This window comes from Coturnix japonica, chromosome 4, assembly GCF_054131305.1.
Source record: "Coturnix japonica strain WE chromosome 4, WE-NBRP24, whole genome shotgun sequence".
Classification (NCBI taxonomy): Eukaryota; Metazoa; Chordata; class Aves; order Galliformes; family Phasianidae; genus Coturnix; species Coturnix japonica.
In genome coordinates, this window is record NC_140666.1 from 33,639,554 (window position 1) to 33,711,642 (window position 72,089).

General features: G+C 36.0%; 1 long non-coding RNA gene across 1 annotated transcript; it reads right to left on the minus strand.

Moving 5' to 3' along the window:
- Window positions 1-28,433: 28,433 nt before the first annotated feature.
- Window positions 28,434-32,091, minus strand: LOC107313090 (uncharacterized). The gene is made up of 3 exons (XR_001554797.3): window positions 31,867-32,091; window positions 30,606-30,688; window positions 28,434-28,757 (listed from the first exon to the last, which is right to left on the minus strand). It is a non-coding gene; the product is annotated as an uncharacterized LOC107313090 (long non-coding RNA).
- Between the last annotated feature and the right edge of the window lie 39,998 nt (window positions 32,092-72,089).

Consider the following 72,089-nt stretch of genomic DNA (forward strand, 5'->3'; position numbering starts at 1 on the left):
TACAATTTAAACTCTTATCTCTGCATCCATTCACCTCAAAACACTGGAAGTCTGGCTCTAGCTATGCTTTGTCTTTCAAATACAGTGAAGCTGGGACATATACTTTGAATAGAAGTAGTGTTCCTAGAAAGATTTTGATACTCCAGTGTGTCAGGCATGGTCTGCTACTAACCTCTGAGCCCCACAAGGCAGATGCAGACTTCATTATTATCCTCAGTAGATTTTGAACTTGCAAAGTTCAAAATAATTGCAGAGTGGCCAGCATGGACCAACATGACATTATGTAGAAATGTTACATGTGGCTCAACACTGCATACATAAGCAACTAAGAGCACAGGAAGTATTTGTATGATCAATAACATCCTCACAATTGAACATTAAACAACTATATAAAAATGCTCTGACAAAATTCAGCTACAGTATAGAATCATGATGCTTGTCAAAACCAAAGCACTCAAGAATAAAATTTGTTAGAAGAAATATGATAAATGATGGAAAACATGAGATAATCCATCCATTTTGAAAAACTGGATCTTCTAACTCCTTATCCCTAAAACTGAGACCCATCTAAGAAAAGCTTATTCTTTATTTTTCCTGATTACTTTCACATCTCAAGGGCTTCATGTAAGTAATAACTAGAATAATCACTTTGATCACCTCAGCGTAACTTCTAAATGACTGTTAATTTGTAAGGATGAGACAGAAAGCTTACAACACTAGTTTGATCAGACCCAAGATTCACCTCTGGCAGATAGTAATCAAAGTATTGCTGAATCTGAATTGCAAAGGAATTGTTCAAGTTACTCTAATGCTCTACTATGAACAATTCTACTTATAATCATTTTGAATTAAGTATGCCTTGCCAAATAGAAGGAAAAAAATAAATTGAAGTAGAAACTCCAGGAGTAGAGATTTTGCCTTCTGAACAAGAATATTTCTTCTAGTATTTCATATCTACTAGTTCAAACCCACAAAGATGTAGCTATGCATATGCATTTGATTGTTTGCTTGTAGTAACTCATAAGAAAATGGTTTTCTTACTCTATGACCATATTTAATGTATGTAACAGTAACCATTACAGTTGAGTCAGCTCTAGATAGAATGATACATAGCAATGAAAAAGCAATTGGATTTGAGTTCTCTTGTTTCAAGCATTTCTTCTGCCAAGAGTTTTCTTTTGGTTTTGTTATTATAGTCCTTAATAGTTAAGTTCAACAGAGAATTATCATACTAACTCCATAAAAATTAATCCCAAAAGTCTTCATATTTAGGAAAAGATCAAGACCTTTCCATGGTTTCTATGGTGGAACCTGTATCCTGAAAGCAGCTCTGTATGGTTTTACATACCAGTGTTTTCCTTGAACGTAAAAAGCAACTATGTCTGTAAAGACAAAGAATAAAACATGATTCTCCCACGATAAGTGATTACTCTCAGTGACTAGTATGAGTGACTGAGACCTTCCCATAGTTCATCTGAACAACTTCTAGTGTTTGTTTAGTTTGTTTTTGACTCTAAATTAAAAAATAAAAATAAAAAAAAAATCAAGATAACAATGTTATTTCTCAGGCTATCAGGTAGGCAGCCTATATTCAATTGTTTTTCTAGTTGTTGGGAGCTGAGGGGAGGGGGAAATGGGGGCACACCCATGCATGCTTTAGAGCTGTGTAGCGAAATGCAATGCACCTGCTTTTCTAACAGTAAAAAAAAAAAAAAAAAAAGAAAACACATTCTGCATTTGATATGTCTGATATCCTTTTAAGATCCAGTACAACAATCAATAAAATCAAACCTAGCAAGTCCAAGACCAATTGCTATAATCTTTGAAATTACATGACAACACACTATAATCATATTAAGAAATACAAGCTTTGGGCAAATAGTTTCTTTAATAATTCAACATTTTTTCAAATTACTATATCCATATGGTGCCTCTGAGTATACAAATTTTAAATGAAATGTAATGAAAACACACTTAACTTATAATGGTATTTCTTTCACTGAAATTTCTCTTTTGAACCAACCTACTCAGAAAGAAAGAAAAAAAAAATTAATCAAGGGCGTTACTTTTTTTTGACAAATTATAATTTTCCCTCAAGACTTATCTAATTTTAATTGTGTAATAATGTGCTTAATAACAAGAAGTGGTTTTTAATGAATATCTTGTAGAGAAAAAAAAAAGCTTTAAGGGGTTGATCAAATTCTTTTTAATACCAAATATAGATATAGCATGTAATGCAGTTTTACTTTAAAGCCCTTAGCAAAAGAAACTGTTACTACAGTGCTTCTCATTTTCTTTGAATAAAATATTTTTACATTCCAAACATTCACACTGCTTATAATAATTCAGTTACGCAGAAAAAGGAAAAGTCATTGTCATACTGCATATAAAAGACAAGTTCCAAATGAATTTTAGTTCTTAGTTCCTATAGTGTTTGATACCTCCCATGCATCAACATATGCTCATGTATATCCGAGTTAACTGCCATGGAGCACAAAAACTTCTGTTGCTACATAATCACTAGCAAAAAGACTCCACTTGGAAGATAGATAGATAAATAAATAAATAAATAGCTTAAGTGTTAGGATTCCATGGTAATAGGAAAGACTGAGAACCTGAATACAATAAGGGAGAGTACAAAATGTCATCTTGCATGGATGGGGAAGTGGTCTGCAGTTCATACCAGCTGAAACTGTAAAAACTACACAGGAAGAATTCTTCCACATTGCAACAGTGGTGGAAAAATAAAGTTCACTTAGAGTCTGATAGAACATAACAGGACACAGAACCCATGCCACTTTCTGTCATGCTCTGAAGTTGTACACAAGGATGAGAGACAAGCTGGGGCCACAACATAAACAAAAATGTAAGTTAAGCTTCTCAGCTTTTGCAGACAGCCTCTTAACTGGCTAGCCAAGACTGTCTGCATGATGGCACCTTACAAGTTTTGTGTACTCAGCCTGGGTTTACAAGGACTGCCACAAAGAGAAAGCACTCATAGCTGAGCAGAGAGGCAATTGAGGAGTATTGAAAAACTATAGCAGTGATGTTGAGAACAAGTCAATTTTCACGTCTTTGGGTAGCTTGATCAGTGTTGACAGAGTTCTATAAGAGATGAGATAAAAAGAAAAGAAGCCTCAGGCACAAACATGTCCAGAAAGAGATGATGCAATGAACTGATAAGACACGTTTAATACTGCAGCACAGCATTAACAAACTAACTCACCAGCAAGATTTTTCCTTTGTTGAAACCTTTAGATTTTTAGTAAAAGCCAAAAATCTACGAGATTTTATCTTCTGCCCCTTCCTGCTTTCTACATTCTGAATTCTGTAATGCCAAGTACATTCAAATGAAGTAGAAAAATCTCAGAACCACGGAAAAAAAGATTGTGTACATCGTTTCAGTGGTTTTTGTTGTTGTTTAATTTCTGTTTTCTATTCTGTCTTTTAGTCTGTTAGAAACACATATTAAAGTGAAAGCCCTCAACCAACACGTATCTAAGTGGTTCCTACAGCAAAGGCCGGGTAATTCACACTTGTTAATTTTCACTAAGATATATACCTGCAAGTACATCCAGATCAAAGATAACTTCTTAGCAAGAATTCTGTATACTGAAGGCTTTCCATAAATGCATTTCCCCTGACAAAGAATTATCTAACAGAGAGAGGATACTCAGTGTATTTATGCCTTTTTTATACATCTCCTAGAGCTTGAGGATTAAGTACTAATTTTAGAGAAAAGAATCAGCACCTGCAATGTACTTATAAGGTAATTGTATCTTCAGAATGAAACTACAAGCTCTGCCTTTTGTCCTGTCTTCCTGATCTTTCCATCTGCCTTAGCACTATCCTGATTCTGTCTTGATTCTCACCCTCAGAACATGTAATAACTTCTGCATAGACCCTTCTCTCTCCCCAGCCCGGACTCAACAATACTTTTAATAATAAAACGGCTATTCTTCTAACTCATTTTAAATGAAGTAGACAAGAGAAATCACTTGCCTGAAAGGAGTATGCAGTATTTTAGATTTATAATTCTAAAGTACAGACAGAATTCATTTTACTCATTGTAATACAAATGCGTGTTAGTCAAAAGTCTTATATTTTGATATCACTATAGAGAGTAAACAAAGAACAGCATCAACAATTTCCCTATCAAAAATAACCCTGTTATAAGCTACGAGCCTCTCAGCTGTGACAATGTGACGGACATTTTCAAAATGCCCAGTGCCTCTGAAATTTACTGTTAAGTATGATTTAACAGCAAGCTATGACCACTGCAGCAGCTAATTGCTGTATGAAAACTAACCCCCAGGATTCTTCTCTGTAAATGTGTACTCAACACTGTCATAATACTACTTTGACAGGGAGCATGGTATACGCAATCTGTAATATTTTAATATTGTTCTAAGATATTTACATAGTTTCCAGCCAATTAAATATTATGGTATTTTAATACTGGCACTTTTACCTACATACAAGTTACCCTGAGATTATTGCATTCCTATTTTATTAATGTTGTCCAACAACATTAGAAGCAGCTGTTGGCAGTAAGGCAGTACATACTGAGCTTTCCTGCCAATATTCCATTACATTTGGTATTACATTTTGTTGCCGTGCAACATATGGTAGCAGAGGGGTAGACAGAATGGCACCTGACATGGAAGAACATAGGAAGTGAAGATAATCATGAAATTCTTTTTTTGTGAAGAAAAATTGCACCCACTGACTTTCATTGACACTTATTGAACACCTCTGAAGATCAAACAGTGGTTGTGAGTACAGTGGGGGGGACCCCCACACTTCAACAGGGACAACAGTAGGTCACCTCCACTGATGTAGGTTTTTCCAAGTGTGGAATGCAGGATCTTGATCATCACTAGCAAAAATGCATAGCTAATGGTGATGGCTATACTGAAAAGTAATGTTTTGTAGCTGAGAATGTGAACTATCAAACATATCAGCAGATGTACTCTTTACACCTGTTGTAGTTTTGGGGGAAATACATAGGAGACATTTTCAGAGTAACCTACACACAATGATACCTTAGGTAGATATAGGCAATATCAGAAGTATTGCTGCTAACAATTAAACTGAAATCAGAATAAATTCTTGTTACCATGTTGTCACGGGTTACTTAGATTTACCTACGCCTGTGACAGGGGAAGCCACCCAGTAGCCCCCCCCCCCAGGGCCCAGAAAGGAGAGGGAAAAGGGGAATGGTATAAAAATAGCAGCAATCTAAGGAGGAAAAACTTATTTTACTAAATATGATATCGAAATACAAGATAACACAATATAATATAATTGAGGCTAATAAATCGAATGAAACAGAGAGTCCCTGAAAACCGAGAGGCCTACTGTGAACTCTAGGTGACACGGTCTTTTGTCAAGTACTATCATTGTATCAGTGCAAGACTTCTACAGATTTTTTTTTTTTTTTGTTCATCTCTGTTTCTAAATGGAAAAATCTGTCAGTAGTTATTATATGCCACCCAGCATCTGATCTGAAATGTTATCAGTAAGTACAGTGTAGTTGACGCAGAATTGCTGCAACTCTACTATCAAGATACCAGATGATACTACCATTTACCATGCATTCAAATTATTCAGGTTGGCTAAGTGTCATATTTCGCATTTGCAATATGTTTGGTTTTTTTTGTTGTTTTTTTTTTGTGATTGCATTGCCTTCTCAGTACTTATTTTCTCTTCTTTTGCATGTGCTGGTACAATACACTTAAATCACAGTTTTGCATCAAGCCCCTATGTCCATCTTGGATATCCTGAAACAAACCAGACTTCTCAACTAAATTAATTCTTCATTTATGCATTCTGTAGATTTGGTATCAAACCAGGCAGATCAAGGAAATCAGATTTCTCTTGTGTCCCAGTGCTTTAATATGCACTATTGTAGCAACTGAACAGATGAGATCAACGGAAAAGGTGTTATAACAAATGCGTTATGACAGAAGGACCAGCACAATACAAAGATACAAAGGAAAGGAAGATTCTAGGCTCAAAGGGGAAAGCTTCACCAAGGAGGGTTCTCCAGAAAGAAAACCTTAAGTGGCAGTCAGCCCTTAAATGGAGTCTAGGAAGGGTGCAGCCAGGTTCCACCCCTCCCAGCCACATAGATGAAGTGCCTTCAGCTGTGCTCCCAGGGCTGACCAGGTCCTTTCTTCAGGTGAGAAATTAGTGGTCCAGACCATGACTCAACAGTTACCACACAACTATAATACAGTCTGTCTCTTATAGGAGAAAACCTCAAAAACACTAAATACATAATTTAGAATGTAAACTTCATACGTTTAGAGAAGCACCAGAATGCAATTCTCCCTTTTCTATTTCTGTAACAATTCTTGCAATCATTTATACTACATACAGTGTTATAAACCTAATTAATGCTACACTTAGAAAAGCTTTTATCTAGTAATTTTTTATGGTTTACATAATGACAATAGAAATTTTATTGTTGAATCCTTAAGAAAATATCTGTATATGTTTAGAAAGATTTGGTAACAATAACAGGCAGAACAATGAGGTTTTACATAAGGATTTCCAGCAGGACAAAAATCAGAAATACTCGAATATCTTTAGAAAAAGGAATTACTGGGTGGAAATTCATCAAGCTAAAAAACTAATAATCAAGCCATACATCAAACTAGTCTCCCCACACATGCCACCGTGCACGTGCCTTGGCTTATCTGTTCCTTTTACTGTCTGGATTATTCTACATCCCATTTCCCTCCAGTCCACCAGAAAATTTTCCATTCTACTTTATACGTCTTGATCTTCACTTTTCATAGAAATAGCTTCCCATGAATTTAAGTCAATGCTATTCTCAAAATAGCACTCAGTGTAGCTATGGAGTTGGGCATTAAGAATAGAACTACTAAGAGAAGGCCACTCAAAGAATTTTATACACACACACACAATCACACAATAAAGGAAACAATAAAAAAAAAAACAACAGAGATTAATAATAGGTGTTAAAAAAAAATGCTGCATGTGAGTCTATGTATTTTTTACACATACAACAGGTGAAATGAATAACGTATACACCTTAAAATATTAAGAGAGTACATGAATATATTTGAGCAAGAGTAGTGTAAGATTTCATAAATATTGCTGATAAAACAGGATTTAAGGTAAGTTTCTGTTTCACAGCCTGCAGTGTCTCACAGTTCCAATGAATTTAGAACTACCAGTTCATCACATACTAAAAGAAGCAGAAATTAGAAGTAACCCCAATTAACAAATTTTATGCCAAACTCAAGCATAGTAACAGACTCAATCATATAACATGCCAACATTTTTTTCATAAGCAATATCATTCACTAACATCATTCTACATGTAACTAGTATCTCTGAAATCAAATTGCAGGTAAATTAAACCCAGAAGTATTGGTGAAAACAATACATTTAAAAAAAAATACATAAAAAGCTCTCTTTCTGAACAAATTATTCATTTTTATTTAATTATGTTGGCTCTACTCTCAGGAAATATGTTTAAATATCATGAAAATATGTTCTCATAAGCAGCAAATACAAATGAACTTCTGTTCTGTTAACTTCCAAACTCTTTTTAAAAGAAAATTAATTTTAAAGTGCAGCTGTACATAAATCTAGCCATAGTTTATTGCTATTTTTAAAAAGTATTCATTTTCTGAGTACTTGTCAACATGTAGAGCACAATAAAAGAGGTTTTACTCAGGCATTATTTGAGTCTTGTTTAATCATTTGCTAGATATGTCACTATTGAATTGTCAGCTTTCAGTTTAAACAAACACCTCAGTTAAGAAATTATGTAAAATAGCATCAGCCAAGTACTTCAGAATAGCTTCTTGATCCGTTAAGTATGCAATGTTAGCAAAGAAACATATCTATTTTATTTAAAAGGCCCAAAGTGAAAGTCTTAAAAAATAAATCACTTCCAAGAAATAAAAACCAAGTCAGAACCAATAAAAACAAACAAACAAAAAAAAAAAAAAAAACTCCTGGCCACAGTAATGGGGTTGGAATAAAATTGTCACGGTTCCTCCCATGCTGAAACATTGTATAAGAAAATAAACTGTTACCATTGTTGTCTCTACTATTCCATAGCTACAAGAAGGGTTAGTAACCTACAGTGAGTGTCAACACTTCAAGCATTTCTAGGCTAGGTACATAAGACACAAATTCCTATAAAATGTATTCAGTGATACATAACAAGATGTCTATTTGTTACTACAAGCATTCCTATAACTCTATGCTTGCTCAATAAATGTTACGTACATTGCTTACAAATGCTGTACAATCAAGAAATATACAGAGCGGTGTGGTTAGACTGCTATCTCCAGATCGTATGCCTAAAAATATTACCATGGTGGAAGAGGATAATAAAGAGATAAATGAAAATGCTCACCCACATCCTAGGCCAGCAGGAAGAAGAGGGAAAAAACAACCCCCCTTCCCCAGGTAGCAGTCAGCCCCTAAATGGGGTCTAGGAGAGATGGAGCCAGGCTTCAACCCCTCCCCATCACAAAGCTGAATTCCCTTCACCTGTGTTCCCACAGCTGACTCAGTGCTTAACTCAGGTGATCAATCAGAGGTTTAGGCCTTGTCTCAACAGTTCCCATAGAATACTGCTTTTAAATTACTTTAAGACAAAGACACTCGGGTTTTCTTAATGGTGCTGATATGAACATGAATGAACGTTAATGGTGTATTACTTTCTATATTTTCAGTGATGTCATTATTGATAAAAATTATAAATCCAATAAGACAATTTTAACATCAGCTTCCTATGACCTGAAATAGTGTCCTCTTAAAATAGGTAGACATTTTGTAACAACTCAATAGGTTCCACTACATAATATCCCAAAATATACAGGGGCCTAGACCTCAATCTCTGGAACTAAGCTGCTGGCTACTTGCTGTTATGAAAGATTACCCTGTTTTCTAGAAAAGCTCTAAGATTTCCACTGTTGGTAGCAACCAGCAGTAGCTGAGAATGCCCTCAAGCTACAGAAACACCTCCTTAAAGCAACATTTTCTGAGATTAAAATTTGCTGAACTCTTCTTGTTCACGATCTTCAGCAAAAATGCACTCTCATGTCAGAGCCATCAGTAAGGGGATCCATAAGTCTGGTTACTGCTAGAGCAGCTGGAGCTCAGATCTTCAGCAAGAAAAATGGCATCCCCATGGTGCAGTGGCTGCATCAAAAGCATACTCATGGCCTGCTCTAGTAAAAAAAATAAAGCACTTGACAAGTGACAGAAAATTTTAAATTAATTCTGGCACTTTCTGACTTTCCAAGTACTCATTATACAACCCAATTAATCTTTTAACTTCTGGTGGTGATGTTGGCAGGCATTAAGTACCGGGAGGAAGCAAACTGTCTATACAAAAAAAAGATGCACATAGGTTTTTCCTCTTGCAGTTGAAACTGGTGCCTAATTTTCATTCTGCCTGTGAAATCTAGGCCTGTCTTTTATGGAGCAGTGGATCATATTTGATATGAGAACAATGGACAAACTGAGAAGAGAGAAATCAAAATGTTATCTTTAGAGCTGATGTTGTAGAGTATGGCATAATGCTTCAGATAACAGGGATACACTAAATCAAAGAAATACATGATTTTAACTTTTTAGCAACATCTTCTAAAGGTTTTGTCTTTTAAACAATGCTAGCAATTTGTATTTCACCATCAACTGTAACGATGTATCTGAAATGCCCATGCAAACCTGCCAGGTCAGTTTTAGCAGTGCTGTTCTCCACAGTAACTTCCCAAAGCTTTGGTCAGTCAGCTGAACTTTGTTTTCTCTTTCTATATTTTATTCAGAACCATATCAGCCAGAACAAGAAATGAATAAGCATTTAATCTGGAGGCTGATGTACTGAGTGAACAAGAGCCAGCAATATGTCTTTGCAGCATACAAAAAGGTAATGGTTGTTCTGCTCTGCTTTAGAAAGAGTGTTGCCAGCAGTTTAAGGGAGGTAATGCTTTCTCTCTTCTAAGTAGTGGTGAAGTCACACCTGTAGTAATGTGTCCAGTCCTGAGCTCCCAGTTACAGAGAGCCCACTGAATAGCCACCAAAATGATTGAGAGACTGGAGTACTTCCCATAGGAGGAAAGAATGAGAGATTTGGGACTGCTAGCCTGAGGAGGCTCATGGGGAAGTCTCATCTAGATGTCTGAATAACTGAAGGGAGGGAGGAGAGAAGATGGAGACAGGCTATTTTCAGTGGTTTCCAATGGCAGGACACCTCTGAGCATGAGGAAGAATCTCTTTACTGTACAGGTTCCAGGACACTGGCACAGGTTACCCAGAGGCTGTGTAATTTCCTCCTTAGAGGTCATCAAAAGCCTCTTGGGTGCAGACCTAGACAGCCTGTCCTGTGTGTCCTCCTTGACAAAGAGCTGGACCTGCAGAGCTCCCTGCTAACCTCAACAATCTGTTGACTCCTTAGTATGCACTTTAAATGAAGTAAGATCTTTTTCTCAATTCATCTCAAGAGATTTGAGCTACTATTAGTTATTTTCAGGAGCCAGTTTTCAGAAATGTTAAGGTTATTCTCTTGCAGAGAACTTTCCTATTCATAGATTGGAGTCTGCTGTTGAGGCTGGAGTCCAATTCTTTCCTTTTTTAAAGGTTGTGAACATCATTTAAAACACTCTAGAAAGTGAACACATTACAGTTACAAATACCTGCCAGGTATGCTTAGCTAGAACACTCTTTATTCCTTTCACTCATGCCTAATGTTGACATGTTCATTCAAGTAATAATCCTGGTGCAGATAGCCAGGCAAGATCTCTTAGAATGAAAAAAACCCTCCTCAGGCTGCAAAGACTTTCTCACACCCCAGCTGTGTTTTGGCAACTCTGATTATTTAATACTATCAGAAAAACTGCCCAAGCATTGGCCCTACTAGCCAATGGTTTTTCTTCCACAAAAAGGAACTGGAATAGCCATTCTTGCAGGCCTCAGAACAAGAACGTGTGCATTGAATATAAGCCTTCTGAAATTAAATCCAAAATAGTTTTCTGCATAATAGGATGAGCACTCATAATATGTCGGCTCATATCAGAACAGAATCCTGGATATAAGATGGAATCTTAACTTATATTATTTTGCATAGGAATTATAGTCAGCAACCAGATGTGGAGGTAATAAGGGGAAAAATTTCCTGTTCTTACAACAGTTCAATTTTCCTGAATCATTCTTTCTGCGCAGTAGGTGCATAAGGTGAAGAGATATAATGGAAGTAATAATGATGCTTTTCAGAGTGGAACATCTCCATTAGAGTAAAACTACAGAGCTGGCATCAGCATGTTGCTATCAGTCCTGCAGCTGAGCAAACTTAAGATAGTTGTCTCTGGACTCTTTAATGACAGAAGTATTCCTCGTTTTCCGAACAATGCAGGTAGCAGTTCTTTGCAATGCACTTTATGTGTTCTGAAGCAAATATGATAAGCTTCTATAGCAGCAGCAACCTCGATATTCAGAAAGGGAGAACACATTCTTTGTAATTGCTTCTTAGAAGAAGTAAAAGTGAATTTAGAAATGCAGCATTAGCAGTAAATTTTCTCCTAATAAACAGTGCACCATAATGTACCACATAAATCTTTTCAAAACACACCAACTTTACCTTAAAACTAGAAAGTGGAATATTTCCATTAATAATTCCACTGAAGAACTGCATTATACCTCGTTATACTGATGGCTATGAACAATGATATAGTATCTTATAGCTTTCAGACTAAATGTGGTTGGAAAATATGCACACACACTCCAGAGAATATTGTGTTTCATTGTTGTCAGCTCTACTGTATATTTATTTACAGTGAGAATCCCTCTTTTTAGCTATCATTTTGCTGAACCGTGCAACTGCATACTGTATGGGTAGGAGTCTTGAATATGTTTTCAGAAATAGATTCAGTGTTAAGAATAACTATTTTTCTTCTTCCATGTTTTTCAAAATAAATTTCTCTAAGAGAAGAATTGCAACAATGTTTCTTGATTAAGACAAAAATAATAATAAAACCCTCTTCCAAGTGAAGGAATTTCTAAGAATGTTTGTCAATGGTATTTAAAAATAGAATAAATCAAATGATAAGCACTATTGTTTTTGTTTGTTTGTTTGTTTGTTTGTTTTAACTTTCCTTCATTCCAATTTTCTCTGTGCTCATTATATGAAGAAATTCCTGAGTTTGGAATTTATCTATCTATAAAACAAGCAGCTTGTTCTTCATACTGGAACCTAAATTCTAAAATGTGTAGCCCTCAATCTGCTCCAACTAAAAGGAACCTAATCCCAAATCTGAATGAATTACACCTGAGCAAACAAAAATAAATAAATCTGTAAAATATATTCTAACAAGCCTCCATTTCTCAGCTGTAGAAATTGTGATTACTACAGTATTAGTTATTAAGGAAAATTAAATGCCTGTATTTGTCAATGACTATCCCAAGTTTTATGACTCCTGCAGTACAACACTGTGGTGGTTGCATCATGGAATATTTTGTTCATTCTTTTAATTAAGGTACCTTACAATTGGCTAAAGTTTTAAGTTTTAAATAGCCATTAGATATAGTTCAGTCCTTCAACAGAACTCAGGAATTCTTTACTAAAATCAAACTGTCAATGGCAGTGAAACATACTATCCATCCCACATATATATCAGAAAACACCAAGATTTGACTTCAACTGAGCTTTTTTTTTTTTGTTTGTTTTAACTTTTGCCTTGTGATTCACAATTCTAAATATTACATAAAAGGAAAATAAAGACTAACCAGAGACACGAGGCCAAACTGATAGGAATATTCCATGTTAAGATTTTAGAAACTTTCAGTAATTTGGAAGCAATGATTTTTCATTGTCCTAGATTCCCACAGTGACTACAAATGATTAAATTATCTCCTGATTTTTAAATGACCTTCACTGAAGTCCTGCTTTCTACATATGAGACTAATTTGACCACTGGATAAACTGAACCCGTGAGAGAAATATTTATGAGAGGTACAGACTTGTAATTTCCAAGGCAATAACTACTTTAAAAAAATACTGAGAAATTACTCTCCTGCAGAGCTCGATCAATCCAAAGCTGCTGTTTGGTAAGCCATCAGCTGGCTATGAAGGCAAGGAAGGCTCAGACAGGCCTTCTTAACTAATCCTGTAAAGGACTGTATCTCATGTGAATTTGTAATAAAAATTTCCAACACAATATTTGTTAGCCTGGACCATGGATACCTTTGTGAGTACTATGAAGTGAACACATTCAGGGCTGCAGTTTCAAAGTATTGCAGAATATTCTGCAAACCCCATGGATTGCCAAACAAGTCCATAGAGGTGAGGTAGCTAGGAGAAGTAGCCATGGCAGTCATGCCAGGAAGGTAAGATCACAAAGGAGCAAGGCTGGGGACAGCAAAAGGTGCAACATATCTCAGGAAAGGAGAGTTTATTATGTAAGTGAAGGGTATGATGTACAAACAGATGCTAGTGCAATAATATTGACAGGAAAATGAAAGACAACAACTTTGCTGTCTCCTCAAAAATAAAAATCCTTACACAACCAAGCATAGTCATGGCAGGATCTATTATCTCCTACATTCCATCAATGTTTTCATTCCTTGCATCGTTCTTGGACCCCCTGAAAATATTCCCATCAGCACTGACAAAAATAATGACTTTACAGTCTCTACACTTGTGTGAAAGGAATTTCTGGGGTAGGTTTGGATTTTAAAGGCATGTGAGCATCAGCTGCCTGCTCAGTCTCATTATATTTGACAGCGTTAACTCCTGTAGTTTTTAGCTCAGCAGCCAGAGCCAGAAGCTCAACTTCACTCTCTCATCATGAGCAGTGATTTTAACAATCTGATTTGTACAAATGCTCCATTCAAATATAAAGACATAGTGGTAGAGCAAATGAAAATTTATGAAGATCTATTAAAAATTACAAAATTGTCATGATCACCTGAACAATGTTATTCATATTTTAAGTTGAATTCTTAGGTCAGGATTAAACATTTTGCATTGCACTTTCTTCCCCATTAGAGAAAAACAAGACCTGAAACTAAACATTTAATACAAGTTTATCCAGAGTTGGTAACATCTAAAACAGTCACCCCTTACATAAGGTTTTATATTTATATAAATACAGTCACCACAGTATTTAAATGATTTTCAAATAAAACCAAATGCAAGAAAGTTCTTAATAAGCTTTGAAGAATCCATAACTTCCTCTCCTTTTTGCTTTAGACAAGTCTTTTGATTTTATAGGCTGTAATTCTTTATTTTTCTACTGCTATTAAATTACTGACAGCTTTAAGAAACATTAAAGTGATGGGAGAAATTAAGTTAAAGGAAGCATTAAGGCTTACTTAAAGTAATCCACTTACCTTTGTGTACCATAACTACTTTCCTTGGAGCCTATTTAATCTCAGTATTTCCCCATAAATTTATACACCCATATTTTACCATATGTGAATTAGAGCAAAGAAAAGTTTTCAAATGATGAGCCAGTGAGGAAAAAAAAAAAAAAATTAAAAAAAAAAAATCCAAGTGAAGTTTTGCTCTATGTTTCTGTGTGTAAACTTTGACTCTAAAAGTAGAAAATGGATGGAATTGATGTTATATGTCTATGAGCACACAATTTTTCACTGCTTGTTGTTCCCAGGTACCAAAGAATTTTGAAATATGGAGTTCTGATAGACAAATGCAGTGCTTGTTTCACCACTCTATGACCCACTGTTACCTGCCAGGTCACTGAGCTGGACCCTTGAAAGATAATCTTCCTGTTCTTTGTCCTCTCTTCTGTAATTCCTCCATCTACACCATAAAATTCTGGCCAGATTCACAACTTTAACAAGTATTCCACTTCGGTCCCAAACAAATGTATTCACTTAGAGAGCAAAGACTCAGAAAATACTCCATCTAAATAGCTTTTGAAACAAAATACAGATTGTGGTGCAAGGACAATCTTTATATTATCATGATAGTAAAACTCTATAGTTTTAATGTACAGAAATTGTTCAGCTCTGGCATTGTCACAGCACCACGGGACAAGACCACTAAAAACCACTGACAAAGGTGTCGAGATTTTAAAATTAGGACTTCAAATTTTGTATGCAAATTGCTTTTGGGAGCCCACTGTGCATACACAAACTCATAACTGAGCAGTGTAACAGAAATGGCATCTATAGCAAATAGTAGGTACTGAAACTGCTTTTTACTAAGATTATAGGTGGAATTGGTGCATAGATCATGATGAGAACTCCTCACTCGCTAGCAGTAAGAATAACTCATGAGACATATACATCTTTGATCAGATGTGGTTTGGGCTAACAACTGGCAACCCACCACTAGGCAGGAGCGTGGGGCTAAGCAGTCAACCAGCCCACTCACCCCATGACTGGGCTCTGAACCCAGCCCAGAGTTGAGGCTGAGGCAGACACTCTGCTCAGGGGTAGAGATGAGATGATAGAATTTCTGTGTTGTCTCCATTAAAACACAATGCTTAAACATTTGAAATAATGGTAGGGATGCCAAATGTAACTGCAGACAACCTCAACAGACATGTTTTCCAGTGATGTATAAAGGAACGTGCCATACTTAAAGATATTTACTTTAAACAAACAAACAAACAAAAAACAGGAGAAAAAAAAAGGGAGGGAGAGAGAGACAGAGAGAGAGAAGGGAAAGATTGTTGGGGTTTTTGTTTTATTTTGTTTTGCTTCAGTAGATTCGGTTTTGGAGGGTTGCAAAGATCTAGGCTAGGGACCAAACACAGATGTTGTTATATGTAGGATACTATAAGTGAAGCAGTGTTACAGGCTGAGAAGTTTTATCTACAGGACAGCTCCAACTGAGGTGGTAGCATATGAGCAGGAAAGATGTTGCTAATTTTGATATAGCTGGAAGGAAAAAGAAATCTCTCTTTAGGAGGAAGCAATCCAACATTTATATGTTTTTGTGACAGATCAAACCATTTTGAGTACCCTGCCTGTAGGAGGATAAACATAACTTTTGTCCAAAAACATTTAGGGTAAAAAAGCTTTCACTGAGAGATATTCTGTTTTATAAGCCTTTGTTGTTGTTGTTTTGTTTTGTTTTTTGCGGGGGTGGGGGAAGGAGAGGGAGAAACCATGAAGTTTTCATAAGTGATTAATGAAAACTCCTTGACTTTCTACAAAGAACCTACAGTATCAAGAAAAACCAGCTGCAGTCCTTGAAATAAAACCTTGTCCTCAAGAAAGAGGAAAAACTACCAATTAAGGCTTTATTAGACATTGTCCTGCTAAATCAGCAGTTATGTCAGTCATGAAACTTACTGCACAAAGCAGTCCAACAATTGTTTTATCTGGAACAGCACAGCTTTTACAATGAGAGCCCCAAATAAATCAGTACAGTCAGACATAGAACTTGTCCTAAACTGGCCACATTGGTCATATGCCATTTATTTCTGTCCAAGAGAATAAAGATGTCTTCTAAATAACTGAGTCACATTATAAAGTTGGTGAACATTAATCTTCCCTCTTGGCTTTGTTTCATATCACTCTTTGAAATTAGATAACAAAACTGAGACATGGGAGATTGAAATTACTTTAAAGTTGCCAGTAATCATGGTATGAAAGATTTCAGACTTTGTCAAATCCAAAGAGAACGCCTTATCTAAAACAGATACACTGCAAAATTCTTGACTTTAGAAATACTCAGAGGCAGTGGCACTGTGGGTTCCTATGTGATATCTAACATTTATCACAGTAAGTTCTCATACTTATTCAAGCTCTTGTATGATGTAGAGTTCCATTTTAAATACAATCTCCCTTGTAATTCCAGGAATAAACACAAGTTATATTCATGTGCCCATTAGACAGTTTAAAATACTGGGCAAAAGGGTAAGCTGAAAGGAAACCTAATCTGTACCTTCAAGGGTTAGAAATATTGGACTTATCTCAGTTTCACACATTGGTTTGAGGGTGGTTTTTCTTGAAAATGTTGCATTATTTTGTATGCTTTTATTTTATGGTCATAGTCAAAGTACTTTTCTCACCACGAAAATATTGCTTTTGAAATTTGGTAGCTTCCATCTTTATATAATTGCAGATTAATACTATAATAGACTGTAGTGTCTCCTCTGTAAGGCTGGCATATTCTTTATATATATATATATATACATATATACATATATATATATATATATGCATTTTGTTACTACAAAGATTTGTAGTTACTTATCTATATAGGCATTAGGTAGAAAGATGTCCTGTATCTGTAGCATGTGCATTGTTTAGCGTAATTATGATTTCACTTTGTGACTTTTCCATGCTACACTAAAAGCTTGATCAGGTCACTGTCTAGCTAGTACGAATTAACACAAATTTGTTACAGCTCAGAAAAAAATACGTATGGTAGCTTAGGCAATATCACATGAATGATTACCACCAGAAATGCAATCTAGACACTGTAAGAGGAAAGTTTTTATTTATCATTCTACCTTTTTCAGCATGCTGGCAATACTTGTCTGCTTCTGTAGGTCCCTTACCAGTAACACACAGAAAGACAGCTCAGGGCCACGAGGACATCAGCAGGCCATAGGATGCCCAGCTGCATCAGGACCTTCAGCCATGGCTAGAGCTTCTCCATCTCAGGTCCAACTCCTCACTGTGTCAGGAGCTTCTGTGGATCCTGGTGCCAGCCTCCATCTCTGCCCACCTTTCATCAGTGCTGTGGGAAGGCTCAGAGCCCTTCTGGTGTGGGGGAGGCCTCAGCTCCCAGCTCATTCCCCACATGGCAGCCTTGCATCCTGAGAGATGCAGTAAAATGCTATTAAGACATTTTAAGTAAAATACGCTAGATTTACTGAGTCTGCTCTATTTTTCCAGTAACTAAAGGGTAAGATTTAATGTGAAGGATTTATGGAATTAATAAAGTGGAGCCTCTCATAACAGTTTTAAATGATTTGCTATGGATGGCCTGGCTTATGCTATTGTGTTCAGCACCATTGAGAGATAAATCTATACTAAATTTTAACAAAGTATTATTAGATGCAATATTTCTTATTGTTTTTCTTAAAGGGACCTTTGTTACAGATAGGTTTGTCTAATCTCTTCATCATCATGCTGGACAATAGCAGAGGATGAAGAGGAATAATTCTCACCATGTTAGCTCTCTATGCTGAGAGGATTAGGTAATGCATAGCTTGGTCAAAGCTGAGAGAAAACACAAGAAAGAAGAGAAAAAAAGGCACAATAGTACAAAGAAAGATATACTTATCCTCAGAGATTTTCAAAAGCTGAATGGGGGAGGATCTGAGAAACCTCATTAAATCTGAGCAGGAATTGATCTAAGACACCTCCAGAATCCCTGTCTCAGTCTCACTTTAAGACAATAAGTTTCAATGACCATGGCTGAGGTGTCTTTTTCATTATAAGCCAAAGCCCTTCACACTCAGGTGATCTGTCCTATGGAGAATATCACATGTAAAATTATTCTCCTATGAAGAATATAAGAACTGGTATTTAGTTAGAGAATAGTTCACGTCTCCAGGCAACCTGTACTTTTAAAATTATCTGATATTTTCATTTATTAAAGTCAAACTTATAGAAAGGTGGGATCTTTACAAACCCTACTGAATTTTGGTCTTTACTGGTATCTTGTGACAATATGTTATTCAGAGTTTGACTTAAAAGAAATTATTCAGTTTTTATTTGTAGGTGGAAAGGATTGTACGTTGCCAGATAATTGCACAGATGGCAGCTGAGAACAACAAGGTTGTCAGTTAGTAAAAAAGCCAAGGCTGAAGAAGAAATTTGGTTGTCTTTTGGGGCCAGATGCTATATATTGCTCCCAGAGTCACTGGAAATAGAACTGCTGATGTGTTTATATTATTTCCCAATCCTCTTAAATATACAAACTCATGAACACACTAATGTGCTCACATAGCTGTGATCAAAGTAAACACCATTTTGTATACATTTTTGAAATAAAAACAGGTTAGCAGTAAACTTTCTCAAGCCTGTGTAAATGGGCAACATTCTAGCAGGACAAGCCATGTCAAGCAGAACCAAAGGAAAAGGGAGGGAGGGAGGGAGGGAGGGAGGGAGGGAGGGAGGGAGAGAGGGAGAAAGAAAGAGTATTCTGAAAACAATTATCCTGCGCCACTTTGAACACTCTGAAAAGTCATGACAAACAGCCATGCTAAGATCTTGTGGGCAAGATTTGTTTAATTAATGCTGTTGTGCCCCTTAGCAACCAGCAACTGAATAAACGCCACAGGGAATGAATTAAGAACTGGGAAGTCAAAACTGACTTCTGGAGGAAGAGAGACATACTGTTACTTTCTGGTAAAGATCTTGTTAAGTGACAGGATTGTTTAGGATTTAGTAGGATACCACTTTGTAAGCAGTGAGGATGAAGTTATTTAATTATACCTGTTGAATTTTAAAACAGACAAACAAACAAAACAAACAAACAAACAAAAAAACAAAAAAAACTTTTTTAAAAAATATTATTAATATTTTTAGCATATTCTTAATTTCACACAGAAGTTATAAAATGTGTCATTTCAGAGGTAATGTGTACTTCAGACTTATTACAGCAGCATGTTGGCACCCTTATTCAGGGTAGAAAACTATGGTGATGTCTTTGGTTCTGTTATACTCTAAACATGATTATCTTCTGGTAACTGATTTTGTTATTTTTAAAAACAAAATCAGTCAGGAACATAAATTACATTTATATTTCTGTTCTGAGATCTGAGCAGGGTTGCATAAAGGAACTGCAGACTAATTTAGGATTTTAGATTCTGAACCAACTGGTCTCAATAATAAAGTAATATAACACTTGGCTGTAGTATATCATAGGTAAAATAACTTATTTTCCTATTGGCATAAAGATATACGGTTACTTAAAGTTCAATAGACTTTTTTGCTTAGAATAAAACTAGTTACAATTTTCACTTTATCATTTCTATAAACTGAAACTTCCTACGCAAATGAGTACAAATGCAGAGATGTATAGTTAGCTGCTCCATGAGAATTTCGTTTCAGAACAAAGAGAATGCCTATTGTTATGTACCAAAGGAAATAAATAAATAATAATTTTTTAAAAAGCATCAAGAAGAGAGAATGTTTCTATAGTAACAAAACTTTCCCATTTCCTGTTCCTATTCATACTAATTGTTTTATTTTCTACATTTGTATAGTTAACTCTTCAAATGTGCAAACCAGGCTAGAACTCCCTGCAATTATGTGATCATAATTGGATGTCAGGGTAGAAATAGCATTATAATAAGTTCTGCACTATTAAATCAGAAACCTTCTGTATCGTTGGAAAACTGAATGCAGTGTAAACTCAAGCTTGTACGCAGAGGAAATTCCAGTGCAAAATGCATTTGGCAGTCAGAAGTATTAAAAAAAAAATAGAAAAAAAAAAAAAAAAAAAAAAAGCATTTTTATACTTATGTATCACCTATCTTTTTATTCAGCTAGCCAGTCTTTCAAATCTGCTTCATTATTGGGTTTTTTGTTGGTTTTTGTTGTTGTTGTTGTTGTTGGATTTTTGTTGTTGTTGTTGTTTAAAAAACACCAGGAAAAACAAAACAAACAAACAAAAACCAACAACTAAAATCTAGGATTTGTTACCTGAATTTCATAAATTGCTTTTTTACAAAGATTATTTGAAATTAATTGAAATGCATAAATCAACTTTCCTATTTAATTATCCTAAATAATTCGGAATAGCTGATATTTGCATATGGGAAGACAACAAAAAATGGAAGATTGTTTGAATTGTATGAAAAGTCAATAGGAAGTGGTGCATATCTGATAGCCTTTTAAAGTCTTTCCGAATATCTGTAATCAGCAGAACCTTAGCTGTTATTATGCACACATTGCATATTTTAGATACTCCTACCTTTAAAACGTTGAAGAAAATTTAATAAGACAAGCTTTACCTAGAAACTGTTTTATACATCCCCTAGAGTAATTTTGCCAAAATTATCACATCTCCTAATATTAAAGGACAAAACTTTTATTAATAAATTCTGTGTTCCTTTAACACATCATAAAGAAATTTCCTCTCTTCTTCCTTGTTCCACACTTACCCATTTCAGATAATTTATAACCAAATTCCTTTAGTTCAAGGCTGAGAGAAGGGAAAATGTTCAGCTGCAGTGCTGAACATTTGAATTCTTCAAAAATAAGATGGTTTAAATCTAAGAACAAGTAAAGCTGGAGGACTTGACACAGCTTTTTATTGTAGTGAGAAGTTGAGAAGTTTGTACTATATTCTTATTGTTTCATAGTAAGGGAATAGTAACCCTTATTTTAAAGTTTAAAAAAAAAAATGAAAGAGTTTTTTTCTGGTGAATATATATAATTTGTGAGGACAGAGTTGGTCTGTGAAGAAAAATTACTTCTAATGGTCCTGCCACCACTTGGTGAACTGAGATGTATTTTCATGTCATTCTCACCTTTACTTGGACCTCCAGCAATCATTCCTCCCCTGGGCTTTATTAATATATACTTTTTGAATAAAACATTGGCACTTACTAGCACGTCAAGGAACAAGTGAGTGAGCATTAATTAATTAACCACTACATAAGTTCTTGGCTAGCTAAAAGGATAAGTTGTCCATCACTTAACTTAGATTTTCTTAGCACTATTTATAGGTGAAAATGTATTTAAGCATAAAAGGCCCATTACCAGTGATAATTTACAACACACATTAAAGCAAACATTTACTAACTGAAACGCTTTATCACTGAAAGATACATAGTACGCTGAATTAGATCCTTATCGTGTAAAGTTAGTGTTTTTGTTAAATCAGGAATGTAGTGAATAAACGAAACTTAAATTTTTCAGGAAATTAGTTTCATAGATGAAAATTCATTTACTTCATTTTTTTAATTATTATTTTTATTTTATTTATTTATTTTCTGGTGAATGTATTCAAAAAGATAAACAGAACACATCTCTCAGTCTATTCCAACACTTTTACACCAGTATAATTTACATAGTACTCAGTTCCACTCTTGTGGTTTTTTTCTACACATTTTTTAATGAGTGTGCATGGGGTTGATAGTAAGGGGAATAAATAATCATCTTACCCCTAGATAGGTGAACATACAGTGATCTAGCTGGATCTACTTTCCTTACACATCCTGTGTAGAAAAGGCATGTTTGACCAATACATCCTTTAACCATGCACTGGTTAAAGGCTGTGCAAACACCCACCCAGTGAACAAGGACTTCATACTATCAACAGAGGTTAATGAATTTTCTTCAAGATATATTTTCAACTGCAGAGCTATGCAAACACCAAATTTAGCAATCTGTAGCACAGTGTTTATCATGAAGTGTTACTATTGATACTGCTGGGAAATAAGGATTCTGATTTTTCTTTATTTTAATATATCCAGACTGCTGTTTAACAGCCCTTGATTAGCATGTTTTCCCATGAGTTTTTCCCTAGGCACTATTTGAATTCATTTTTACTTTTGGTGACTACAATGTTCTTTGCCAATGACAACTTAATTACTTCCTTTTTCAGTTAAATACTATGTTTCCCCAGTAATTTACCTGCTGCATACCCTAGAACAGTCTGCATTATGTCTGAATTAACAGCTTTGAATCATCCTTTTAATTTCCTATTTATAAGCATCCTCATTTTCATGTAGCTTCCATTTGTAGTTGGAATGTACTTAGATAGATGAAGTCACCTCTTACATAGTAAGAATATAGTTATATTTTTTCCCTAATTTTCAGTAATATCTTCATCTTACAGAGTTAGACAGAAAGACCATAATAGCATAACCAACTCAACTCCACCCTGGGCATGAAATTCCAATCTGAAGTGATTTTGCAGCACTTTAATGATGCAGTAAATATAGCCCTCTGCTTTGATTCTCTCCTTCAATTTAAAATACAAATATCATCATTATTCTTTCGCAAATAGCTACACTTAAATTTTTCATGCTTGATGACTAGAATCTTCTCGTTTTTATTTCACCAATCAGGGATCCATCAATTTTAGCATTGTTAAGAAGTGTTTTCATTTAAACAACTGTTTTTCTACATCTAACTGTTAAATGCAAAACTTTAAGATTGTAAGATTTCATCTTTTTATCCTTATGTATGTTTTGACCCTACTCAAGTATTTTGCCATCATAGGATTTGACTTATACTCTAGAAATATTTGGAAGAGAGAGTATGCACTGTGCAATCTATAACCAATAAAATAGTTAACTCTGCATAAGGATGAAACATCTCCAAAACAGCTCAGTGGTTCTCTTAGAAGGCACTAATAGGTTTTAACATCAATTTTCAATTTCAATTACTCATTCTGTGTTGAATATCTGTATTACTTGGGGACTCATACTGAAAACATTTTTTCTCTCATTTTGCACTTTAGCAAATGCCGAACAGTTCATTAGCCTCATCATATTTTGTTTATGGTTTCAGACTGAAGTTTGCTTTTGTCTTGCTATATTAGTCTATTCTATGGGATTTAGCTGCCTATGTTTCACACAAATAAAGCATGAAAACTGCTACTGAATTACTGCAAAAGATTTTTAAGTCTAAGGAAAAAACAATATCGAACTCTTTTCATCTTCTGAGTATAATTAAAGGTTTGATTTTGTATCTACTATTTAATTTTAATGAATTTTAACAATCCAGGCAGATAACTCAGATCTTTAGAATTAACTTTCCTCACCTGCTATGGCTGCAGAAACTTGACTGATTTCTGCCCTCATAAGTGTTAACTGCAATTAGAATATCTTTGATAGATGAATGAAGTTACATTCATGAATAATAAGGTGACCTAGACTGCAAGATGTTTAGGTCTACTAGGAAGGAGCCATCTTCAGTTTTCAGTCACCTGGTGGAAAAATTCAAACAATTACACAACTAAGGAATTTCCACTTCTGGATAGTGACTGGAGTGCAGCCCAGTGAATAGAAGTTTGTGAGCTGGGCATACATGTGGGAGATACCTAGGTCCTTACGATGTCTTAGTACATAAAAAGGTTGTAAAATCAGCACATGAGCTGAATGTCAGCCAGCTAATCCACCGGGCAGAAAAGACCTCTCCTTTCCTCCAGACTACAGAATACTGAATTGCATTGTCACTAACTTTAAGACCAAGCAGGTATGAGCTATACTGGAGGTGCCGAAGGAGAGAAAGAATTGGCAAGTACTCCAGTTCAACTCTTTTGGTTAGTAATTGCACACTGGGAAGGATTTTATGCACTTCATTACATCTTCCTTTTTTTTTTTTTTTTTTCCTTTCCTGGCAGCACTGCACCTCTGCATACTCAGTTACTGTTGTAGTATTCAGTTCATTATGCAGACGGCATTTTACTGAGAGGTTAGAATTGCCAGTTTAACTTAAGCTTCAATTCGATATTGCTCAAGCTCCAGAGACCAATTTGGAATTGCTATTAGGGTATGGTACACTGTTTCTAAAAAATCACCTCAGCTAAATATACTAATGTGCCAATCAGTGTAACTGACATACCATAAAGGTCAATACACCTTAGAAGATAAAAATGCAGTAAGGTCAATGAAAATTCATTTTCAAAGACCCTTAATTTTCTTTGTTTCTCAGTCATAGGTCAGACTTTTTAAAAGGCTTTTTAGATCTTTAAAAAAGATGTTATCAAATACTTTATTAACTTAATTCAGAGCAATTTCACTGTAGTGATGTATCATATAACTAGCATTTAATGTTAATTAATCTTCTTTGTGTAACCAATCACCGTTCTAACTGATACTTTCTTCTGTTGGTGAAAAGATTAATACATCTCTCTGTCCTCAGACACCATCTCTAATGTATTCCTCCACTCTAAGGTGGAGTAGAAAACAATGTGCTTTGTGACTTGGGATTGAACAAATATGAAGAGGAAAGGTAACTGTATGTCAGCCAGAGCCTACTGGTCGATGAGGAATTGTTCTTTGAACTTACAACAGCAGTAGCCAAGAAAAATTGCGTTGCTTTCATTTATGTTGAAATGACACTGTGATGTAATATCTCTCAGTCAAATCCAAAGTATACATACTCCAAAGGAACATAAAGTACCCATCCTCAAATTAGGCACAATAGGTGCATTCAGTTACCCACATAACTGTTGGAACAAGAACACAGGCTTTTACAACAAACAGCAAAAGAGTCAGGGGGAGTAGTGTTGGGAAGGCACTCAATACACTGTACAAGTCTAAAGTACTGTAACTGTTTCATTAAGATTCTAAAGTAACTGTCCTCCAAACATCCAATATATATATTGATATCAGTAAAACCTCATTAAACCTAATTAAGATTACATCCTAAATCAGAAAAAGATCATTATTGAGTGAACTGGATCAACCCTATCATGGACTAATAGTTCTAATACACAAGTGACTTCTCCATAGAAAAGTTTCAAATTCTTAAAAGAATGATAAGATAGATATTGAATATACCTAATATCGCATAGCTCTGTACATTATACATATAAACATTAAAGTACTATAGTTCATAAATAGGTGTTTCATCAAATAATGTATAACAGATTGGAGGAAATGGAAACATCTGAAATTGGAGAATGAAGGATAAAGGAAGTCATGATCATCTGAGTAAACGTGGGGAGAGCAGTGGACATCACATACCTGGATCTCAGCAATGCTTCTGATTCTGATTTCCCATAAAATCGCTGGGGATAAGCTTAAGAAGAGTGGAATAGATTACTTGACAGTGATGTAGATTAAGAGCTGGCTAACTGGCAGAGATCTGAGGATTGTGATCAGTGACGCAGAGTCCAGCTGGAGACCTGCTTTATAGTGGCACACTCCAGGGGTCAGTACTGGGTCCAGTCTTTTTCAATATCTTCATTGGCGACCTGTATGAAGGGCCAGGATGCATGCTCAGCAAGTTCACAGATTACATGAAGTTGAGGGGTAGTGGCAGCAGAAGGCTGTGCTGTCATTCAGTAAGACCTGTACAGGTCAAAGACTTCAGCAGAAAGGAACCTTATGAGATTTAACAAAGGCAAATGCAAAGTCATACACCTGGGAAGGGAAAACTGCATGCATCTGTGCAGGCTAGAGGCTGACCTGCTAGAAGGAAACTGCAGAGAAAAACGAGTGTCCTGATGTGCTCTTGTAACAAAGATGCCCAATGGTATCCTGGGGTGCATTAATAATAGAGCAGCCAGCAGATGGAAAGGGGTAATTCTCCACCTCTGCTTCACCCTGGTGAAGTCACATCTGGAGTACTGTGTCCAGTTCTCCTGTTCAAGAAAGACAGGAAACTTCTAGAGGGAATCCAGTGGAGGACCACAAAAATGTAGAGTGGCCTGGAGCACCTCCCTTATGAGGAAGGGCAGAGAGACTTTTTAGCCTGAAGAAGATTGAGAGGGGGTCTTATAAAAAAACTAAAGGGGGGAAATCAAGGGGATGAGGCCAGACTCTGCATAGCTCATTTTGATTTTAACCACATCTTCCTCCATGACACATTTAATTCATTTTTGTGATTTTATTGTATCAAATGCCAAAAAATGCTATCACTTCTAAAAAAAAAAAAAAAAAAAAAAAAGCATACTTGTTCTCATTACCCACCCCACAAGCAAATTAAGTAATTTATTTTAGTAGAAAGGTGTAACTTACAGTCAAATTTCTGCATGTCATTCTCTTCTATTTACAGCTGATGGAAACAAGCTGAGACCAATTATATACTCAAGATACATCTAGCTATGCAGCCAGTAGGTGTCTCCCTTACACCCATACAGCAATTATGTGACTTCTGTGCTGTACATGCACATTTAAAAGGGACTATATGCATTTCTGTGTGTGCAGGGCAGGGGGAAATTTTATTACTTGCTGAATTCCTGAAAGGGTAGAAATAAATAGAAATATATAATGTAATTTTGTTTAAGCAAAGTTTCCCAAGTCATTTCAAATTTATCCATGCCATAGCAGAAAGTTCAGGGAAATCAGATATTCCTCCAGTGTTAGTCCCCTTACATTGTGTTCATACAGTTTTGCTTAGCACATATTGCAGTCCTGTAATATGAAAAGCAGCATGTAATGTCATCCTGTCTTGCACAGCGCTGGTAACAATCAGCTGGAACAACTAGATGGAGAAATAGCATCATGGAGTGGCCTGGGTTGAAAAGGACCATAACGATCATCTTGTTTCATACCCCTCCCACCACCACATGCAGGGCCACCAATCACTGTATATAGTGAATATTCAGATTATTTACATTGTAAATTTCAATTTCCACAAATCTTAGTGTGCTTTTTTATTCCATCCTACAGACACATTAGACAACTGTGACACAAACCATCTACAGAATATCCTTTGTTTTAATTAAAAACGTTTTATCGTTAACAACTTGAATTTTTATCTTGTTTCAAATTCTTAACTAAAACCCATCACTTTTTGCAAATAATAACAGAAAATTTAAAGTCTCACCAGCTTTAAAACTTCTATTCACTCCTTTTCTAATTAGTGTTTTCTGCATTACTTCCCTGAGAGTTCTGTCCCGAGTCCTGCATGAGTATTAAATGTGTCCATATCTCTGAAAACCCAGAAGAGCAGAGATGAGCATGCTTTTTGAGAGCCAGTAGTTTCCCCATTCTGAAAGCCAAGGAAAAAAATATTGTCAGGTTACAAACACCATGCAAGGAAAGTCATGAATACATGCACCCAATAATGGTGCTTGTGGAAGGCAGAGGCCAGTGAGAACAGGAGGAAACAACTGCAGCAAGCAAATAATTGTAGCAGGTGTGGAAACTGTAAGTTGAGAAAGGATGTGATTAGAGCAGAAGGAAGTATTGGACAAACATATGGGAAGGAAGTGTTCAAGAGTGAGAGGAGTTTTAAGACCTGGAGAGTGGGCTAAGCAAGAAGGAAGTCTGAGAGGAGGAAATTTGCGTGGGAAAGTACTGGATTGAGTATGAGAAAGAGGGCAGTGAGAAAGGATGAGCTCCTTCCGGGGTGTGATCTGAAACAAGTAGCATATGAAATTGAAAGCTGGGGTTTTCAGCCTCTGGAACAGAGAGAGCTAGTACAAGACTGAGAGCTGGACTTGCAGCTTCTCTACACAAGTCAGTATTTTTAAGTAATTGTTTTAGAATTATAGAAGTCCTTTATAAGAAGGGGTTCAGATATTGAACCTGAAAAATTTAACTGAAATGTGAGTTACAAAATGCAACCTCCATTGTTAACCTAAAAGCCATGGCTGCTGTTAGCATTATCTTGCAAAAATGCTTACTATTAATAAAAAAATAAATTAATTAAAAATAAAAATTGATATACTTGCTTAGTTACAGACTAAAAATAACAGAAAATTAACTTGGTATTTTGTGGGTTTTTTTTCTTTAATGGGGAAAGAATGCATTCTAACCACAGCTAGTACAGCAACAAGACAGCTAAAAACAAAAGCTAGCAGAAAATTTCTTGAGAACTTCCTTTAGTGGAAGGAAAATAATTCCATCAGAGAAATTCATCCATTCAAAAATATTTCCATTTTTGACAGCATAAATGGCTTTGTGTCTTCTTTTTCAGAGCATTCCTTTCAGCTTTTCATCTTTTAATTTAGTTCTAAAACAGTCTTTTTCTGTTTCCTGAAGCCATCCTTAAACATTTCATGTTGAAGAAATCACTTTAAATCAAAATGCTTCCCTTCAACCACTCAAATGGCCTGGGAACCTCCACTTTGGGCTTGGCTTCTGGGGCAAAATTGCCCAGATTTGTTCACATAATTGGTAGCAAGGTTGTTGTGGCCTCCTCTGAAAAAAAAATAAAAAAATAAAAAATGACTTGTATATTTGATCGTGGGTGTTAAAACACAGGTGTCTAACTTACCCCTTGGAGCACAGCAGGAACACAGCAGCCCCTCTCAGGTAAGGGGGCAGCAAGCAGGTCTATGCCAGCAAGGCACAGTACCACAGCAGAACAGAGCAAGTCCCTCACAGTTCAGAGAAAGTCTGACAGCATGGGGCTACGCTTAAATAGGGCCCAAGGGCAGACCTGTAGGTCTGCGTGAGGCTGACCAGGGGCAGGAATGCTTGTGAGTGCCCTCTGGGCCATGACATTTTCATGTGAAGGATGAGTTATGACTAAATATACACTTTTGTTGTGGTTGTTTGCTTAATCCCATAACATGGGGAACACAAATACGTGCTAACTTCAGTAACAGGAGCTTTTTAAAATTTCTTCCCTCACATTTAGGGCATGCTAAAAGTATGGATTTCATATGCCTAAAATCACATACAGCTTTTTTTTTTTTTTTTTTAATCACATACCAGTGATTTTCAGTTTAATGGGATTTAAGGCCAAACCCTCAGGCTCCCAAGTCTAAAATATTAGAAGGCATTGATGTGACATAGGAGAAAATTGATTATTTGAAAATTCTATAAGGGTATATTAGAAAAGAGAATTTTTTTAGTCATTTCAAGAAACAGTTTGGCTGCTATATACATAGGCTGCTCCAAAAGTAATGCCTCTTCCCTCCCCCCCATATTTTACAGATAAAAAAAGTACAGTAGCACTGTATGTTAGAGCACCTTCTCAGCTACAAAATTCAACAGAGCCACCACCATTAGTACTCACCAGAAGTGAATAAGAAACATTTTGTCAGACTGCCCCCTGTGCTGCCATCTGTCATACCGCAACAAAATGTAATGGAATATTGGAGATGGTTCAGTGTTTACTGCCATACCACCAGCATCCACCTCTGATGTCACTCACCAGCATAATAAAATAGGAAACACTATTTTTGGAGCAGCCCTCACACATATGCAGCATAAATAACTAAATATTTGTTTAAGTGTCTTCAGATGATGACAGAACCAAACAAAAAGAAATATTTCTAAGCACATAATAACCTTGAGGAACTAGCTTTATAATTGGTTTGGAAGCACTCAAACCACTCTGAATCTGACAAAGGCTAGATATCATTAAATATTTTCTGTAAGTTCACAAGTTACTTCTGAATAATAGACTCATTTCCTTTAGCCTTTTTGTCCCCCTGTATTTTTAATTAAATACAAGATGACTTTCAAAGTATAGCTAATAAGCAAATATTCCACAATCACAAACATCAAAAACCTTTGTGGAAACTTGTCAGCAAACCCTCATAAACCTGGTGGTATTTTCCATCTATCACACACTAATGCAGTTTCCAGTCTCAAATTAAACTCATAAACAACTATCATATATTACTTTTGCAGAGCTCCTGGCCCTAAGAAACAGGTATTTCTTTGTCTTTCTGTGTTATTCCACATAGGGTTTTGTTTTTTTTTTTACCCTGTCCTTTCAGTCAGGCTTTTATTTTCCAGTCCAAATCTCTTGACTAGGTTAAATACATGATACAAATAACAGCTTATTTATCATGCTGGTTGGTGATGGATGCTTTGGTGATTGCCTCCTATTCTTTTCTGACTGTAAAACTGAATTAGATTCTACACCGTGGAAATGTACACAATACACATTGTAATGGCAGCTGGTGGAGTACTGCTGTAGCCAACTCTGAGTCTTTTTCCAGTCACAACTTCTGTTTCTTGTCTTCTGTATATAGCTCCCCTCCATTCCCCCTCCCCTCCCAATCAGTACCCTAAAGAAAATGTAAAAAGTACCAGGCAGAGGCACCAGCTGGTCCTATTTTCTGTCAACAGATATTCATGGTCTCTGATTGGAATCATGGTCCCTAAAAAACACACTTACACAAGAAAAGAAAATAACACTGTATTGTTTCTCACAAAAAGTTAAACAATTTAGGGAATGGGCTCACATAACTCCTGTCCCAAAGACGCTCATCTAAATAATAAAAGACAGCTTCTTCAAGACAAATCTGTACATGTACAAACATAGTATATATTGAATCTTTACCTCTTAAATGTATTTTTTCTGAGTGACATTAACCCATTTAAAAATAAGATATTTTAACTCTTTTTATTTGACATCACAGATACATTTATTCAACCCATCCTGCTTTTCTGTTTTGCTTACTGTGATTTTTCTCTGTTTTAACAATTCAAGCATTCTTTGTATTTATTTTTTTAAAACACTCAACATACCTGTAAAGAAAGGCACAGAGATATTTAGCTTTAGACCTGTGTCTGTTTTTCATATTAAGAGATAGCCTTTAAAATCTTCTGACTTTTTGATATAATGCAATTGCACATAAGCCTACTGTTAGCCAATCTATGACAATACATATCTTGATGTAGCAGCTCAAGTGATGGGCAAAAGAGACGTTGTGCAGATTCACGCAAGCTGACTACAACCACAATCAATTATTTTACAGTTCAACACTTTAACTGTTAAATAGATCCCCTCTTTCCAGCTGCCAAATACTCACAGGTACTGAAACAACAGCCAAACTCTTTCTCTTTACCTTTGCTCCTTGGTAAAAAGGAATCTTTATATTTATGCTACCAGAATGGTATGTAGTTCTGAAATTCTGTGATGTGTCGTGTGTCCGCACTTAGAACAGTAGGCTTAACTCCATGCATTTTTCAGAATGCTTCATGAACACTTTAATGACTAGGAATTTCAAACTTAAGTTACCCATTCAGTCTGTCTTGGAAGCCATTTTAGTTAAGATAGCTTGATGTTTCTGTTTTAAAATGTGAAAGGTCTTTGGTGGTTGATTTTTTTATTTATTTTTTCTTTTTACAGTACATTGATTTTCATTAAATAATAATAATAACATTTTGAACTTAAAAATAGTCTCTGTTTAAAAGGAACTCCCAAAACAGGCAAAAACTACAGTGCCTAATGTACAATTAAAAAATGAGCCACTAGGAGAGTGGCATGGTTAGGATGGAATTTTACAGGTTCATAGTTAGAGAGATTATCATAGTGGAAGCAGACAATCAAAAATGAAATGCTCACCTATTCCCTAGGCTCACAGTAGAAAACACCAAGGGAAAAGACCTCCAGAAAGAGAACCTTCCTCCAGTGGCAGTCAGCCCTTAAATGGGGTCTAAGAGAGGTGCAGCCAGGTACTACCCCTTCCAGTCACACAGGTGTCTTCTCATTTGCTCTCAGGGCTGACTCAGTCCTTGCTTCAGGTGATCAATCAGTGGTTCAGGCTCTGACTCAACAGTTCCAATACACCTAACAATGCAAGAATATGGAAAATTGATGAGTATGAATTTATCTATGTACCTCCTACACTCTTGGTTGTCTGAAGCCATTTGTTACCATATAGGATCTTTCATGCAGAACCATGCTCCTCAGTGTTTTTTCACTTCTATGGCTCCTTCTCAACTCTGAGGTAAAAGATGAGCTGCAAAAAACAATAGTCAGTTTGTAATAACTCCCTTACCTAATATAAATTTTCTAGTCCTACTACACAACTGCTATTATTCCGTGTTATACCAAACTTTTGTGCTAAATGAGTTTGCTCAACTGAAGAATTCCATTTTATGACACAGCATCCTTTAATTTTAGTAGTTTGTAACTATTACAAGGGACTGAAATACATAGTCTTTTGCATTAAGCACTGTATTTCATCCATATTTTTCACAAAAAAAAACACTGAGTAAAAAGTGGTCCAAGATACAGGGAGAGATTTGGGTTCAAACCTATTGATCACACTGATTTTTGTATGTTATCACACCTGGTCTATTACAGCGCCATTCTGAACTGTCCTTTTGGACTACCCAATGTGAGAGTTCAATTAGTGTACCAACAGTTTTAATTTTCTTCTGTGTCTCACCCAGTGATCTTTCCCCAGTAGTTGTTCATCAGATGCATTGTTTGGTAACCCAAGTAGTACGAGTTTCACAATACTATATACATGTTATCCTTACAAGCTTCACAATGCCCAGCATTCATGCATTTTTTGTGAAATACATGGAGGCTAGACCAAGAACTAATCATAGTCTTAAAAAAAAAATAAAAGTAATTACTCATTTGTCTCATTTGTCTGGAAAACTTCTCTTCCTGATCTCCGTGATCATCACAAATATTTGCAAAGCATGAAATCCAATAAAATGGTTGGAGAGGATATAAAAGGAACAAGTTTGTCAGTTTAAAGCCCTACCATCCAACACTGTGCTGTAAGCTGTCTGCACCATGTTTAAAATTGAAAGAAAGCAAAATATTCAGAACATACAGATAATAAAGAATAAAATGGATTATAAATGGGAGACAGCTGGAGGCAGCAATTCTAAAGCTATAATCTTCCTTCAGTATATCTAAAACAGAGCAATCATTTCTCTTCCTTGACATAACCAAAGAATAATTGATTCACTGAAAATTTTGAATTGTTCTGATCTTCTGTATGTAGGATTTAGTTCTTTGTGACACTGTAACTATTGACTCCATTAACAATGAAACAGACATTTATACTGTACACATTATCAGAGTGTGCTGAGGAAAAACAAAAATATTTGTGACAAAAATGAATAAATAAATAAATAAAGAGAGAGAAATGGTATCAAAATTAAACCATGAATAATTAGTTAGGAGATGTTATAAAAGTAGAGCATCCTTGCCAGAAACAGGAAAAAAAAATGCCCAACTTGGCTTTCTTAGGAAAAAAGCACTGAATACTGTTCTGATCTACTTTATATGAATTTATTTGACCTGTGTTGAATTGATCAGAGTTACTCTGGGTGAACTGAATTGATCAGAGTTACCCTGGGCTATTCTGGTATAAATACATTTAAACGGTCCTATGTGAACTTGAAAACTGTGCTGGAGTATCCAAACTGCAAAACACATTCACTGTGGTTCAGCATCATTGAAAAAGGCATAGTAACTCAGGCCTAAGTCAACAGCAGCAGCAGCAGCAGCAGCAGGAGGCATATTGGCTGAATACTGAAGAGCAGATTCCATTCCCAGAGATATGAAAATAGAAATGAAACATGAAGCAGAAAGCTGTGGGTATGCAGAAGACATTTTATTTGGTAAAATGAAAGAATCCAATTTTCCAAATATGAAAGAAATAATCATACCAGGACATTTTTATTTTTACCGAAGTGTAAAGTGTCAAGATTTTGTTCTCTAAATAAGAACTAGGTAAAAAATATTTACTAAACTCCCCTCCCATTTTAATCATTTTTCTGTATAATATGAGCTCAAATAATGAACATAAGTCTGGTGTCTGTCTGGATATAGTTTGACTATTATCAGGAAAGCAAAAGAAGCTTAGAAAAATGCTTTTATGGTAAATTACTTTATAGAAACAAGCAAGCGAACAAAACCAAAATACTTACTGTAATTGTATAGGTACTATAATGGCAGGGTACCACCCACGGCTTGTAGGAATCTGACCTAGGGCATTTCTCCAGCTCCATCTGTCTTCTCAGAGCACCCTGGGATGTTGAATACCAGGCTACTTGAGGATATTTTGACTGCTATTGTAATAAAAGCAACACTTCCCAGTCTTCTGATAACAGTTTTCTGATTTACACTGAGGGCTTAATTTGTTTTCCTAAACATCAGAATCCAGAACCCTCTGAGGTATTTCAAGGTATCTAAGATATGGCACTGCATGGGCCTGGCAGATGGGATACAGAATGTACAGGTGACTGGCAACCTCTTCAATCTTAGATTTTACTAAACTGCTATGTGTGAGCAATTGAATAAATCCCTGGGCAGTGCCTAGAGAAGTCTACATGTACTCATGTTCCTCCACTCTTTCTTCAAGCGTGGCTTGAACAGGCATGGCAGTTCTGGAAGTTCTTAAATATGTCTAACATCAAAATAATAGTAACAAAGAAAAAGAAGTAATACCTTCTTTGTTGCAGTTACAGCACACAAAAAGAAAAATAATTATGTTGGAAAATATCCCGATGTATGTATAACCAAATGAGAGAAAAAAGATGTTTTAAGCATTGTCTAAAAGAATTTAAGACTCTAATTCAGCTGCTAGCTAATCATGACTAAATCTGGACTTTACCATATATAGTCATGGAAGCAATGTGTGAGGACATTTCTTTACATAAATCTTGTTATGTTTTTGTGCAGACATAAGCTCCTTGCAGACTTCACAGGTGGAGCTTAAATAGACAGATTTGAAACCTCTGCCCCAAACACATTTTCTAACAAATGTAGCAAGAATAAAATATATTTAGAGCTCTGATTCCTTTAATTTCATTATTTCTTTACAAAGCAATTCAAATTTAAAACATGCTTTGTAATCTAACCATTTGGTCATCATATGCTAAGGTACTTCCTCATCTGAGAAAACTCCACCCATTTAGAATGTGTGCATAGATGTATATATGTATACATATAAGCAAACAAAAATATACATACACAAGAGTGAAATTTAGTCTCTTTTTGCAGCTATTGTGCAGAACTAATTGGCAGAGCTTTCCTAATTCTAATAATAACTGTATTTTCCCTTCCTGATTTCCACAAGAAAACAGTGAAAATGGAGAAAAATCTAGAAGAAAGAATATTAAAAATTTTACTTTATAAATTGTCTGTTCTTCACTTACCTTCCCATGTGCAAATTACACATTCTACAATTAATGCTCTGCCTAACACCACACAAGTTGACTTCTGTATCAAGAAATAATATACCAGTAATTATAGCTGGGGAGTATTATACAAAAAAGACTCAACTGCACATATGACTTGAGCCACAGGGTAGCCAGATGAAAAGGACAAGCAGACTTGGAATCAGTCAGATGTAGCATTAACTGATAACATCTTTTAGAGAAATAAGATAAACTCCACCCTAGATTTATGTTTTACAATCATGTAATTTAAAATTTCATCTCTGACATGCACATACAAATATATAGACAAGAAAAATCTGTGATGCTGTTTTCATGAGATGCTTTAAATTGAGTACCTGAGAGTGCATTTCAGTACCATGGTTCTGATAGATCTTCTGAAGGTTTGGAGGCATTTCTCGGGAAAGATTTTAGAACTGAGTCCTCCCTGTAATTAGGGTTCCTTTCATATTTCTGCAGTGCCATCAGGGAGAGTTTACTTTTTTTTTAGTTGAAGATGAGCAGCCAGCAATGTATTACTGCTAGTATTTTAGGTACTTTAATTTCATTGTTATGAGGAATTGTTGTATTTTGAATAGATTTTGGAATTAAAAACAGTGATGAGGAAGTAAAAACAATAAAGGGAAAAACAAAAGAAAAACATTTTCTTTGCTCCTTAAAAGCAGAAAGAAATAAAAGTTGTATCTAAATAATTCACGTGGTGCTGGGCCAACTTCTCAGACAGCAGCATTTCCATTTTCATTTACAAGTTTCCCCTAACGATTCATTAAAATTCAAAGGCTGTGCAGGAAAACAAACTAAAGTACTTTCAGGTATGGAGAGTTGGGGCTTTTTAGTTTTAAATAGGTTACTACTCTCTTCCCTTATCTTCTCCAGCAGCTGGCACTTATAAATGAAACAGTTTTTTAAAAGTGCCCAATTCTAAAATTCTGATCACTAAATAAAGAGTAGTGAGATGTGACACCGATATATTCTGTCCTCCCATGGCCTTTCCTCTACTGTTATGACTACTCTCTGGCTCAGCCTGTGGCATTTCATTGCAGAGCCTGATCTTTCTGGTGATGAAGAGATAATGGACCCTCTGAGAAATAAGACACCAAACAATAATGGCCTGTTCTACAGAAGTAGTCCATTTTAATTTCATGGTTGTTGCATTATCCCATATGATTTCTCACAAGACATTACAGCAGGATCACAATAATGCCACCACTGGTGTATACATAAAACAAAGTTAACTTTAAAAGTGATGTTCTTTCAAGTGATTTCTTTCTCTAGGCCGTACAAAGCATTAATTCATAATGACTGAATCGCTCATTCTGATTCTTTTCTTTTTTGTCTGCTACAAAAGCATATTTATCCTGTATTTATATATGCTCAGAAGAGGTTAAGGGGCTTTGTTTCAGCATAAAGAGACATGAGACAAAGTATACAACATTAAGTGACAAAACATTTTGAAAGATATACGTTCAAAAGAGAGATGTTTATGCTATGTAGATATTTGCTGTGGTCTTTTGTTCAGATGCCACTGCAACAATTCTCATTATCCTTTTCAAATATACCTATTAACTTTTACAACTGCATATATATCCCAGTGCATACACAACTACAATAATGGAATATGTCCTAAATGACATATATGCCTTGAAAACACACAAGGCAGACCTGTGAAAGACCTGTGAAACAATGTCACAAAACTTTTATAAATATCACTTTGATATCTGTGGTATTTTATCGTCTGTATTTTGTATTGCCACTGGAGCTCTAAAACCAAAGGTTCTTTTGACACTGACCTCAGACTGCTTGCTGTGGTTAAAACAGTTGTCTGTGTCTCTTTCAGTGGTAGACAAATTGTGAATGTGGTGGTGTACAAGCTCACTTTTAGTTATTAAGCAATATCATGTATTCTTAAAGTCACAAGAAAATAGTAAGAATAATAAAAAGTTATACCACAAATGCTTAACATCCATGTGTAACTAAAATTTCAGAAATAACAGTTATTCAAAGTTAAATCTGATTATGGACATAATTGACTTAGTGTCATATCTCTGGTGGTAGCCATTAGCTGATTCTTATTAAAACAGATAAAGATGCTCCCCTAGAATACAGCTCCCCTTTTCCACAATCTAAAGTCTGTGGACTTCTCAAGCTGGCTTCATAGTCAGCATTAGCAGTTCCTGATAGACTTTCATGAACTGTTTCCTAGAGAAGCCATAGGTATTGCAGTACCCAGAGACATCTGACCTACAGGCATCAAAAGCCTAGCACAAAGGTCACAACTCAGTTAGATATCTACATGAAATAGGATGTGATATTTAGCTTGTGTAGGCTGGAACCTGCACACTTTTTGGTGTTAAACAAGTCTACAGTAGTTATACCAAGACAGAAGTAACCGCTGTGTTAGTCAATCAAGAATGGTTTTAAAAAGTTCTTCAGTATTTCTGATTTCTATTCTGATAGTGTGGGTGCTTCTGTTGAAGTTTAACACTCATGTTTGCTTACTTTAAAATATGACAGGCAGGAATTGTAGTGGCAATTTTTTCCTTTTCCTACACTTACATCCAAGTTTATTTTATGCATATTCTACAGCAACCTACTTAGCTTGAGAGACCCATGTACAATATTCTCTTCTCCACAGCAAAACTCAAATCCACACCTCCAAGGAACAGCTATAATTGCTTTGAGGAAATACTCTATTCCTCCTGCTGAGACTGTCACACTTTACATAAAAGAAATAATTAACTGGAGCATGCACTCTTTGGAGAGCAGGTTTTCCATTCCCCTTGGTCTTTGGCATAAGTGTGAATTTTCTTCCACCAAATAGTGCAAAAAGCAAATAATCAAAACAAGTGTCTGTTACTCAGAAGTTCCCCTCTCCTTTCCCAATTCCTTTGTCCAGAGGGCCCTAACTGGACAGTCATGGTCAAGATGCTAGTCCAAACAATTAATTGTATGAGTCCAATGGAAAATTTCAGCTGCTGATCATTTGCATTTAATGTAAAATTAATTTGATTGCATCATTTTTTCTCCACATGAGTTTTAACTTCTCCCCCCCAAAATGTTTGATCCTAATTCACATGCAGTCTTCAGATACGCAGAATATCTTACAATCCATCCCAAGTTGCTGATCTGTGCAAGTCTACCCAGGAATCTCAAGAACTAGTGAGCAATGGGGCTTGAAGACATTTCATGTCTGAAAACAAAAAACCTGTAGTGGCAGAATATTCCCAGAAGATCTTCTTCACCTATTCATGATATAAAACATAAAGATAAGGCATACATCTGTTTTTAGTTCAGGTGAACAGGTGCTCTGAGTAGACTTACTAGCCTACATGCACAGGATTTGTCTTGCTCATACATGATATCTTGCCAATTTCTCCACTATATCCTTGCTTGGACTGGATTTTTATCCACAGAAATCTCTGTTGGCTAGAAGAGAGCAGTGGGCTTTGGATAAATATTCCATCTAAACAGGTGAACAGAAACAACAGTATGCAACCTCAAAACAGGTGGTTCCCTGATTTTTTTTAGTCATCAACGGGGCTGGGTGCCTGACATTTCAGAAAGGAGAAATGAAAAGTGTTCTGCAAATAAGAATTAGAAAGACTAACACTTTCAGCAAAGAACTGTCAAGCCACCAATTGAATCCTAGTCCTGCAAATCATTCAGATTCTGCAGGAATACAGTAATGTAGATTTACATGAGCAGAATTGTGTAACTGCCAAAATAATGCCTAACTGGTATTATTGACTTTGTTGTTGCGGAAGGTCTGTGATAAGATATTTGCAAATATGAACTGGAAAAGAGTGAATGGCATCTTATTTTACTCAGTAATATTTTCATACCCATGTTCCAAAGGTTCAGAATAACAAAACTCAGTCTGAGTATAAATTGTATCAAAAATGGTAATAAAAACTGTTAAACCAAAACACTATTCTGAATATGTCTGAACTAACCTATTGCATCTCTGCACCTAATCCTCAAGTTCATCAGTACCAAAGCATCAAATTTATTCCCTAGAAGTTAATCAGGTACCATGTGCCTCACTGAATGAAACTTCACTGCAAATCTTAGAAACAAAAGTCTTCCTGTATATAATGGAAATATTTAAATCCATCTCTTCATTGAATAGCACTTTACAATTAAGTGATAGAGGGGTAATAAGGTAGCAAATTCATCTAAGAGATTACATTCAAATTTAGTGTTTTTAACTTTTTCCAAGCTACTGCTACAAAGTAGAAGCCACTTAAACCCTGATTGTGTTGTTTTTATTTATATCAGGAGGGAACGTAAACCTCCCATAGTAAGAATATCTAGTTAAGCTAACACACAGCATATGCTGCATCACATTGCTTCTGAAGATTTTATTCAGTGTTTCATAAAGTATGAACCCACAGAAAAATAACCAAGGAATTCACATGGCAAGTTTCTTTCTCTCAAATACATTTTTGTCTTTTTTAAAAAGCAATTACATAAAGTGCTCTAATTGCTGCTTACTTTAGGAAAGGTTTAGCTCCACAAAAACGCAGACCAGACCAAAGCTATTTTGAGAGCTTTCAGAAAAACATGCAGCAATGCCAAACAGTTGCACCTATGTAGCACTCGAGGTTTCATAGTTTTACCTCTTGCAGACAAGGAGGGAAAATAAGAGTGCTGGCAACCGTCACAGTTGTTTCACTTTAGATGATGCATTCCATTTCATATAAATTTGTTACAGTAGTTACACAAAACAATGGTGCTTCTATTCTCAAGCCATGTTATTTTTTAACGTATACCAGAGCTGTCAAGCAGGCAGCCTGTTTGCCTGCACTGCAAGAAGGTTTTATACTCCAAAAGGCTTTCACTCCCTACTCCCTAATGGTGAAAATAAATCATTTTCATCTGCTGGTAGTTTCATTTCTTTTTCTCCCCCCAGTCCTTCCTTTTTTTCCACTTCCTTAGTGGGCCCCTTTCCACAATGCCATATGGCAGCTGAGGGAAGGGTAGAGCAATGATCTGCATTTTCAGCTCTTAACAAAAGATGCAATAGTGTCAAAGGGGCTCATGAATGCATGAGACACATACATGTATAGAGCAATGCCTCCAGTCCTGTCAGGAAGGACTAAAGAGTAGCCCGATAAACCTGACATCACTTCAGCTCAAAGAAAGGCAGCAGTGCTTTTCTCAGTAGCTCATCTTGCTCCCATCCATCTCCCCCAGCTCTCTGCTCCCCTCCCACCCTTTTGGGTCCATGTCAAAATCCCATTAGCTCTATTAATGACATGTGGTTCGAAGTAAAAGCGTGTGGCAGGACAAGAAAGGCACAAGATCAACCATTTTATCTATTCATTTTTTATACATGTATCACGAGTCAGAAGTATTTGAGGAGGAGCATGTGCCAGCTTGGCTACATGCACCAGAAAAAGAAACAAAATGCAGCAAGATTCTGTAATCAGTTCATCAGCTGTCCCAGTTCATCTCCCCAAGTCTTAACATGTGAATAGATAGATCTTTATTTCATAACAGTGACAAAATTTTCAGCGTTCACATTGGAAATGCAGCTTGGGCTTTGTCTGCCCCTAGCCCTCGTCGGGGTTCTGAGACATTTCATACTCTCCCATAGGCACTGCATGGCAGAACTAAAGCATTGTGTATGACTGTATCCACTTACTTGGGACTCTCAGCTAAACACAAAGACACAGCCACCTTACATCATCAGGGTCGAAGAAGCTGAGAAGCTTACAGAGAGAGCATTTAAATGTTCAAAATATTCCGCTCCTGGAGTACATTTAAGGGCTGCCTGCAGTACAGTTTGGTGTGTTTCTTAAGCTTTGAGAGCTACAATGCTAGCAACTTGATTTGCCTATAAGATGATGTCTACAAATCAAGTATTAAAAAAAAATAATAATAATCACTTTTCAAACCTGACTTTGAAAAGCACCCACAGTTGCTTTTTATATAGGTATGCAATACCTTATTTTATTACACCTTAGTAGTAGAAAAGTATTAATTGATGGTATGATAAACATGCTGATCTGTCCCTCAGAAAAATAATTCTGCTTAGTCCACAAAAATCAAGAACTATTTAAATCTATTTAAAAACCAGTGAGATTTGCCACAGCCTTGGAGACACTTTAAACAATAATAATTTTAAGATTAACATACTCTTAAAAGCATCTGAATCTACTCCAGAAGTATGAATACAATCTCTCAACATCTGTGTATAAATTCCTGAGTAGTCTCAATTCAGAAAATAACTGTTGACCTGCAATTGTCTCTTGGGCAGAATTATAGATTTTTGATTGGATTTAGCTGCATTTAAAACCTACCTGGATTTTCTGGTCACAGCAACGAGTATTAAAACCTGTAACCAGTAGGAGCAAAACTGTAACAAAAAATAAGTGAGCTATTCAACACTTCCTTTTCTCTTCAGGAACATCTGTTTACATAGCTGATGTCCACTCAGCAGGCTGTGAGGTTTTATCAGCAGCACAGCAGTCCAGACAACTTGCAGGCAGAAATTATTTTCTTTTTCCCCCTTTAACATTTATATTGCGTATAGATTCAGATTGCACACAAGTTTAACTATTAGGCTTGCACAGTTTTATTAGACTTTTTTTTCTTTAAAGGTCACAATCTATTGAATCTAAGCATGACTGTTAACTGAAACTGTACAAAAAAAATTAAAATGTAAAAAAATCAGAATCCTTCATACAAAGGTCTTTACTGTTTATAAAGTGTTGATGATCCCTGCAAGTTTAAAGACACAAATGGCTTTGGATTACAGAATCAGTGCTTATCAGCTATATGTGACTGATTTCATCTTTAACTCTGACAAAAGCTGAGTTTCTTTGAAAACTCGCAACATTTTCTTGATTCCTGTATCTTGGCTTTACTCAGGTAAAAACTGTTTATTTCCTGGGGATGCATAATTATTTGTGCTAACTGTGCTAAGTGATGCTGGTTCAATGATGGTGTGAAGTACACAACATTAGATAAATCACAGCACAGAGATAAGCAGACACCTTCTGAGCAAAGACATGAACAGTGCTGGACAGAAAGCTTTTAAATGAAAATATACAAGCATTCTGGGATATGCTATAACACAACCATGAGCTGATTTCACGTGGCTTCCCATCGGTGCTTCTTTCTCCCTAAATAGTTAGTGTTTGCTCATCTGTGCTGACATCCTGGATTTTGTCCTGAGGCACTGCTTGGCACAGTGCAGATCTTAAACTGTCATCAGTCTGTACCAAAAGGTAAGGTCCTGCCAAGTTTGCTAATATAACTTGCTCGATACTGTCTCTGTTTCACACAGACTATGGTAGCACACCCATTTTTGCACAGGGACTAGAGATGATCCTCTTAGCTTTGCACATTTATGTCTTTGTGGGCACATCAGTCATAGTGATTCACAGGCTGCTGACTGGAAAGTTCTATACTTGTCACAGTGAACTCACCTGTGGTTTGGGATTTAGCCCACACCTTCCTCCATTGCCTGCTTAGTTCTATATAAAGCCCGTAAACTAGTGCATTTGTGGAAATATATTGCATACTTCCATAGAAAAATGTAAAACTTGTATTTCCCTTTAACAATACAGCATAATGGAGCCCTGTTATTTGGAAACAAGTATTGCAGACAGAGGGATTATATGCAGAAAAAATACTTTACAAGCCCTATCTTAAAACAGAAAACATTTTGATGGATAAATTTCTTGACCTTCCATAGGCATAGTAATATATCCTGTCATCACAGCAGAGACATCTCTTTCTGACTAATGGTAGCATAAGCAAAATGCCAAGTTTAAAGCAGCATTATGTTTCATACTGATACTTTCTGATGAAAATTCTTTATTTTCTGTGCTGCTCAAAACAAGAAAAATAATCATGCAGGTTTAGCAACACAGAATAACATTCCTTTTGATTGCATAGGTTTAGACAACGGTCACATTTGATCCAGAGACAGATAAAAGGCAGTATGAATTTCAACATTTTTGAGATAATCCTGAGAGTGATGAACACAAACAGTTGTACTGCTTCGGCTGCTGTTTCTTTTTCTCTTCCTTTTTAATTTCTTTTAATTTTCACAATGCCTTGGTCTCCAGGTTTAGTCCCTGAAGGTAAAGGCTTTCTGCAAAGCTGTAGCAGGGAAGCATGAAATATCTAGCTTCTACTTCATTGCTTGGAGCTCAAGTGAGGCCTTAACATGAAGTGACTTAAAAGAGAGGTTCATCACCTGCTCTAATAACCACTTGATGAGAACTATCTGCAGAAGAGTAAGATGGGGCAAATCACAGGGGGTTAAGTTTTGGATTAGAACTTTCAATGTATTTTCCTTCTTCTCAGCCATAATTTCATACACCAAGCTTGAAATTGCAAGCATGGCGCTTCAGGTCTATCTGGCTGTAGCAATTTTTTCCTAGCTAGTAACAGATTCATTTCTGTTAAAATTCTATTACTCCCAGCTATTTCTCACAAGGATTGTAACAATTCTTCTGAAAACAGATCAGCAGCTTGGGTATAATCTTACTCTGTATAACTGGAACAAGGACTGCTTCTAGTAAATCCTTCAAACGGATGTGACAAGAATAAAGAAATTATTTTCATTTCCTCCTTGCCACCCAGACAGGTAGTAATAAAAGACATGTTAAAAATTTCTGATTCCAGACACAGCGTTAATTGCCAGGTCTCAATGAAACAATGCAGCTAATGTTATAAATATTTTTCCCTACAGCTTCAACATTTAGAATGAACAGCATAGGTGGAGTTATTGCCCACATGTTAGGTCAAGAAATAAAGTTAGTGTGGAATAAATACGTAGATCCTATGAAATGAATTAAAAAGGTATTATCATTATCTTGTTTATTTCTGAAACTGACTTTGCACTTCGATAAATAAACCAGCACATGTAATTTATGTAAGTAAATATTACTGATATCAAACTGAGAAAAGAGTTCATAAACTGCACAATTTTATTTCGAAGATCCTAAACCTGATTTATTTCTTTTCTTTAATAAAAGCAGATTTTGACTTACCCTGTATGCAAGCCAATGCATAAGATTAAAGCTGAATGTCCCTTTCTCTGAATAGACTGTCTCGTAACATTTGTCAAGTTACTTGACTTCTGGCTGATAAATTATCCATGGACTTGTTTTGAATCTTTGGACTGATTACATGCATTCATTGGCGACATTTGACATTCAAACATTTAATATTTCAAGGTTTTTTTGTTTGCTTGTTTTAAATGTGACTGGTCATAAATTATGAGGACTTTCATTTTCCTTTGATTATAGGGGCAAGAATAAAAAATAATTTGAGCTCTGACTCTGTGTTCAGGCAGCAGCTTCAGAACAGTAAATTCTTAAAGAATATGAAACATATCAGCTCTGAGCTATAGGGTAAAAGTTCATAGGTACAAATTCAGACATTTTGTTCAGCACTTAACTTTCTGTAATGACATTCATGCAAAACAACTGCCTACGCATGCACTGTCCTGGTTGTAACAGGCATTTTCAAATCCTTGCCTAGATTATTTTCTTCTGTTCATGGCTCTGATAAAGAACTGTTGGAAACAATATTGTATTTCAAATTATATTGCAGTAGGAACATTTTTGCTGATGAGCAAAATCCTGTTGCTGAGCAGAGGAGTGTCAGCAAAACAGTCTACAGACATTCAAATGTTCAGAAAATTAATACCAATAAAAGAAAGAAGTAGAAGCAAGTCAGCAGCAAATTAATTTTGAAGTGCAACCAGAATTATTTTTATAATGGAACAGACTGCATTCAGTACTTATAAATCTGTAAAATTTTCAAAATTTAATCTATACAGAACAAAGTAAGGTAACTTATTAGATACTCCAGAAATATATCAAAAGACTTAGCAGTGGCTACTTTCAGTTAAGATTTCCTATTGTTAGAACACTTCAGGAAAGTGCAAGTGTAGGGCAAAGTAAATTCCTATACTTAATATGGAAGATAGAAAAATTCTAGATAAGGCACATTTGAAGGACTCAATGAATGCACAATCTTGTCAGGCAGATCCATCATGCTATGGCTAAGGAGTTACGAAAGTGCCATGGGCCAATAGTTTTTGAGGACATTAAGGAGCCTGTAACAAGAACTATATGAGAGCAAATTATTATGGGAGTGTCGCCGTCAGGCAGAAGAAATGAAGAACTATATGGGAATGTCTAAACAGAAGGGCATGTTTGCTCTGCTCTCAGCAAAGGTTCCAATTCCTCTTCTTCCAAACCAAGCCCAGGCACAGACCTGCAATACAGAGTGTGTAACTAAGTGTGAAGTGATCTCAGCTACTGGCTTGCTGCAGAATATGTCAAAGGCAGGAAGGATCAGTGAATCTTGAGAATCTTCATCAACATTTTTTAAAAAAAAAACAACAGTTTAAGTGATCTGTGCAATACTGCCCAAGTTACTCACAAATTGCTTGGTGCTTAGTTAAAAATAAGTATTTATAGTGTCAGATCTCTACCAGTTTTCTTAAGTATTTCAGAAATATAAACAAATAAGTTCCATATGAGTAATATATTTAAAATTATATCCTGGTAAACTGGAAAAACAAAACCAAACGGTCTGGTAAAGTCTTGAAAACTGTTAGTCTTGATGCTTAGGATCATTGAATTACAAATACACATACAGATATATAAATAAAGATGCACATTCTAAGTAAATGGTCACAGCGAAAATGCAGATAAGGGAATTCTGAGAGTTTATAGATATAAGAACTGCTCTACAGTATGTAGCTGCTTTGCCAAAATTAGGCTTTGGGAAAAGAAGACATTTTCTATGAAAGCAGACAATCTTCATATTTACACATTTAATAGAGCTTAAACAGAGATATTCTAGACAGTCTTGTTTGCTCAATATTCCTGAGATATGAAGCTGTTTGCTGAAGAAGTGTTAGTGCTGACAGAATTATCACTAATCCATCAGGAATAAGCATATGACATTTTTGAATGTTGTACACTAATCATCTTCTCTGAAGCCAAGATGATGCTAGAAAAGTGACAAGATTATTATTCACTTTCTCATCTCACAGAATAACAGAACTCTACAAGAAGGCTGCATGGGAGACAAATCATCTAGGCAGCAGCTAATGGAATAGGTGGCAAATTGGTTACAACAGTTTTCAAAACAATTGTGATATAATGAAATGTCAAGATTTTATCTGGTAAGTCTTTATGATCTTATCAACCCATCCAGTAGACTGTTGCCACCTTTATTCTGCAATATATTATACTTCTTTGGGTTGCAATAAATCATTTCACTTTATCATGTGCACAGTTGTTGAGTTTTAAACTTCAGACAAGGTGCAAGGGAAGGGCTTTGGGGAAAAGGCAGATGTGGAACCTTCCTGGTAGAAAGAAAACTGAACACAAAAAAAAAGGGAGAAAGCATTGGGATGGAGGCATAGCTAACAGCATCCCATTACCAAAAGTTGATTAAATTCATTACATTATTTTGACCAGCTACAGAGACTCTTACCAGACAAGCTTCAAGAAACATTTCCTTCGAGAAGTGGAAGGCAACTCAAAGCAAATACAAAAACATGTCTAAATCAGAGTTGCAAATATCAGTATTTCATAGCCATTGCAATATTCAAATATGGATACAGTACCACATTTTATTCACTAATTTTCTTAATTCCCAAATGAGGTGGCTATGAGAATGAATTTGGAAGTTGTCAGGAAATTGCACTTGGGAGACATATATCCAAATCAGGCACTATTTTATGTCTCTAAAGAGTACCAGACTTCTCATTTTTTAATTTTAACTGGCCTTTGGAAAGTGACCAAACTATACTGAGAGACGAAGGGTATTTAAGCCCATTGATAAGAAGAAAGCCCAATGATAGCATCGTCTTTTGACTTGGCAAAGAACTAAATCATCTGTTTGGTTATGGTTTGTCATTGTGATTTTGGGATATGTTTTCTCAAATGAAGGTTGCAGGAAGAAAGTTCCTTATGTAATTAATAGGGAATTTAACGATCCTGTGGCTATAGATTTTGGTGTGTAACCATAAAATTAAATTTATTTTAAAAATTAGCAATTTATATCCTCATGCATTGGCGTTTAGTATTGGTTGCAATGATTAAGCTTTTTTTGGACCAAAATAAAGTAATGAAAAACCTGATAGGAGACCCGCAAGCTCCTGGAAAAACATCCAGTGGCCAGGTGGGCTATCCTAAGACATCTAAAGGAATGCTACAAACTTTATCCTATGCATTCAGGTTTCAAGAGGGGATGCTTCTTCTGTAGTGATCTGCTTTTACACATTTTTCAGTAGTACAACCTATTCTGGTTCAAAACAAACAAAAAACACTTTAAACCTATTTAAATCTTGCAAATGGCTAGAGCTTACTGTCCAATACAGCAGCCCCAGCAGAAACACTAATTAAATTGGCCTAGGTCACTCAGATAATCTCCTGATGCTCAAGTCATCACTTGGTACCTGTTAACACTGGAAAGTATAAGTTACTACATTAATAAGTGCATCTAAAATAAGCTCTGTTCAGTGTGTATTATGTCATCCATTTATTTTTCAGTATCTTATTGCTTCAGTGAATTAAGTGGGGGGTTTTTTTGTTTGTTTTGGTTTTTGTTTTGCTTTTGTTAACAGGTAAATATCACCAGGACATATTCAAAACAAATAGAGACAATTCTAGAAATAACAAAAAAATGGTAATAGGAACTCAGGATCTTCCAAATTACCAGCTCTGTTAATGCCAAAATAGTATTGGACTTCCAGTGCTAGAACAAAAAGCAAATTAATATTTATAGATTCTGTGATATGTTTTTTAGTATTTTACCCTCTCAAACTTCATATAAGGAAATGAGAGACCAGTGTCAGATGCATACCAGGAGTTGCATACCTTTATGTATATGAAGTATACATGGGAAATCCATTCTTACAGATTTCTGAAGGAGATTTTCTGATTTGAATTGAAAACTTAAGACTACACCATGAGATATATATATATATATATATATATATATATATTTTAACAGAAATAAAAATATTTTCCATTAGTTTTCAGTGGAGATCAATTAAAATGCCATTTGAATTTTGGATCACCTGCTTTTTCTTTTTTTTCATCCCCCCAATCCTGGAGATATATGGAAACCCAACTTGATCTCTAGAAGACCCCTCCAACCCCTAAGATTCTGTGATTCTAATTTTTAACTGCTAAGTTCATAACATAAACACACAGAACACTTGTAAGGAGTAAAATGATTCAAACCAGGAAAAAAGAATTTCAAATCATTCCACCCTGAAAATGTTAAGAACATTGAAGTAATTTAGTCAAAGCCAGCAAGTTCCAACAACTTTTATATAATAAATGAGGTATTCTCCCTTTGGAGTGATGAGTTCATGCTTTTAGGGAATAACAGAATTGTAAAAACTATTGCGAGTAATCAAAGCATGTTACGAAAATATGTCCCAAATCTGTCTTGAGCAGTCATCTTTCATTAGATATTTGTGTTTGTCAGAGAAGGGAACAAATTTTCATCTATTTTCATTGCCACACAGACTCTTCTAGAAATATAAATACATTTACATATATAAATATATACACACACACGTATGTATGTGTATCTGATATTTAACCCTGGTAGAGTGTGTGAATGTATTATCTAAAGGCTGGAAGGAGCTTTGCATCATTCCCACCACTATACCTCACACACCACCAGCCATTTACTTTTAGGTTGTTATAACATTATCAAACCCTTCTAAACAAAAGAAGAAACTGGGAGATCCTGAAATAAATATTCACATTCCATATTCAGTAGCTGCACTGAAAATACCACAACTGATACAGCAGGAGTTTATACAGGTATGTGGATACAGATATTTTTATTGAATTGAATCACACATCCATTAGTTTAGGTTGGGGGGAAGAAAAAAAAAAAAATAAAGACTTCTCTTTTTCATTTGTTTTACATGAAGGACTCACTTTTTAGTTTACAGAAGTCAAAAACAGTTTTTAAGCTAATTCCTACTGACTTCTTAAAAATTCTTTCTTTAAGTCTTTGGGGAAATAAGTCTATCGGTTGCCAAGCTTAATATGGGCTGCCATACCTCAGAAACCAAGAATTGCCCAGAACATATCTCCTTAAGCCTTGTACTGCATATAAATGGCTTAATTTATCATAAAAATTTGTCCTTTTCTTTTGACATATATCAGAACATTAGCGTTTCCCAAAGTTGATTTCTTTACTTTTATGAGCATCTTTAGCCGGAAAGTTACAAATCATTATATAGAAATGCTAAAGCACACTCAGATGACTGAAAATAAATAAGCCACTAATGTATGACTAGCTTTGATGTAGTTTTGTGCTGCAGCATAAGAATTACCATAATTACAAGTTATTGTGCATCTTTAAACTTTAAGTTGCTTTAATAGTAATTTTTTCTAATATTAACAACCCTGCAGACTAATTTGATACCTTCCCAGGGAAATTGGCCATGTAGATTGAATTAGAGTGATAACTAGTGAATTTAATCTGCTTATCTGGATAATCACGATTAGATCACCTTCTTTTCATGGTGATATTATATGCAATTTCATCAAATTTTCCTTACAGTCAGCATTACTTAATATGTAAACAAGAGCTAGTAAAACTGAAAATACAACATTTTATATAAGATAAATTTAATTCATATTTATGTATATTCATGAGAGGAAAAAAAACTGCTTAGTGAAATATTTAGATTATCTGAACCCATTTTGGATTGGCCTGTGGGCAGTGTAACTTCCTTTGAAGACAAAGGCAAGCCTCCCAATTACAGTTGCATAAGAAAATTACTTTTCCCACTGAGGTAGAACCCAAATGTGCAAAATAATTATTTCATACTAAAACAAAAATGTTGGTTCCCAAACAAAGGATTACAACATTCTAATTCGTTACTTACAAAAATCTCTAAAGCTACTCCTCTGATATAACACCTCTAAATAGCTTTTTCTTTTGCCCCAAAAGGAACATAGAGCCTCTGTAATATGATCCTTTGGTTGCAATTTAGCTTTCTTCTCTGAGGCTGGTTATTCTGCTGAAATACCATTTTGCCTCTTTCACCAGTTCTGTGTCTTGTACTTATGTCAGTGTTGATACAGAAATAAGGTCAAAGGGAATCAATTCCCGTATTAGTTTCAGTGATCTGATTAAACTCATTCAATATGGATACTGGTATAAATCAGATATTACCTATACTAATCTTTGGTGATAGCATTATTTAGAAACTGTGGTAAGGGAATTATTTGCATTCTTATTCAGTGAGGTGAACTGAGAGAAACCTAGAAAACAGATCTCATGAGCTTCCTATGTAATGAAAAATAAGGTCATGAACTTTCAGGCATTTTCAGTGCATCAAAGCAGTACACACTTTCAGATAGATTTTATGTTCAGTAAATAATTGATGCAGACTTCATAAGCAATACTTGCAAATCATTTCCTTCATGAAGAAATTTATCTCAGGTTAAAGAAAAGTCCACCTCCAATTCTGATCACTTGCATACTGAATGTGGTTAATTCGGTACCTCAAGAGATTGCATTACAGCCCATAAATCCCTTTTAATCCTGCCAAACATCTGCTGCTATGGTTATATGAGAGGTCTTTAACAATCAGAGAAGTTTTCTCCTATCACTTTCTGGTGTTTAGTTCAACAGTCATTACCCACCATCAAATTTGCTCCAAGGACTCTAAACATGTATGATAATACAGAGTTACATTAAACATAGATTTAAACTATTTAAAGTGCTCAACAATGACATGAGTTTAAAATAAATATTCATAAAGACAACCTCCAGATAAAAATAGTTATTTTCAGCTACAATTGTTAAATATTTCTTCACAGCTAGACAATGCAGAAAGTTGAAAGGAATTGGGTATTAACTGCATCTGTTTATATATGGCATTTTTTATCTGACTGGAAATTAAAAATGACTTTGCTTTAATGTCTAATATGAGAAAAATCTTCTTGTTTTCACTGCTGGCTAAGTGTTATTATTATTATGGTTTATTAAGAAAGACTGTCATACCCTTGTTTTTCTCTCTTTCGATAAACAGATACTTCACTGCTGATTAGTTTTCTTTCTTGAGATCTGTTTTTGCATAATAAAGTGCACTATTAGTCAACTCTTGAGTTTTTTGTCTTTCTAGCTTATAATTTGCATTTAATCATTCCTTCACACCGCACAACACCTTGCATCTTCCAAAACAGAAATTTGGTTTCTGTTCCCCTGACTTTTTTAAATGTCATTATCTAAATGCTGAGATCTTCTGTCTGTGAAATCCCTTTGATTCAAGCTAACATTGGTAATCTTACAGGCCAAGTCCCTCGTCAGTAAGTGGGATCAAATCTGTTTAGTCCAAGAAGCAAGTATCCTCTTCAGCTTTTCCAGCTTCATGATACTGGAGGAATACAGACCTATACAGAGTCCCAGGCCTACTTCCATAGAGTACAGACAGACACCCCCACTTCTCAGTTCCTTTAAAGCCTTTTCTAATTAGCAGTTATTAAACAAGAGGATTGCTAGAGTCACTGTACACAGTGTGTGATATTTTCCTTTACAGCACAGGGCAGAAAGAACGTAAATTCGCTGCTGCTTTTCAAACCACTGTGACACCTTTTTTTTTTTTTTTTCTTAAAACAATGTTTCTTCCTAAATTACATCACTGAATATCCACTCATAGTTACCAGTCAGCTGGAATTCAGCTTTGCACAATACATTAATGTTTTTGTTGCTCGGGAACCACCACCTCTTGGTAATCTATTAGGGTCCAAACATTGGCAGGAAAGAGATGAATACCCTAATTTTTAATATATCTGGGACAATTTCATAGCAGCTTTTTGCTATGCGTTTGTAGCAGATGTCTAAAATTTACATAAGCATCAGTACTACCTTATGTGAGCATGACAGCCCTGCATCTTCCTGCACAGTTTACATCAGTAAGCTCCTACTTATACTCACACAGGTAGACTTTTCTGTAGCCTACATACAAATGTAAAAAAAATATACCCTTTAAGAAGAATGCATAAGGGTCAGTATAGTGTGGGGACACCTTTGGCACATTTCTATTTTAATTTCTGACAGTGGGAGGAAATAAAAGTCAAATTTCTGCATTCCTAGCTCTACTGAGTAATAATTCATGTTAATAAACTGTTTATCAAATGATAAATCTCCAACTTCTAGGCCTTTTAAATTAAAAAGAAAATCTACTCACTATGTACTGCCAACATACTTCATTTTCTCATGTAAATAAATCACAATAACAGTCAACAACCACAGCAAGACTGTATGAACAGAGTTCCAAAGATAAGATTAAACAGAAGCAAATGGCTAAATACAACACTAACATTCCTGTCAAATTATTAAATAGCTAATTCATTAAACAACAGAGCCAAATTAGAAAAGCTGGCCATTTGTGCATGTAGATACACTGTAGTTAGGATAATTGGGACCAGCTGTTGTACTGCTTTGCTTCTGGAAGGGATCCAATAGTATTTGAAGGCAACACCACAGCATGGAGGCAGACTGCTAAGTGCTGATAGTGTTTCTGCTTCCACCCTTCAAGCCCTTTTTCCTCAGGCGGTTTTTCTGACAGCCACAATGACTCAAGCCCTGTCCAACTCATGTAGCAATCCTAAACCAGCTGGAGCATTTGGACTCAGAATTAGCCAGTGCAAAACAAATAATTGAAATCTCTCCCAGTATTTTACTCTTCCAAAACATATCTATTTACTTATGAAATTGCATTAGGATTTTTTTTTTTTAAAAATCATATCCTAAAGTAAAAAAGGCATAACAGGATGAAAACTAAGCTTTTTAATTACGTATGTTCCAATTTCTAGTCCCAAATGTTTTCCATACTGAATAAAAAACTACTCTAAAATCTCAATTTTAAATTCGGCAATTTAGATATTATTGCACAGCACAGTGTGAGAGCTTACATAGAGCTACAGAGAGAACAGTAACAATATCTGAAAGGCTGCTCATTAAGCTAGCTTTCATTCCATAACAAACTTGAGTAAAAACAAAAGAATTTATGGAGAAATATTAATAAGCCTATAGTTATAGGCATACATCTAAGAACTCAATACTTTTTTTGTATGGAAATTACAATTAAGAGTGAAAGTGTCATGTTATATTGTTTACATGCACAATGTTGACTTAGAAGAGGTAGAACTTTCTCTAATAATAGTGTTCCTGATGGAAAACAGATGTAATTTATTTAAAATGGTACAGATCTGCTGAGATTCAAAGGTGTGAAGACCATCAAGCATCTCAAGCCTCACACTTTCCTGTCAACATGCTGTACAACAAGCAGACAGTAAGCACTTGGCTCTGTGTTTTTACTGTCTTAAGCTAATGTTGTTCACATTTCAGTACTTCTAAAGAGACTGAATGAAAGAAAACCTCAAAAAGCTAAGTCAATTTCCAAGGAAAAAAAATTTAAAATAACCCAAGCTTAAAACTAAAATAATTCTCAAGTTCTACAAAAATACTTTCAGCCAAAACCAAGTTACTTGTTTAGCCTTCTTCCTCTGTATTTTTTGTTGTTGTTGTTGTTTGTTTTTCAGGTTCTTCTGAAGACTTTTATTATTATTCTTGCCTGTTCTTTTGGTAGACATATTTGACAAAAAAAAAATTTGAAAAATGAAAAAGAAAAAACAGACATACATACTAGCTCTAGACTGCAACACAAGAATATGCACACTCTGAAGGTTGATCTATCCCCAGAACTAGAATAATGGCATGTTAACTCAGACCTGCACAACACCTGACCTGCTTTCTCTCATTTTTAGCCTGGAATTAACAATCATGATCATTGAATCATAGAATTGCCTGAGTTGAAATGGACCACAAAGATCACCTAGATTCAAACCCCCTGCTACGTACAGGGTTGCCAGCCACTGGACCAGGCTGCCCAGAGCCACATCCAGCCTGGCCTTGAAAGCCTCCAGGAATGGGGTACCCACAACCTCCTTGGGCAACCTGTTTCAGTGCATCACCACCCTCTGTGTGAAAAACTTCCTCCTAATATCCAACCTAAACCTCCACTGTCTTATTTTAAAACCATTCCACCTTGTCCTATAATTATCTACCCTCATAAAGAGTTGTTATCCCTCCTATTTACATGTTCCTTTCAAATACTGGAAGGCCACAATGAAGTCTTCCTGGAGCCTTTTCTTCTCCAAGCTCAACAAGCCCAGTTCCCTCAACATTTCTTTGCAGGAGAGGTGCTCCAGCCCTCAGTTCATCTTAATGACCCTCCTCTGTACCCATTCCAGGAGCTTCATGTCCTTCTTGCACTGTGGGTCCCAGGCCTGGGCTCAGTTCTCCAGATGGGGCCTCACAAGAGCTGAGTAGAGGGGGACAATCACCTCCATCTCCCTGCAGCCCAGAACACAGTTGGCCTTCCAGGCTGCAAGCCCACACTGCTGGATCACGTCCATCTCATCTACCAGGACCATGTCCTTCTCCTCAGGGCTGCTCTCAAGGAGTTCCTCTTCCAGCTTGTATAAATATCTAGGATCACCCTGCACTTGTCCTTGTTCAGCCTCATTAGGTTCTCATGGGCCCACTTCTCTAGCCTGTCCTGGTCCCTGTGAATTGTTAGTTCAGGCTTTATACAGCTTTCAGAAATCAAAGTAGTAACTGCGGTATCAGCTCAGGTTAGCGCTGGCGTGGGCATCACTGCTCGAAAGGCAGCATCTGTGTGTTCATGTGCACTTCTGCAAGGGAAGTTTATTGCTACAGAATATAACGATCTGCTATATAAATATTTCACAGCTTATCCAGGGAGACAACAAATAACCTTTGTTGCAAATTAAGTCTTATTCCTTTGCTCTACTGAAGTAGATTTATAAGGATAGCTGAGATTTGCCTAGATTAAGGAATCCATACCAATGCATATCTCATCACTTAAGGCATTCTTTGAAGTCTTTCCCAACCTTAATGATGTTGTCATAAATGGATTATTTAAAAAGCAAAGACCAGGCAGAATTAATACCAGTGTACCTTTAGAAAACAATCTATTGTCAGGATTACATTGGGTCATGTCTGAGTCATCTGAATTATCACCCTTAGGCATTGGCACACTCCAATAAAATGAACATAACTGCTCATAATTACACACAGGCTGTTCTGAAAGTAACACCTCTTATTTATTTCCATGGAAACCGCAGCAGATATAAAGAATACAGAATCACTATTTGATAAAGGATATTCTTAGCTACTAAACCTCATTTTTCAACCAACATGACCTATGCATCATCAATGAAAAAGGATCCTGCATAACGTGCTTATAAAAATCTGCACTAACAGAGGTAACCCATCACCACTGCTGAAACACATCACCCACCACCTCACTGTGAATCCATTGCTTGGTCTCCAGCAACACTGGAGCAGCAAGTATTGATTATTTCAGTGGATGCCATTTTTTCCATGTGAAAGAATTCAGTGACAACCCTTTGCTTCTTATGCACTCCTCCACATCAGACACCATTGTGCCATACTGCCCCCTCTGCTGCCATCTGTTGCAAGACAAGAAAACATAATGGGATATTGGTAGGAAGGTTCAGCTCCTATTGTCACAACAACAAAATCCTCCTCTGATCTCATGGGACAACATAATAAAATAGGAGGCATTACTTTCTGAGCAGCACTTTCCTCCAGATAGCTAAAGTTCCAGCCACCACCAAAGACATCATCCTCAATAAAAGACATCCCAGGATAATAATACAAACTAAATTATAAAAATTAACACCAAATCCATTGCTACTGTAAAGCATGTAATTCAGCAATTCAAAGTAGACCCTGCAACAACCTGACAATCTTCCAGTTCCATCGCCCCCCCCACACCCCCTCTTTCTTTTTTTCCCCCAAACAGTAGAAAGATAACATGATTGGCTATCAGTAACTTATTCCCATCAAAACAAGAAATCCTTTCTAGTAAATATGCCCCATCCTTTCAAGGTAAGGCTGGATAGGGTACGGGGCAACCCAACCTGTCTGTGGATGGGTCTCTCTTCATTGCAGGGAAGCTGTAATGGCCTTCAGAAGTACCTTCCAGCTCTAAGGATTCTGATTCTAGCTATATGTACCCCTTCTTTAGAAAGTAGAATTAAACATAGCAGGGAGATTAAATCACTGTACTGCCATGACACAAAGACTAAAGCAAGCAGGGAAACATTGTAAATCAGTGAGCTCAAAACGACACCCTGACACCTTCCCCCTAGGAAGAATAGTTTGAACTTCAAATATGCAGTTTCTGGTCTGACTTCATTACAACAGTCATCAAGCTTTGAGAAAGAGCAGCTGTGTGTTCATTGTTCTGTCCTGCACATTTCAGAGACAGGGAAAGATCACCTCCTCAATGCCTGGTGCCATCTTCAAACCAGGGGGTCAGCACAGAGAGAAACTACTTCCTGTAACTGCTGCAAGCACAGAAAGTGGGGATGTCCCTTCCACTAGTGAATGCTATACTCAACGGTATAAAATGAGCTTTTCTGAACACTGTATTTCTTCTTGTAGAATGAACTACCTGATATCATTGACAGCCTTACAGAGTCAGATGCCTAACTTAATAATGGACAATAATTAAAAGAAAGTGTTTAAACTGCCGCAGTTATGTACTACTGTTTTTGGTTTTTGGGTTGTTTTTTTTGCCACTTCTCCCATTTATTTTTAAGTTAGACATATTTGTATTTTACTCTTGGTAGAGAAATTACATTTTATTTTCATATTTTAAGTATCTATCGAGAACTCTATCAAGAACTGCTTACTACACAAGGGAAGAAGAGCATAATATATATGCATGGTCTTCTTCAGAGACCAAATCAGGCTGTTCTTGAAACAAAACTAGGTGAAAGAAATCTATTCTTTAAATTAACACCTTTTGAAAGGAAAGAAAATACATTTTGCAATGAATTGGAAATAGTTTCTAGTGAATCGGTAAGCAAAAGAGAAAAGAATGGTGTGGAATAAAAATAAAGTTTTCTCTACTGAGAAATCCTTGAGTAAGGGAAAAATACTAAGCACTAGTGAGAACACTCACATGGGAAGAATACACTCAACTTTTAAATAGCCTCTAGCCCTTGCTGCAACCATAATTCAGTGTTTTAACACAAATTTGTCGATGTCCCATATAAAAAGAGTATTTAATTAAGGCTGTTCTTTTAAAGCCTTGAATACATCATATTCTTTAAAGCTAGAATAATTTTTATAAAACTACTCCAAAAGCATTGGTACTCTAGCAAACACCTCAGACATCAGATGAAATAGACACTTCACTGAGTGTGAAGATGTCTTTGTATTGCCAAGTTCATTTGTTTTCTGAGGAGCGGGAGAATTCAAGAAGGTACTAGATTCCATATTATCCAGACCACTGACTTGTGAATGCACAGCAATGATCTGAGAAAAAAACTTGATTATCCATCATGTGTGATCAAAAACCATGATCTCAAGTGAGAGAGTTTACATGAAATTTATCTGTACTCTTTGAGGTAGGGAAATTCCTGAGAAAGTACCTGCTTTCCTTTCAGGTTTTGATTAAATGAAGGTACCAAATTGTAGCTGATTTTAGACATAAGCACTGCTCATTTATTAAATATAAAAAACTGATTTGGATAAACAGAAAGGATTCAATCCACTTAAATTTAATACAGCTAAAGGAAATAATTTTATAATATGTATGCTTTCTCATTGCTCTAAAAGCTATTTGTGAGGGAGAAACAGCTCATTAAAATTACTATACTTCATAATCTGATTTGCATAAATAGAAATCTAACCATGACCAAAATGACTTGTCTGCAAATTTATTAAGTAGGAATCTTTCATAAGATAACAGAGCATGTTCAAATGTTTGCCATGTGTAGAAAAAGAATTTCAGTGACCTTTGGTAATATTCATTCTTACCCTTTATTTCACTAGAGAAATTATTTTAAACTCATAACCTGTTCTATACCTCCAGAACTCCACAACATCTGGTTTAGTAGATGCTGGCAACCCCTCCTTTGGCAGGAAAGTTGGAACTTGATGATCCTTGAGGTCCCTTCCAACCCAATCCATTCTGCAATTATATGATATGATTCTATGAACTTGCACAGGTCATTTGAAACCTTGAGCAAATGTCATACCCAGCAGAGCACCCAGAAAAGAGACTAAGGGGTTGTGGCACTTCCCAGTGTTTAGGGGAAGGAAGCTCCCCAAAGGTCTCCTGTGACAGGATGATACAAGAAGTTTCTTTTACCCCCTAAGTGGGGCTGCTGCTTTGGGCATGCATTTGGAAATAGAGCAGCATATGGTACATTGCTACCTCAGTATATTTAAAAAAAAAAAAAAAAAAAAAAGAAGCAGAGTGAACTCTTTCTGGATTTCTCAGTGATCTCTTTTAACAAGAATGTCTGATTGTTTTTCAAGATGTAGAGCTGACAGTTTAAGATTTCAAGTCTCATAACATACAAACTTGTAAATATTTTTCTCTCCCTTTATAACCATCTCATGCATTAGCTCTGTTACCTGAGCTCAGTTCCTTGTCTAATGGTACCCAAATATATAATGAGATGTGTTATAAATAAACTGGCTACCCTAGTTTACCCTAGTTTTATGAGGAACTTCACTTTGCTCAAGACCAGACCAGGAACTTCTGTAACTCCAAGTCTTCAGAGGCAGGGCTGCAGGTTACAATATCAATACTTCTTCCATTCAACAATTCTTTTATCAGTATTAGTACGGAGCTTAAGGTTTTAACACACCACCCCAAGACATAGAGGTAAAATGATGAAAAAAGGTGGAGGAAAAAAAAAAGGGGGGGGTGCATGTGTATGTACAGTGATTCCTCATATTGTGGACATTAAGAACTATTTTTCAGAAAGGGTGGTCAAACCCTGTAACATACTTTCCAGAGAAATGATGGAGTCTCCAACCCTGAAGGATGATTATACCCCTACATCCCATAGTGAGTCTCATACCCCCTCTAGACAGCATTACCTTCAGCCTGAAATCAGCTGTAGAGAGCCTTTTTTTCAAATAATCATGACAGACAACATCCTATGCCATGCAGCTCACTTGGGACAGCTGCAAGAGTAAGTCTCATCTTCCAAGGTTATTGAGGTTGCCTGACCAACATTTACTCCTCTGCACTCCTTTGTGTGTAGAAGCTGGTCTTTAGTCAAATGACTTAAAAGCAATTACTTAAGAAAGAAAATTTGTGAGGGAAATCTAATGAACATGACCTTTCTAGTTTTTGGATTTTCATTAGTGGATTGAGCAATCATAAAGTTATTTCACATGGAAGTCAAATAATGCATCAGTTAAAATACCCATGCCACAGATTCACTTCAAGCTGTTTCGAAGTATAGCAAAATAAAGTGAGTTTCTATGACACTGCATACTCTGAATCATGAAAGTAATCACATCGCAAAATATTTGTTACCGTTTTTGGATACTTAAATTTTGTAGAAAGCAATTTAGTTACAAACGTTGGGGGGAAAAAAAAAGGTATTTCTTCAATGCATGTTTTTCATTGATTGCAAAAGACATTTTCCATCTGGTCACAAGCATAAAAATATCCTGAAGTGATCTGCATACACCAGGGCTCAGCTCAACCAAATGATCACATAATCCTACAAAACATCTCCAGGGAGGGAGAATTGCCTTTCCACTTAGTGCTGGCTACATTCTTCTTCCACTGAACTCAATGGCAAAACTTCTACTGACACATTAGGCAAAACTGGTCTCAGACTGATTCAGTACCACTTATGATTAATAAACACAGACATGAAAACATACATATTTGAGAATTATAGTCTGAATACAGCTAAAATAAAACAGTACACTAAAAGAGTGCACAGAAAGGATTTCCCAGTTACAAAGAGGAATAGAATTAGAAAGCAGTTGCCATGTTATCAATATCCGTTTTTCTCTTGTTACTGTTCAATTTACATGAAATCACAATATACTGACTTCAACATCACATACAGTAAAAGACAAATACAGCAAGTCTTTGAAAAAGGCTTGTAAACACACTTGTGACTTTCTAAATGGATGCTGTAACCTATCCCAAAAATGGGTATGAAGACCTTGCTATCAACCACTGCACAAATGGCCTCTAAGAGCGGCCAAATAAAATAAATAAATATGGATATTCAAATGGGAAAAAAAAAAGAATAATACTGTAAATAATAGGTCTGTAACAACCTAGCAGCTAGTGTCTTTAAGTTCATCTTATGTAATAGCTTGAATGACATTTTACATTATTCAGATTCATCATATTCAATTCTTTGCCCGCATCTAATTTCTCAAATTTGCAAAGTTATTTTCTCAGATGTGCATAGAGAGCACAGCAGATGGTTCAGGATAACACACTGGTTCAGAACAGGAAGAAACAGTTTATTACTTTATACAATCAGCAATCCATGGTTATTTTCAAAGTATAACAACATATACAGATGTGTTTCTGATGTTCACTTGAATGCAATATTTTCTTTCAAGTTATTTCCTGCTAAACTTGAAGTATGAGTTTCATGCTTTTAAACGCAGCTCTTTTCCACAGTTACTTCAGAAAATTTATGTTCAGAGGCTTAGAATACCTATAATTTCATGGATTAAATCCATACTGTTGAAGGCTGAATCATACCAGACGTTAACTCATATGCTTACTTTCTTACATACACTTAAACAGGAATCAAATATACATTCCGGCCCTCCAGTGAGATAGATTGTTTATAACCCAGGAAAAAAAGGAAAAAATGGAATTGTTAACAAAGTATTTATATCAACTATTATATTATTTTAATGAATTTCTAATTGCTAAGTAATAGACCTCCCCTCTAAGCCCAGCCTTTGGAAGGATGCAGGACATGTGTTTAGTTTTTGGAAAAAATGGGAACAGCACTCAGCAGCAAAACCAGTGAAGCAGTACATCCTTGGGGACTCCATTCATTTAGAAGGATCAGAAGAAACTCTGCAGCACTTTCTGCTGTACTGCTTTTTGGAATTCAACATATTTCCATGCACATGGGCTGACACACACAACAAAGTTAAATATATGCCCTGCAACTCCTCTTGCCTTTTCTTGAGAAGAATCCAAACATTTGACAGTGCCAATACTTCTTCACATCAGGTCCCAGACCTAAGATCCTCCCTTACTTTCCCCTTCGGAGTCAATCTCAGTTAAGTTCTAAATTAATAACTAGAACATAATTCACACAGCAATTTACATGCAATGAAAGATTATGTGGCCTCACTCTGGAATGCTGCACCACAAAGACAGTTTCTATAGTTATTTAAAGCAAGCAAGCTTTTTTCCCAGCTATTAAAGAAATTTAATCTTCTTATCCCTATATGGAAGGGGTCTTTGTTTATATAAAAAATCCCCCTGCCATATACTATCACCCCACCATTTCATTTTCTGTTCTTTTGCTTTTGCAAAGATTATGAAGGAATGTGAAAAACTTTTATTAGGTGTTTATTAACAATTACTAGATAATGAAAACCACTGAAGTTAATGAAAAAAAAGCTTCCCCTTAGCTTTTCGGTTAGATTTTCCTTTTCCCATGGGAAACCCAGTTTACAATGAGAAAATAATCTGCAGTATTTCTCAGATTGTTGCAGCAAGGCTGACAGATGACAGAGTTATTTTTCACTCCAGTCTTTCACAGGACAATCAGGTAATCTGACCTCTACATCTTGTAACTTGAACCTACCTCAGACAATCCTGCGCATTTCTCAGGAGAAGGACCAGTTTAAGCTGCTAAAGTTACAAAATATTCATGTATGCTACAGTAATTATTAGTCCAAAGAGTATAGGGACTATCATATAGCTATAGAAGCATTATGAAGTTAATTATAAAGGTAAGGCAGAATCTTTCATCTGAAGGTTTCACCTTTGGTCTTTAGGGTTTCTTTAATGATATTTAGTTATAATCTAAGAATCCCATTTGAGACAAACATGTTTTGGAGTTCTATTAGGGTAGGATAAGTAGCAGAGAAGCAAAGTACAAACACAGTTCACGTGGACACCTTCATACTCACAGAAATGGAAATACAAAACTAATTACTAGGCATGCCAAGGGGTACATTGGCAGTGTTAAATTGTTATTACAATATGTAGACATTTTATTGCACAAGCCAATGTTTTTTGAACGCAGCTGAGTTCCCTGGAGGGAAGTGTCTGGAAGGCATATTTTACTTTCTCATTTTACTGTTTGCAATAAACATTTTAGCTTGCTATCCAGACATCATTTTACTTTTAGAAGTGGTAATCAGTTCAAATGCAATCCTTTCATAGCCACAACCAGGTCAATGGGATTTCAACAGAAGAAATCAGAACAGCAAGTTAATTTCATTTTAGTTCTACAATAATCATTAATGTCTTTTAGCCACATATTTTACACACTGCGAGACTAAAATAAATCTACTTGAGTGCCAGACCTTTTAGTGCAAAACAGACATTACAAAGAACTAAATTGAGAAGGATAGGTTGTCAGCTCACTTTTACACCATTTCCATTCAACTTGGAATAGCAGGAACAAAGGAAGAATGAATGCACCAAGAAGATCAGAGCAGCATGTAAATCTGAAGTCTAGCGTATTTGTCCTCAAGAAGTCTTTTTAGGCAGAAAAAAGTTGAGATCATAGGTTTCGTAATACTCTTGAAAATAGTAGATGAATAACAAAATCTGACCAAATACTAACAGGCTCCTCTGCAACAGCTCAGACTGAATGCATTTACTTCAAAGTCAGAGTACTGAAGCAAGAATTTACAATATAGCCATGGAATTGTTTCAGTTCTTGAGGATACAAGCCAGGGAGTCAAACATCCCACCTACCACTACCTCTTCCAACTCTACTCCATTTCATAACTAAACAAATGAATTAACAGGCAAATCTCCCACAATAGTGTATGCAGGTGTGGACGGTGGGGGGGACATAAGAATACTTAGAAATTGCCAGAAAGAAAGAAAAAAAAAAAGGTGGGGGGGGGGGGGTAAGAAGAAGTTTGGGGAGATGCTTTTAATAGATACATCTCACGAGTGAGTGGGAGTGCAGGAGTTGCAATCAAATTTAGCAAGAGCATACAATCATATGAACAGAACTAATCCTATTTCTATAAACACACACTATGACCACAATATCCACATCTAGCATTGCTGCCCTCCAGGTGAAGGGTCAACACTCTATCACTAAACATGAAGCGTGTGTGACACCAAATTTCTCAGGTCTGAAAGTCACTAAATAACCATTCATCATGGATTTCCTCATTTGTGTTGATGTAACTTTATTCCAGTCTTTGCAGTTTAGAAAATTTACTTCTCTAGTGTGCCTCACAGCCTATAGAATAATCAACCAAGGTAACTAATATTAGCATAAATAAGTCAGTATACCATCTCTGTGCTAGACTTCTTGCGAAGTCCATTTTGATAAAGGAAAACATTCTAACCAATCTCATTGGTTAAAACAGTCCTCCTCCCGCCCCTTGCATGGAGGACATTTCCCCCATTGACTGCTTTCATCAACCATGACTGACAAACTTTCCACTGCCCATTTGTATTGCAAGAAAGACTGCTTAAATATCATCTAATCAGAACTTAACAATAACAGAAAATGAAAGAAAAGTGGATTTATAGGGGAAAGCTTAAGGCAATTAAGTGTCTGTAGGTGGGGGCTGAACTGTAAGTTTGGTTAACTTAAAAGGCTATAATATCTGACTTCTGAGGAAGTGGGAGAAATCACATCCCTGGTGGGCAGTGAGGGGAAGCTGGGAATACTGGGAACCAGAGCTGTGGTAGGAGGTCAGTGTGTGGGCCAGCTTGATCAAAGGCACCCAGTTCCCTCTGCAAGCACCCTGACAGGAAGTTGCTTGGCTGAGAACACTTCTGGAAGAAGGCTACTCACAATAAGGAGAGTACTTCAGTGACCACAAGACTTGTTTCATAGCCCACAGCATGCCTCCCATGCTTGCTGAAGGAAAGGAAGCATAGCAGAAACTCTCTGCCAGCATCAGTATTTCATTATATTTGTGTCTTTATTTCCACTTCCATTTGTATGGCTTTCTTCAAGTCAACTAACTTCACCTTTGACCTTTTTTGTTCAATTCTTGCATTGAGCAAATTGGTCTATCACCTAATTACTTAGGAGATGTTCTTTCATTTGCCTGGAAAATTTCCTCTGTTTTAAGACATCATGTCTTATGTTTCACAAGTGATAATACAGCCTCTGTTCTTTCCTTAACTCAAGTTTTCTAGAGTCATTAATAGCATTAAGCACCTACAGATGCTAACACTAGGACAATTAAGCAGTAACAAACTTGACTACTTCCAACAACTTAATACACTTCTTTTTCTTTTTTAAAACACCACAGACTCAACACAGCTCTTTTAAAGTTGGTTCTTATATTCCAGAGAAACACCACAGCTTCTGACTACCTTTCTCCCCTTCCAACCAACTTGGCACTTTCTTTCAATAGGCAACAGCAACCATTATTTGGTGAAAGAGCAAGCAGAACACCTACCTGTTTTCAGCAAAGAGTTGATCCCCAGAAGCAGCCAGAATAACCCAGTGACTCCAACAAATCCCTCAAATGCTCCAGCAAAAACCAAGCAAAGACAAAAGCAGAACATAATCAGTGCCCCCCCAAAAAACCAAAGAGCTGAAAAAAAAGAGCTTCATCACAGCCCTAAAAGAAGGCAAAAGTTCTGGGGCTGAGCTTAAGTAGGTACTCAAGCAATTCCTTCCCCTCCCACCCCCCACCCCCCCCAGCAGGAGAGTGGATGGGGGCCCAGGTGAGGCTTATTGGTGTCCTCAAGGCCTTTGCACTTGCAGGTGTTTGGCAAAATATAATCAGAGTAAATCAGCAGCATTGGTGCTAGCTTTTAATCAAAAAACAAGTTTAAAACCAAAAATGGAGAAGCACCAACTCTCACAAGTCTAGATCAAAAATAAAACAAGAAATAAACCTATCAGATCATATCATAGTTTATGTATCAGAAATTATTTGGTTCTTCTTAAACAGACAATATTATTTTCATGACAACTTATCTTGTATAAAACCATGAGATAGACATCAGATAAATTAAGTTCTGCACTTTTAGTAGGGATTTTTTTTTTCTCCAGATTTTATACACAGTGAAGAATTATCATAGGATTATCAAAGGTTTTGAAGTAACACAAATACTGTAATTTCTGGAGCCACTTGCTTTCCTTACTGTGTTACAAAGCTTTTAATGAAAGGCTTTAACATTGATTCTTCTTAAATCACAACAGAATCTCAAAAATGTAGTTAGACCTTGAAAATATCAGATATGATTAACCCTGTTGGGTTTGCTTTGGGTGACTCAATTGTTAACATTTTATTTCCATATACTTGAAAACGTTTGCAGTACAACTCAGAATCATAATAAACTCAACTATTTGTGGCTTTAAAACAAATCCCCTCTTTCATGTGTTCTTGTTAGTGCAATGGTTCAGCTTGGCAAGACTATAATTTTAATGTCTCGTGAGTGGTCACCACTATTGACTTCTGTGCATTCAAAGCATCACGAAATTCAAAGAGCATTTCAGTCACCATTTCAGACATTTCAAACACCACATCGTGCCCCAAAACTGTCTATTCTAGACTTTCATTAGAAAGAGGGTTCAATTATAAAATATGATCCTCCTCGCCTCCGGAGCACTTTAAAATATTACACAATTTTTGTTAAAAACAATAATAAAATTATTCATCAGAATACTGATTTAGTTTTGATTTCTTTCAAAATTGAGGTGAAGTGAAGATTTAATTTCAGATAAATTTTCCTATATACTTTTGTAACTGTTGGATATGTCTAATTGATTACAAACAGCCAATTAAAGAATTTAAGTTCTCTGGCAGCTTCGAGAGCTAGATTACATCTCAAAATGAGCAAAGAATAACAAAATAGAAGAGTGTTGACTTTCTTTTTACCTTCTTCATTATCAAATTAATAAGAGTAATGATTTCTGCGTAGTTTAGGGATCTTTCCTAAGGAAAGAAGAAAGCTTGTCATTCAAAATACCTGTATTAAGATTTAGAGTTGCAATTACAAATATGAACTCAATTAAGAAAGTACACGATTTAAAACCGGGTACCCCCTTGCACAAAGTTATTGATGGTGCAACTCTAACTCCTTACATCAACTATATTTGGAAAATATAATTCTTAACTGAAATCACTGAGGATATCACTAACTCAGAAACCTTTCCAGAGAGAAAGAATTCCTCTCAAAATCCTAATCTCCCTGGGGGAGCATGACTATTGCTGCAGGCAAGCTGTAGGCCCATTGCTGTTGTAAACCCTTTTATTTGACACCATCTCTGCATGTGCTTGTCAAACCTGCAGTTATTGTTAAAAACGTTTGGGAATTGCAATGCTGTGACACTGTCAAGGCAGCTACAACAATCCCTTATCCTGGGGAAAAAAAGAGCTGTAAAAATATATACTATGAAGCAAATTCACAGTGCATAAAAATATGTGGCGTTATGTTAAATACAGATGTTTCCCGCTATTGCAGTGCAGTATGTTTGTGTTTTTGGATGCCTGTCCAGTTTTATGCCTTACACTATTTATTTCTTTCTTTCCTTTTACTTTTTCTAGTTAGGAAAACAAAATAAAAAGGAAGAGATAGTATCATGTAAGCAATTGGTTCCTTGTGGACTGCAAGCAAATATCCCACAGATGGTATACAGATCACTACATGTTATATCTCTCCACTCCACAAATGAGGGTCACAATGACCCTCAGCACATTGTGGAAGCTGAGTTCCCAGGGAGCTTCTGGGAGCGCTGCATTCACACAGCATGCTTGCTGTGACAGGGACATGAGCATTGTACATTCACTGTGCTCTCACTGCCTTTCCCTCTCATGAGAGAAGAAATGGAAAACAGCATGGACAGCAGCAAAGTGCCAACTTGGATTCTGAGCTTCAAACCAAGCCCTGCAGATCACTGTTGTACAACTCACTGTTTTCCAATAGTTAAGTGGCTTGCAGATGTGTCATATATACAGCCTCCTCTGACTCTCTGATTCCTGTTGTATGTATTCTTCTTCTGTGGCTCCATTTTAGTTTAGTTACAAGAACATCAATATAGAGGCTAACAGCAAATTTCCTTTGAAGATAAATATTACTATGCTGTATTTTTATCTCCCAACAGCCTTGCACCCCTACACAACCTGAAGTGATACTGAGAGCTGTTAGCACACTCCTCCATTTCTGCTCACTGTGACTTTGCCAGGTATCCAAAGTGAGAGGAAAAAAAGGCCAGGTCAGACATCGTATCTTTGCTGCCATCAACTGAGCATGCACAAATTCAGAAAGGAAAAGGAATTTCTGACCAATTCTGGTCTTCAGGCTTAAGTATGCCATGACTACCCAGGAAGGAAGCCAGCACTTCAGTTCCAATAAGTTTTCTCATTTATTGATTTTCCTCAGGCCATAATTTGTCATTATAAAATCAAAATATCAGTTAGTTTCTATGCTCAACTTGTTATTTCTAATAGTATTGTCCTACCTTTCCCATCATAAGTGAAAATAACTTGAAAAATATTTGTAGTCTCACTGCAAGATCTGTTGTTTTTACTCTCAGATGCCTAATCAGTATTCCTGGAAGTGCCAACACATTGTGCCTAGATGTATTATAAAATGAACCAACCTTTCAAGGGAAAGATGTCAGGATTTGACGTGTACAAACATGGGAACTTTCAAAGTTGTATTTTTTTTTCCTTAAGCTGGCTTCAGTCAGCGATTCCTCCCACATATGGTTCATGGGTAAGCCACCTTTCTGTTGTTTTTGTGCCTCAGAAAGAAAATCTATGTACCTATCAATCTATGTGTGGTGTCCATTTAATCTGTGGCAGCAATTCAACTTTTTTGTACACAGCTTTCAGTAATTCACTGCTTGCTGTCAAGACTAGTGCATGCCTATCAGTTTATATCAATGCACACTGGATGAATATGACATTGCATTTTTTTCTGATGTCACCAAGTTCAGTATGTAATAAAAGCTCAGAGTTTAAGCTGAACCATAGCTCCTTGTGGTCAGCTTCACATGGAGCTGCTTGGAGGGAGAATTCTGTGGCTCTCTGACAGCACTGCCAGGCAGGCAGCAGCATGCTGCTAGTGCTTTGTCCCCTGGACACATAAAAAATATCCGTGTGCTTATTTGGATCACTTAGGACCCAGGTATAGCACCTTGGTGAAAGGAGTGAGACACCTTCTTTCTCTCTCAAGGCAGTTCATGGTAGGGAAGCGAGTGCTATATGCAGTTATTCCTGCCCTATTACTCTGGGCCATGGCAGCTTGAGGATATTCACAACATTACCACTTAAAAAAACATCAATATATCAACTTCTCATTATTTGTTGTGGTGTTTCACTGCATTGAGAAAAGCAACATGGGCTTCAGAGATTATCACTGCTATGTTGATAATTTAACAATAGATGCAAAGTTTAGTACCTGTAAGTCCAAAAGTAAATTATTCCTATTGTTTGATATCCATTAAGCAAGAATTATATCAGCCTGCCCTTACTTATTCATTTATTTATTTGTTGCATTTGTTGCTCTGGCTCTTTCTTTTTCTGCGTTGGTGGTTTTTTTCCCCTCTGCAGAAAGTCAGTAAAATCATTTGACTAATTTGGGAGAATCATTTGGAGAAATACTGCAGGGAATACTAATAGCACATTAAACTGCTTATACTTAAAATAAGGATGGTAAAACTCATTCAGTAGTAGCTTATATATATATTAAGAGCAGTACTTTCTTTTGCTGTGGTTCTAACCAAAGTCCTTGAGATTTATTATTCAGTAGGTAACGAAGGTCAGATAGAAACAAGAAAGAACTAAAAACTATTGCCACTTTCAATTTGAAAACAGGATGTGTGAAATTGATGCAATAAAGCAAGGATCTTCTAAGGTTGAATCTCAGCTAGACGTGCAACAGCTCAGGCCAATCTTCAGGATGGTGAATGCAATTTAAAATAGCTTAAAGAGTAAAGCATAGAGAAAAGTTGATGGTATATTTTCCTGCTTTCAGACATCCTTCATTAGTGAGTAGCAAGCTTTGCAGTGTGTTTGCATTGGCAGACGTGCAAGGACGGTTGTAGTAGTTCTGAAGCATAAAGCATTTGAATAGTGATATGAAATGACTATATTGTTAAACCACTTGGTACCACAAAAATTGGATGAGTGGGAATTCATCCTTTGTCATGACTGTTATGCTTTTACATCATTCCTAGAACCAAATCAATTTTCTGATGTAAATATAGATACTCATTAAAGGTACCATGATATGACATGGGTTTATTCAATGTTTGACACAATGCACTCAAACTTAGTCTTCATGAATATGAACACTGTGAATGTACGGTGCTTTATAATAATGAAACCTTGTATGCTAAAGATTTGAAAGCTTTTTTTGAACTCCTGGAGTTCATACAATGTGAGGCAGATAATGATGAAAGCAGTAATGATAACAAGAGTGAAATTGAGAAAATGCGATCTGCTGGCAGAATTCAGAAGCAATTACTGTTTTCTCAGTTCACAGTTTATCAAGATTTTTATTTAAAAAAAAACACCTTTCCTTATCTGGGTTCTTGAGCAGCTTTTGTACTGCACTTTAATTACACAGTGAACTCCCTTCTTTGAGCTCACAGCTCGTGTTTCAATATAGATCTTCTTTACCGTACAAACTTCTCCAATCAAAGCTCCATGGTTCTTTGTTTTTTTTTAATTTAATGCCTATCTTGCACACATCCCATATAGGAGACTTTCCCAGAGTATTTCCCAGCTGTAGCATTCTCAGTTTCCTTGATGATAAACTATTAAAAAACAAGCAAACAAAAAGGTTACAAGTTTAAGAATAAAATAATAAAATAGCACAACTATTTCACTACATTTCTAGCTTAGATACTATAAGAGAAACTAAAAAAGTTTAGACACTATATCATAACCAACTTTGTCTTCTGTTTTGCATATTTATTTTTTTTTCAAAGTGACTCATACTTGAGAAAATGAAAAAAAATGGTTTCTAAATGACCAAAAAAAAAAATAAATTAAAAAAAAAAAAATTGGGCAGTCAACATTTCTAATACTGGTTTTGCAGACCCAAATGAATTTGAGACTTGCAAAACCAAGAATTTCTAATCTTTATAATGTGCTCTGTATAATAATCACAACTTCAGTCACTGTTGTATAAGGTATTCTTATATAAAAGTTATTCTGTCTCTTAATAGCTGGGTCAAATGTTCATGTGTGTTCTGAATGCCTGAATTTTAAACAGTTGTTCCTCACTTTTAATTCAAAGTCAAACTACTTTAATGAAATTCCTGTGCTATTTTCCTATAACAACAGGCTTAATTTAGTATATATATAATTTTTTTTTCTAACATGAAAGCATGAACTCTGTAATTAAGTTTCCACTACCTAATTATCATTTCCATGAAATTGTCTGTGAAATTAATAGGCATAAAATAGTGTTTTCTACAGTGTGTGAAATGCTTAGAAAAGTCTCATTTTCAGAAGAGACAGAAGAGCTCAGTTCACTCTGACTTTTGCTAAGACAGGCTTTGCAGTCCCTCAGGCACTTTTGTCAATAGCAGCTGATTCAGTTTAGAAAACATAATAAAATGCAGAAATCTTCGAAGTACAGGAGAAATGTAGATCTGTTGGAGTGAGACCAGAGGAGGGACACAAAAATGATCCAAGGACAGGCCAAGAGAGCTCAGCCTGGAGAAGAGAAGGCTCTGAGGTGACCTGATAGTGGCCTTTCAGAGAGGCTATAAGAAGGGGAACAACTCTTTGGCAGGGTCGGCTGTGACAGGACAAGGGGAAATGATTTCAAACTAACAAAGGGGAGATTTAGTTTGGATATAAGGAAGAAGGTTTTTTTTACACTGGAACAGGTGGCCCACAGTGGATGCCCCACTCCTGGAGACATTCAAAGCCAGACAGGACCAAACTTTGGGCAACCTGATCTAGATGTAGATGTCCCTGTTCATTGTAGGGGAACTGGACTAGATGACATTTAAGGCTTCCTTACAACTTGAAAGACACTGTGATAGAACAATTCAATAATTAACATTTCTGAAGAAATGGAAAAAGAATGGGATCTTATTGAACTTCACAGTGTTTATAAGCAAATCATTTATGAACTGGAAATGTCACTGGTGATAGACTGTATATTTGTATACAGTGAAGTTACTTGCGTTGCGATAAAAGCTGAGATACTTACTGCAGGAGTGATGATGCTTATCTCTAAATACCCCAAACATGTTTTATAGTTTGAATGACAACTGAAATCAAATATTTATTTTATTATTCAACCTTCTAGCATGCTGTTAAAGTAAACAAGATACAAATGATTGATGCAAAGTCTTTAAAATATGATTCTATTATTTTTAAAAGGAATTTTCATAAAATAGCTATTGATTTGTGGAATTACTAATATTACTAATAAAGATGATGAATGACTCAAAATTTCAGAGTTTATTACTTTGTCCATAGTGCAGAATTGACTGGCAAATTTCATTATAATCTAAATCTTGATAATTTTTCATGCATGTCTGAGTGGAATTAAAGACTTCAGCTACTTACAGTAGAACTCAGAATACTTTGGTTAAATGAACTGTT